Source organism: Dipodomys merriami, unplaced genomic scaffold (genome assembly GCF_024711535.1).
Source record: "Dipodomys merriami isolate MVZ:Mamm:240054 unplaced genomic scaffold, mDipMer1.0.p SCAF_290, whole genome shotgun sequence".
Lineage (NCBI taxonomy): Eukaryota > Metazoa > Chordata > Mammalia > Rodentia > Heteromyidae > Dipodomys > Dipodomys merriami.
Genome location: NW_027204382.1, coordinates 1 through 54,311, shown reverse-complemented (window position 1 = coordinate 54,311; position 54,311 = coordinate 1). Strand labels below are relative to the sequence as shown.

The 54,311-nt window shown below is 47.8% G+C and overlaps 1 long non-coding RNA gene across 1 annotated transcript; it reads left to right on the top strand.

The window, feature by feature from the left end:
* The first annotated feature begins 21,422 nt into the window (after positions 1–21,422).
* On the top strand, positions 21,423–25,695 carry LOC138839034 (uncharacterized). The gene is made up of 3 exons (XR_011375815.1): positions 21,423–21,617; positions 23,063–23,235; positions 25,411–25,695. It is a non-coding gene; the product is annotated as an uncharacterized lncRNA (long non-coding RNA).
* Positions 25,696–54,311: the final 28,616 nt, after the last annotated feature.

The following is a 54,311-nucleotide window of genomic DNA, read 5'->3' as shown; positions in this document are numbered from 1 at the left end:
CCTCCTCCTCCTCCTCCTCCTTCTCTTCCTCCTCCTCCTCCTCCTCCTCCTCCTTCTCTTCCTCCTCCTCCTTCTTCTTCTCCTTCTTCTCCTTCTTCTCCTTCTCCTTCTCCCTCGTCTTCGTCTTCATCTTCGTCTTCTTCGTCTTCTCCTCTTCCTCCTTCTCTTCCTCCCCTCTTCCTCCTTCTGCACTTCCTCCTTCTTCCTTTGAAATGTCACTCTCCTGCCTCTGCCTTCTAATTTGGGGATGTCAGGTATATGTCACCCTATCTGGCTGAAATTGAAATTCTGTGATTTAATAGTTTTGTATTTAAAAAATAAATAGTTACAATTTTTCTAATTAAAGGTAATACTCATATAGAAAATCCATATGATACTACTAGAAAGTACAAAGGGTAAATTCCAAATATTCCCCACACACAAATTAATAGGGTTTGTTTGTTTACTATTTTAAAGCCAGAAGAAGGAAATGACATATTTAATTTCTCCCTGTAGCCATCTTGTTGAGGATTCCATCTTCAATATTTCAAATCCTTCTTAAAAAGCAAACAAGAGAACAAGGAAAAACCATGCCATAGCAAGAATGCTGGCAAAATCGAAATCTGCTCTTGCTCTTAAGTCAAAACTACTCTTTCCTTTCATATTCTTTTAAAAGTCAGTCTCATCTCTTTCAGTTCAGAACTAAAAGTGATTTACAGACTTGAAAAACAATTCTTCCATTGTATTGACAGCTCACTAAATCCTCTAAGCTGAAATGGAATGAAATAGATAGACAAGGAACACACAGTGATTGGGTTAGGTTTAGAAAATCTAGTCTTTCTATTTTGTTGGTGGTGGTGGTCATGGGGCTTGAACTCAGGACTTGGGCTCTGTCTCTGAGCTCTTTAGCTCAAGGCTAATGCTCTACCACTTTGAGCCACAGCCCTACTTTCAGTTTTCTGGTGGTTAATTGGAGATGAGTCCCATGGGAACTTTCCTGCCCAGGTGGCTTTGAACCATGATCCTCAAATCTCTGCCTCCCGAGTAGCTAAGATTACAGTTCTAAAAGTATCTAGATTTAGTTCTTCCTCTCCCACCTGTCTGATTTTGGCACTTGTCTGATTAGAACCCAATATCAAATGTAAGCTAGCCCTCCATTTTCCAATATGAAAATCATCTCACAATATCTTAGTCCATTTAATTACATAAACATTTTAATGCACTAGTCATGGTCACGAACATGCCTATAATCCCAGCAATTCAGGAAGCTAAGGCAGAAGGATCTTGAGTTCAAGGCCAGCCTGGGCTATATAGTGAGATCCTATCTGGAATAAAAACCACACACGCGCACACACACACACACACACACACACACACACACACACACACACACACACACACACACACACACACACAAATAACAGCAATGAATTTTCCAATGACAGATGAAATTGTAATATACTTACTAAATCTACAAGCATACATACGTGTATAATACCATTTATACAAGATGACCAATCTATTTATAAGTACTTCTTTTTTTCCATTCTCTGACTTCCTAAAACAAATCTATTCAAATCCTCCACGTGCCTCTCAGTCATCAGCTTCTTCATCATCGGCGCCATTCTGAAGACATTCTCCCTTCCATCTGGATTGAGGGGGATCTTAGGTTCCAAGTAGGATGCTGTCACTGGAAATTTGATCCTAGACCACAAAATGCCCATTCAATAGCACTAGTCAGTTGGCTTTCTCTGGTCCCTCTGACAGAACAACTCATTGTGCTGCTTTTTAAATGTAATCATAGAAGGCTTGTTTATAGCAACTTTCAGCACTGCACATGTTAAGTCACACCCCAGGAAAAACTAACAAATGTGTGTTTGACCGTCTTGCCTCTTTTTGTACCTAGTCATTGCTCCCCCTCAGTGTCTCCCAACTAGCATGAATTGAAGCAATTTTAGGCTAATGGGTTCCTCAAACTAAACCATGGTTGTTTAATGTAAACTAATTTAGAAAGCACTGGAATGACTTAACAGAAGCTCCAAAAACCCACAAATAAAATAACCCCTTCTGTTCTGACCGTGAATTTTTTGGCAGATGTTGGGGGGAGACGTTATATTCTGGCAAACAAATACGATGGCTAAGACCTCCAGACTTTACCTGTCCAGGTATGAAGTATAGATAACAATGATTATAAACTCTGGGCTTTTGTTGTTGATGGTTAGAGATGAGGTCTTGCTGTGGAACTCTGGCCTTGAGTTCCTGGGCTCAAAGGGTCATCCTGCCTCAGCCTCCTGAGTAACAAGGACTATAGATTCATGCTGCTGTATCTAGTTCATACCTATGGGCTTCTTAAGGGAAGCTCCCATTTAGTTCATTTATCTTTGTTCTCTGTGCCTAGCACTGTGTCTAACACATAACAAGTGTAGCAAATGAACCTGACAGCATTACTGTTTGCAAGGCTTGTGTCCACTTCAGTCTGGAAGGGCATCTTCATACCAACCTTCCCCTGATCCCCAGATTCTGGGAAGTATAGAATTTAATCCAAACCAAGTGATCCTTTTTCAGACTAATGTGTCACCCATGATTTTATGCCAGTACTCAGCACCTAGTTATTCAATGAATGGACAGAGGAATTACTTAAGACAATTTGAGGCTGGGGATACAGCTCACTGGTAAAGAGCATACTTAGTGTGTGTGAGGAGCTGGATTCCATTCCCAGCACTACTGCCAACACATACACACACACACACACACACACACACACACACACAATTTGATTTCGCAGTCCACCTAAATTCAAATATATTTTGATAAGAGACTGATTTTGGATACTGTTTCCTTTGGGCACAACTCCTCAGAAGGACCAGCAGTCAGAAATAGATTCAGGTCTAAAAGCCAAATGAGTGAAGAAGCAGCTGGGTGGCCATTGAATAAATGGGTCAGAACCAAGGTAGAGAGAAATCATGAGGAAACCTTAATAAGCAGACAGGATATAAGCAGAAAACCCCAGCTGAATTTATGTGTACTTACATTCTGCAACCCCATTTATTAAGGCAGCTTTACTACATCTTTGTATATGCGAGTGCTTTTGTGTAGATGGGTATGGGTGTTTCCTGCCCTTAAGGGGCTGAAGACATGGGATTCAGGGAGAAGGAGTACCAAGCATGCCTGACACAGTTATCTTGGCTGCCAAATTGCCTAGATTTGATACCCAGATCTCTTGCCTACCAGCTGGCTGACCAAGTTCTTAACCCCTCTGTGCTCAGTTTCTTGTTGAGAATGTACACAATGATATACTCCTTTCGATGATTGTGTGAGGACTACATGGGTTAATGCATACCTTGGAGGGCTACAGAGGGCCATGAGGGCTTTGCTCCTCCCTCTGTCCAAATAGTAGAGTCCATTCACCACCCTCTCCTATTGCCAGTATTGTCCTTATCACTGCCTCTGACCATGTGATACATGGGAGATTGGCCACCAAAGATGCCCACACTCTAATCCCTGGAGTCCTCAGATATATTATATCACATAGCACAGAGAAATTAAGATTATTGATGGCATTAAGTTGCTAATCTGCTGGCCTTAGATGGGAATAGTAGCCTGGATTGCCCAGGTAGGCTCTATATAATCACAAGCATCCTTAGATGTGAAGGAGGAAGCAGGAGAGGGAGACAGGACAGTTGGAGTCCAATGATGAAGGATGAGACCAATGACTTGTCATTGGTAGTTTTGAAGATAAAAGGGAGACACAAGCAAACTAATGCAAGCAACTGCTAATATAAAACAGAAAAGGTAAAGCACCTCTTCTGGAAGTCAACTTCCAGGTAGAAGAAATCCAAGTATGGTGAGTCGCCATGCTGTAAGGAAGCACAAGCTATTGGCTTGAAAAGCATCAAGTTGCTAGACACGAACCAGGCAGGGCTTCTTGGTCATTCCAGCCCAGCTCAGTCACCACTGAGCCCAGCTGGGAAAATGATAAAGGTTAAGGTTTGCAAAGCAGAACCACCAGATCCCTGACTCACAGAATTGTAAGTTGGTGGCTTTAAGGCTCTCTAAGTCTTGTTTATGCTTGGGCAGGAAACCTATGAAGTACTTGAAACAGTGCTTGCCATATAGGAAGCATTCAATAAATGATGATGACTATACTACTGTAGTTCCAGATATGGAAACTTTTCAGTCACCCTGCTAAGGGAGTACTTTACCCTGTTTGTGATAGTTGGGATTATTATAAACATTCTCCCCTCTTACCCATCTCATGAGGAGAGCAGTGTACTTCACATGCCATTGATGCTGGTTGTGACCTTGTGACTTGGTCAATGGGATGGTAGCAGATATAACACAGTGAAGTTGTCCTTATATTTACAAAATGGGATTTCCCCATCTAGACTTCTTCTACTGCCATAAGAAGATGCCCCAGACATCTGGAGGTCTTGGAACAATAAGATATATTTCTGGATAGTCTTGAATTTGGGGAGAGACATTGCAACACAGTAAAGTTCTTCTGTTAGGAAGTAGAGTAATGAAGGAAAAGGAAGAAAGTGAGGGAGGGAAGGAGAGAGAAAAAAGATAGAAAGAAAAAGAAAGCAGATTATGCTCAAAAGATAGCTTCAGGCAAGCATTCAGAAGCAGACAAGTTTAAAGCTTGTCAGGGAACCAGTATGGAAGACTTCAGGTAGAAGGTAAGATGCAATATCCATCAAGACATTAATTTCTCAGGAATGGATGAAAGCTCTTAGCAATGAAGCTGCAGAGAGTTAATCTCTGGTTCTTCAACTCTTTCACCTTTCAGGAGGTAGCTGGAAGTACCTCACCAAAGGCTGGTACGTTGGAGTTGCACTGCCCAGCCTCCAGATCTATTTTCTTGGAAGCAGCACTATGGCTCAAGTGGTAGAGCATGAGCCTTGAGCTAAATTGCTCAGGGACAGCTCCCAGGCCTAGAGTTCAAGCCCCTTCTGATAAGAGAGAGAGAGAGAGAGAGGGAGAGAGAGAGAGAGAGAGAGAGAGAGAGAGAGAGAGAGAGAGAGAGAGAGAGAGAGAGAGAGAGAGAGAGAGAGAGATCTTTCATGCAATTGTTTCTAACATATTTATAAGATTATATCTTTGGAGGGCTGGGAAGGTGGCTCAGTGGTAGAGTGCTTGCCTTGCATGCATGAGGCCCTGGGTTTGATTCCTCAGCACCACATAAGCAGAAAAAGCTGGAAGTGGCATTGTGGCTCAAGTGGTAGAGTGCTAGCCTGGAGCTGAAGAGCTGAGGGACAGCACCCAGGCCCTGAGTTCAGGCCACATGATCAGCAAAAAAAAAAAAAAAAAGATTATGTCTTTGTTGCTTTGTATGTCCCTCCCCCACGGTATAACCCCTGCTTTCACTATATATGATGTTGGTATATGTGGAGGGGAAGGGAAAAAACAAATCGTTAAAACAGGGATACAGGAGGACCCATTGCAACAATGAGATGTACAAGTTGTTATGTCGAAAAATGAACTTTACAACTTTGGTGGGTGAGGGGTGGGGGGAGGATGCGAAGGGATGGGAAGGGGAAACAAAGGAGGAGGCTACAATGCTTGATAAGAAATGTACTCATTATCTTGCCCATGTAACCCCTCTGTACAGTATTTTCACAATAAAAAAATACGTTTATTTAAAAAAACAGAAATGGATTTCTATCTATCCATACTCAGGAGTTTGTTATAGCAGCATATGCAGATTTAAAAGGATTCATAAACCTCTGACAGTTTTGGATCTCTGAAAGAACATTGCTAAATTCTGTTTGTGCTCTAGGTCTGCCACGAGGGCCAGCCGTGGTCCCATGAAATGAGCATTCGAGCCATTCTAGAAAGTCACACGAGGAGGTATTGTTTTCTATGCACTTTCTATGGGGGAGACCCTGTGCCCCATAGGACAGGGGCTCTGCAGAGCTAGAAGAATGGCTCTGAGTTGTCTTCTTAGCCCAGCCAGGAAAGCAGGACAAATGAGAGCAGGAGAAAGGGGGCAGTGACAAAGTCAGTGTGGAGCCACGGCCAGGCCCCCTCCCATAGTAGAGCCTTAGCAAGGCTCTGTTGTTGATTCAGACCTCCATCCAGAAGACAAACTTCCAAAGCTCAGCCTTGACCCCCCCCCCCCACCGCCTCTGCACAAGCTCATAGGACTTGCCATGAGTGACATATAGATACCTCTCACCTCCCCCAGTGTCCTGCTCCTTCCTCCTGGTCTATGAGGGCTGAGGAAAGATGGGAAGATTCTGCTAATGAAGGAAGGATGTGAGGAGAAGACTCCTACCCTGGCCTACTGATAAACATGGAGTATTCAGGAGACATAGCCTATTGTTCTGGAATTATGGTATATGTGGAATTTAAAGGGCAAATATCCATCCCTGGGAGAAAGAAGACAGCACTGACTTGAACTCACACTGAAGCTCAGGGACTCCCAGAGCTGGTTGCAGCCTGGGGAGGCGACTATGCCAAGAGCCCTCAGGACAGGGAAGAGGCAGGCAGGAAGGGAAGGTCTGATGCAGCCAACATGAGCAATATTTCCTCCAACTGGTTCTGTTTGGAAGAGCTCTTGGGGCCTTATCTTCAGAAATCTCCAGATTTTCACCAGAACAATGCTGTATACGCAGCTGCCTGAAGGAGAGGGGTGGGTGAAAGTAATTGGATTTATTTACCGGACACTGATTTGCTCACGAAGGAAGTGGGGGGTGTCAGGGACATTATTTCCACTTCCTGGTTACACATTCAAACATGGAACAACTGCGTCCTCACAGGACTAGAGAAGAAAGTAGGTGACCACCCAAGTGGCACCACACCCAACACGGTGTGGAACTGAGGAAGAATTTGTAGTCTTTTTCCAAGGCCTCCTGAGGGCAATGTCTAACTCCCTAAAAAACAGGTGGGAGAATGACATTGATCAAGGTGAAATGAATTTCATAAACTGCTTGGATGAATGGCAATTCCTTTTATCTCGACTTAAAGATAATAAAAATATAATTAAAAAAATTCAGAGCCAAGGCAAAAAGAATAAAACAGTCAACAGAGTTGACTTCAAAAATGCATATATAGGGCTGGGAAGGTGGTAGAGCGCTTGCCTTGCATGTATTAGGCCCTGGGTTTGATTCCTCAGCACCACATAAGCAGAAAAAAATCCAGAAGTGGCACTGTGGCTCAAGTGGCAGGGCACTAGCCTTGAGCTGAAGAGCTGAGGGACAGCGCTCAGGCCCAGAGTTCAAACCCCACGACCAACAACAACAACAACAAAAAGCATATATGAGCCAAGGCCTGGTGACACAAATCTGTCAGCTCAGCACTTGGGTGGCTGAGGCAAAAGGATCACAAATTTGAGTCTAGCCTGGGCTACATGGTGAGGCTCCATCTTACACAGCCCACAATGAGTGCGCCCACGCGCGCATGCATATACACACACACAGAATAAATATGCCAGCTCCAAAATGGTAGAGCCCCATCTCTTTGTCTGTGAATAAAATGAAGTAAGTCATACTTAGATGTACTCAGATGATGGAAGAGCAAAGACTCAGTGAAAAATAAAGATCGCCAAGATAAATGTGAAACAAGCCAAAGGCACAACAATCCGGGTAATATACTACACAGTAGTTAAAACACATTTTAGTACATTTGTATAAAAATAGAGCCTGTGTATATTCTTGGACATGCATAGACTGTCTCTAAAACCCATATGAATATGTATGATCTATCAAAATATACTAACTAGGTAATAAGTCTAAGTAATGATTCTCCACATGGGGAAAGAATTGAGATGGGGAGGGATACAGCTAATAGCCTGCTACTTCTCCTGGTCATATGGTGTATGTGTGTGTGTGTGTGTGTGTGTGTGTGTGTGAGAGAGAGAGAGAGACGAGAGAGAGAGAGAGAGAATTTCACTCATCTCTCAATTATGATTTGGGCGCTTTCTTGTTATACTACACTAACATTTTCTCCAAAATATGAAATAACATCTCCAGTACCAGGCAAGCCAAGGTTCTGCTTCCTGTCCCAGCAGGATGTCTAGCTACCATGTGTTTGCATGCACATATGCGTGCGTGCACACACACACACACACACACACACACACACACACACACACACACACACACACACACACACAAAGCTTAGGTTCTCTCTTCCCCAGTCTGGTCTCATTTACTCTTCCTTCACACCACCTTCACATTCTTATTTTATTTATCAATTACTTTGGGATCCCCACCCCACCCCCCAAATGAACCCAGATTAAGTCCCAAGAGTTCATCTGGTCAGTCGAGTCTGCCCATTGAGCTGTGTGCAGCTATCCGGGCCAGACCATCAAAGACACCTGCTGGCCAAGAAACATGGGGTTGGCACTTTTCAGTGTGGACAAGCATATTCCTTGTGTAAGAAAAAGAGTCATAAAAATAAAAAATGAGATGAAGATTTTATTCCTTTACTCCTTTATTTGAGGAGAAAGAAAAAGAATCCAACACTCTAGATAGAAAGCTATGATATTTTTCCTAAGAGGTTCACAGATAGTCCCAGAAAGGAAAATCAAATGCTCGCCAGACCTATGTTCAGATTCAATTATAGGCTGGATGTCAGGGGCTCATGCCAGTAAACCTAGCTTCACAGGAAGCTGAGATCTGAAGATCCAGGTTCAAACCCTGCCCAGGCAGGAAAGTCCATAAAACTTTTATCTCCAACTAACCACCAAAAAAGCCAGAAGTAGAACTGTGGCTCAAGTGTTAGAATGCTAGTTTTGAGCAAAAAACCTCAGGGACAATACCCAGGTCTTGAGTTCAAGCCCTAGTACCAGCATAGAAAAAGAAAGGAAGAAAGAGAGAAGGGGGAGAGAAAAGAGAGGGGAGAAGAAAGAAAAGAAAGAAAGAAAGAAAGAAAAGAAAGAAAGAGAAAGAAAGAAAGAAAGAAAGAAAGAAAGAAAGAAAGAAAGAAAGAAAGAAAGAAAGAAAGAAAGAGAGAGAGAGAAAGAAAGAAAGAAAGAAGAAAGAAAGAAAGAAAGAAAGAAAGAAAGAAAGAAAGAAAGAAAGGAAAGAAAGAAAGAAAAGAAAAGAAAAGAAAGAAAGAAAGAAAGAAAGAAAGAAAGAAAGAAAGAAAGAAAGAAAGAAAGAAAGAAAGAGAGAGAGAGAAAGAAAGGAAAGAAAGAGAGAAGGAAGGGCTGGGAATGTAGCTTAGTGGCAGAAGCCATTGGGTTCAATTCCTCAGTATCATATAAACAGAAAAGGCCAGAAGTGGTGCTGTGGCTCAAGTTGTAGAGTGCTAGCCTTGAGCAAAAGAAGCTCAGGGACAGTGCCCAGGCCCTGAGGTCATGGCAGAAAGAAAGAAAGAGAGAGAGAGAGAGAGAGAGAGAGAGAGAGAGAGAGAGAGAGAGAGAGAGAGAGAGAGAGAGAGGGAGGGAGGGAGGGAGGGAAGGAGGGAGGGAGGGAGGGAGGAAGGAAGGAAGGAAGGAAGGAAGGAAGGAAGGAAGGAAGGAAGGAAGGAAGGAAGGAAGGTTCCAGGCATTACTTTTGAGGAAGGTGGGCAACTTCCAGGGAGTTCTGAGCAGGGGCCAGGATTTCCTCACACCTGGGATGTTAGGCTTCCTGGAGAGGCAGAAGCAGCAAGAACCTGGCATACACCAAAGGGCTATATGTGCCAGGCACTGGGCTAGGTATTTCTGTCACCATAGTAACTCCATGTTGCTTTACCAAAGAAAACTAAGCCCTCAAGTGGTTCAGTATCTCACATGTGGTCATACATTGCACACATAAAACAATCCTTCACTCCTGCCTGTGTTGACAGAGCTCAGCTATGTGGTTCTCATGTGTCTTATAGTCAGGTCTCAGCCATGACTATCATGGCCTGAAGGGTCTATGGACAGAGCTGGATGTCCAAGTACAACTTCACTAACCCAGTTCTGCTTGAGGCTGTCACATATGGTACCTAAGAGCAGACCATTTCCAAGCAGGCCATATCCAAGAGGGAGGGTCTCAGGAACAAGCTCTCTCAGAGAGCAAAGCCAAAGCCTCTGCAGTCTCAGCCTCATTAGGACTGCATCCTGTTTGTCACAGTGAGTCACAGGCTGAGCCCAGATTAAAGGGGAGGAGAACAGATTCCATCTCTCAACAAGGGGAGGTAGAGAAAACTTTGTAACCATCTTTAATCCATGCTACCTAGGAAAGGGTGATACTCGGATTCAAATACAAACTGGTCTCACTCTTTCCTGTACAGTTACTTTCAGGCTTACTTATGAACCTGTCAACCACTGAAAAATGGCCATTATTGATTGTGGTGTTTGAAAAGCTAGTTAAGTGGCTAGATCCACACTGCTTAGATAGCTTGATAAAGAGGCCAGTAAGTGCCAACTGACCCCTGACCACCTACTGGAAACCTGTGCTTTCTAAGAAAGAGGAATCCCCTCGGCTGGATGCCTGCAAGACCCAGAATGTTCCGGCTTCCCTTCTCAGGCCTATAAGGTCCGCTCCTGGATGGTGAGCAGACTCCACCCTCCTCACAGCAAAGTCTCCCGCCCAGTTACCTGTGTTACCTAGACAACTGGGACACCTGGAAGAGGTCACATTTGCATCCGCTGAGGTCACATCTGGAATTGATGTGGCCACATCTTTCTCCGCCCATACCCTAGATAAGGCCTAGCCCAGGCCCAGACGCTCTCTTTTCTAGCTCTCTTTCTCAGCTCTTTCCTTCTCTTTCCCAGCTTTCTTCTCTTTCCTAGCTCTCTCTTTCCCACCTTTCCCAGATGCTCTCTTTTCTAGCTCTTTTCTCTCTCTTTCCCAGCTCTCTCTCTTTCCCAGCTCTCTCAGCTCTCTTTCCCAGGCCTTTCCCCACCACCGGCCTGGTGCCAGCCGGAACGATGAATAAACCTACCCCTTACCTGAATATCACATGCATGGTGCTGTTCTTACTCGGCTATCTCTTTTTAAAAACCACTGATTATTCTACCCAAAGATGCTCAGTCTTGATTGAACCTATGGCTGGACACCTAGGGTAGGAGTTCTAATCCAGAGGCCCTTCAAAAAGGACTTTTTGGAATATTGAATAAAGATTCGTGAGCTTCAAAATTAAATTTTACTGTGGTACCTTTTAGAAACAAGAGCTTTAGCCATCCTTGACTACTGCCTATATATAATAACTCACATTTTCTATAGACTCATCTGCAGGACTAGACGTGCAGCTCAATGATAGAGCACTTGGCTAGTACACTCAAGGTCCTGGGTTCAATGCCAGGCCTGCAAAAAAAAAAATCATACTCATTACTCTTATTAAGTTCACCTCTGCAGCCGTGTCTTTGGCCACTCTAAATCTTTCCGTGAGGCTGTCTGGCATTGTGAAGTAAGAGAAGAAAGCCCTTCACCAGGGTATGGTCAGAAAAGGCCACTCATCCGTTCCCCTGGGACACTGATACTTGTTCTAGGCAGGTCAGGGAGGGAGCATTCTGTGAAAAGTTGAGTCACTCCCAAGAAAAAATGGAGCCAGGTTCTGGCTACTCAGGAGGCTAAAGGTTGGAGGACTGTGGCTCAAAGCCAGTCCAAGAACAAAAATCCACAAGATTCCATGCTCAATTAACCAGCCCAAAGCCAGACTAGAGGAGTGACTCAAGTGGTAAAGCATTAGCCAAGCAAGTGAGCCAACCAGGTATAAGGCTATGAGTTTAAGTCCTAATCCAAGGGGGGACAAGTAGAGAGGAAGGAAGGGATGGAGGGAGGGAGAGAGGGGGGTTAGTACCCATTGCAACTGAAGAGGACTAGAATATACTACACCAAAACATACCATGTCAGAAATGGCATTCTTCTGAGCAGAAAGCCAGCAAGAGTCAACAGATGCAGAGAGCAGCAGCCTTCTCAACTAAGGACAGAAACATTTGACAATAGAGAACTACCATCCATCAAGTCTCCTCAGACCATTTTGAGGCTATGAAGAAGACTCGAGTTAGCATGATCTCTCCCTTTCAGGCCAGGGTGTAGTTCACAGCTAAAGCCCTTGCCTAATATGATCGACACCCTAGATTCTATCCCCAGCACCACACAGTAAATGACTAACCTCTCATGAACCTCTGCTGTACTTACCTTCACAACTCAACACCCCTAGAAGCTTAACTTTCTCCCTTCCTCTTAGCACTTAGCACCAAATGTATTGCCCCTTGTTAAAATGGTATAGGGGCTCCAGGTGTAACCACCTTTCTGGAGATTTCCCTTCATTTCTATGAGGCCCCCTAGTCACTTTTTCTCTTGTTAATCTGTGCTTTTATTTTTTAGCACTCCCCCCCCCCCCCCCGCAATCACTAAGCCTAACAGATAGAGGGACATTTTTTATTCTTCTCCAATACAGCTCTCACTCGTGTCTCATCAATTAGGTGGTCCTGGGGTGTGAACTTAGTTCTTAGCAAATGTTCTGCCCCTCAGCCTGCCCCCAGACCTTTTTTTTCTTTTTTTTTCCCAAAAGGATCGTGTTCCCTCCCCACCTCAGGTTGGCCTTGAACTGCTATCCTCCTACCTACATCCCTGCATAGCCAGGATGACAGGTGTGGACCACCACATCAAGATACTTTTGTCTGGGCTGCCCTCAAAGCACAATCCTCCTGATCTCTGCTCCCTAAGGGTGAGCTACTGAATCCAGCTCATGCCTTAAACTTTTAATTGGTACCTGCTCTGAGCCAGATATTTCCTTAACCTTCTCATTCGCAGTGTAAGAGGTACTTAAAAGTGGCTTTTGCTGAGATTATGAATTAACTAAAAGCAGGATAAAGTCTGGCATCTCTGCCTCCATGCTGTATGTATGTCTCTCTCTGCTCTAAGCCTTTCTCTCTGCAAGTCACTTTGCAATCACCTTGGAATCCAAGAAAGACAACACTGCTGGATGCTGGTGGCTCACTCCTGTAATCCCAGCTACTCTCTTTCCCTGTGCTCACACAGTACCAGCCTCTCACCAGTGCTCAGCAAGTAATCAACTTCCTGGGTAAAGTTTAGAACAGAAAAGAGAAAAAAATGAAGGAACCTGCCTGATACCAACTGGAGAATTAAAAACTTAATCACTCTTTACGCTGGGGCATTAAAACAGTTCGATCAATATTATTGAAAGATTAAGTAAATTTCACATTTACACTGTTGGTAAACAAAAGGATTTTTCCTAATAAGCTAATCATTAGAAAGGATTCCAAGTGGGAGTTTCACTTAATTAAGAGGAAAGTTCTCAAGCCTTTTATTTTATCAATTTCCAAGTAACAGGCTTACTTGCAAATTTCAAGTGTGCTTTCCACTTTTGTTAGTTTAATACTTGGGTCCATTAGAAAAAAGTTTTGGTTGAGGTTGGCCCTTGAATGAAATCGCAGTAACCTTTTTAAAGCAACTTTTATCTTCATTTTTTTTTTTTGCCAGTTCAAAATGATCTTGGGGCTGGGTTGTGGACCCAGCACTTGCCATACATAGCAGGTGTTCCAGAGGCTCACACCCATAATCCTAGCTACTCAGGAGGCTGGGATCTGAGGATCACAGTTCTAAGTCATCCCAGGAGGAAAAAAAAGTCCCTGAAACTCTTATCTCCAGAAAAAAAAAAAAGCCCAGTACCCGTGGCTCACACCTGTAACCTTAGCTAGAGAGGCTGAGATCTGAGGATCATGGTTCAAAGCCAGCCCAGAAAACAGGACATGGTGCAATAATTCAAAGTGGTAGAGCACTAGCCTTGAGCAAGAAAGCTCAGGGACAGTGCTCAGGCCCTGAGTTCAAGCTCCACAACTGACCCCCACCCAAAGAAAAGATAAATTCTTCTATCCACAATACACAAAGTGTCCTAACTGAGCATCCTAAGAATGAAGCTATTTTTCTTCTGTCAAATGGAAATAACAATGACACCTCTACCACAGGGTAGACACTGAGGAATTAAATGGGACTGTAATATGAATGGATTTTGAAACTTACGTGTGTGTGTGTGTGTGTGTGTGTGTGTGTGTGTGTGTGTGTGTGTGTGTGTATTTGTCTGTGTCTGTGTGTCTGTGTCTGGATATGCTGTTCTTAGGCCTTGAACTCAGGGCCTAGAGCTGTTCCTAAGCTCTAGCACTCTAGCACTTGAACCATAGCTGCATTTCTGGGTTTTAGGAAATCGGAGATAAGAGTCTCAGTGACCTTCCTGCCTAAGCTGGCTTTGAACCAAGATCCTCAGATCTCAGCCTCCTGAGTAATAGGATTATGGGAGTGAGCTACTACCAGTGCCTAGCTTTATAAATTCTTTTGATGCTGTTGTACTGACCGCATTTGGTCAGTCCAGTCTTCCTTACCTTTCCTGCCTTGGGGAAGAGCACGTGATCAGACAGAAAAGCAGCAACACAGCTTCCTTTGGCTCAGGATTAGGACTTTTGAACTGCAGAAGTTCAATTCCATTGGAAATAGTCCAAATGCATCTGTGTGTGCCATAGTTAGTTGAATTGGAAAACAAGAAGATCTTCTTATCTCCAGGTACCTGGGATTATTAAGACCATGAATAGAGGAGAGAAGAGATGGGAGGCAGGAGGCTGGCAGATGCTTGAGGAAAGGCCCTGTGCTGTGCTGGCCCAGTGTGGGGAGCGGTGGATGGTGGAGCAGAGGACATGCCCACAGGCACCTCCTGGCTCCAAGGCCAGGACTTGTCCTCAGAAAGACTGCTGGACCAGCACCTCATCTTGAGGTTACCAAGAGAGCGATAGCTTTGAGATGAGCTTTGAGAAGCAACCTCAGGCCTGTGCTGCTGGACCAACAAACTTGACCCTGAAGTGTCCTGACAGATGCCATTACGGAGGGATGAACATCCACAGCACAGAGGCCTGGCCACTCTTTCCACCCAGGGCCTTAGACAAAACGTGGGATAGGGCAAGGACCTAAATCAATTAGGAACTGTATTGAACTTTTCTGAGGGTCAGTTTTTCATCTGTGAAAGGCAGGCCTTAGTAGTTATCCTCTTACTATAGTCATATCAACTAAACATATCAACACATTTTAAATGATCCCATAGAAGCCAGGCATCAGTGGCTCACACCTGTAATCCTAGCTACTCAAGAGGTTGAGGTCTGAGGATCACAGTTCAAAGCCAGACTGTGCAGCAAAGTCCCTGTGAGACTCTTATCTCCAATCACCTACTCAGAAAAAGCCACAACTGGCACTGTGGCTCAAGTGGTAGAGTGCTAGCCTCGAGCACAAAGAGGCTCAGGGACAGCACTCAGACCCTGGGTTCAAGTCCCAAGACTGGCAAAAAAGGAAAAAGAAAAAAGATCCCTTAGAGTCCTGTTCATTTCTGCTGCTTTTAAAAACAATGCCACAGCTATATAATGAAAAAGCAGCTATCTTAACAGAGCCACAACCCCACTCTACAAGGGCAGCTTCCTCTGTGCCCAGAATCTTGCATTGCCTTATTTGGGGGCCCTGACTCTTTATCTTAGATGACTGTCCTCTCTACAGGCAGACTACTGGTGCCCTCATCTCCTGTCTCCCTTGGAGCATGCAGTGTGGCTTCCATGGAAGCTGGATGGAGGCAGATCCACTTGGAGGGGCAGAAGGCATGAGAGGCTCCCAGTTGTCATGTTGCTCAGGGTGCTGGGCCCGATTCCTGCCTCCCTTGTAGAATGCCCGCTTCTGCTGTGAGGAAAGAATGCAGCCACTCCTGGGTGTCTGACTCTATGGCCATGATTAGAGAAGACCTTGATTTTGATGTGTTCTGGAGAAGGCAGAGACTACAAACAGGGCTGACCAGTCTTGGCTGCCAACAGGAAGACCTGCTTTACTTCCCTCCTCTGGTCTATCAGCTTCAGTCCTCAGGACAAGAACTGCTTTGTGAAAGCCAGAGGCTACAAAGCCCTTGTGACTGATTTCTTATTCCAGGTGTGGCACAGAGGCCTTCCTCCTGCTCCCAGAAGCCGGCCTTGCTCCAGAACCAACTTCTTCCCTCCACAGCAGCAGCTGTACCCATCCCACAGAGGACGGGGTAGGGAAACCAAAATTAAACCAGTGGACAGACGTGCAGCTTCTCTGAGAACCCAACCATCTTATTAACTGACAATTTGAAGGTTACCTGGGAATCAGAATTTCTCCAGATGTATTCAGACTGGAGACCCTAACGGGACCCATCAGCAGTAATAACTCAGAGTCCCTTGCTTTAGATCCCCAGCTACAGAGCGCAAGCTTCGCTTCTTCCTGCCCTGATGGCCAGAGGTCCTAGAGACACCCAGGAGCTCACATAAGCATCTACAGACATTCCTGCCAGAATCTGCCAAGAAGCTGGGCTCTCAGTCCGCGGCACTGATGCAGAGATCCTGGGTCACCTTTCTAGCCTTCCTCCCCTGAGAGCCTCACTATACACAGAACCATACTTATCCCTTTAAGCGAGGTGCGGGTAGCTCATGCTTGTAATCCCAGCTACACAGGAGGCTAAGATCTGAGGATCACTGCTCAAAGCCAGCCCTGGTAGTAGAGTCTATGAGACTTAGCTCTAATGAACCACCAAAAAGCAGGAAGTGGAGCTGTGGCTCAAGTGGAGAGCAAAAGAGCTCAGGGACAGCATCCAGGCCCTGCGTTCAAGTCTCAGGATGTGTGTATGTGTGTGTGTGTGTGTGTGTGACACACACACACACACGATGGAGAGGGTGAACCACCCCCCTCAGCCTGTATAGCAACGGTGCCTCTGGACCCTGGCAGCATCTGCCATCTGTGGCTGAGGCGTCAGCACCAGGACAGTCGCTATTGTCTTGTGGGCTTGTGATGGTGGTAGAGCACCTGCCTGGCTAGCTGGAGAAGCTCAGCTTAATCGATGCTGCTCCAGAGCTCGGTTGAGGCAGGGAGTCATCCCCTTCGCCTGGAGCAGACTCGGGGTATAAATGCTGTAAAGACTGAGGTAGAATGGTGTCCTCAGGGGCTGGGGAGGGAAGCCTGGGAAGATTGTTGAATGGATTTGGAGTTTCACCTTGGGAAGGTGAGAATGTTCTTGGTGAACAGTGGTGACGGCTGCTCAGCTGTGTGAATGTCAAAATGGTTAAAATAGGAAATTTTATATTGTGTCTGTTAACCATACACATAGATATTGAGAATGTCGGAAAATATGACATGGGGCATTTCTTTTTTTTTGGGGGGGGGGGTCCGGTCATAGGGCCTGAACTCTCAGCCTGGGCGCTGTCCCTCAGCTCTTCAGCTCAAGGCTAGCGCTCTACCACTTGAGCCACAGCGCCACTTCCGGCTTTTTTCTTTTTGCTTATGTGGTGCTGAGGAATCGAACCCAGGGCCTCAGGCATGCAAGGCAAGCACTCTACCACTGAGCCACCTTCCCAGCCGACATGGGACATTTCTGACACCCCTAAAATTGAAAAAGTAGGTAAGAAGAGTATCTTTTTTTTTTTTAAGAGGAAAGTGCTGGAATTTCTGGCTAGGACTTGTGGAATTAGGAAAAATTACTAAGTAAAGAGCCAGTAACTTGTGGCTCACATTTGTAATCCTTGCTACTTAGGAGAAGGACATTAGGAAGATCATAGTTCATGGCAAGCCTGGGCAAAAGGGTCTCTGTGACCTCTCAAACCAATAGCTGGTGTCATGGTATACATTTGTCATCCCAGCTGTGTGGAAAGCATGAATAGGGGATCATGGTCCAGACTACCACGGGCAAAAATCAAGACCTTACCTCAAAAATAACCAAAGCAAAAAGGACTGGAGGTATAGCTTAAGCAGTAGAGCACCTGCTTAGCAAGTATGAAGCGCCGAGTTCAAACCTCAGTACCACCAAAAAATAAAATTAAAAGAAAGGTCTATCTTTCCTAACATATCTCTCACTCACTTTCAGGGGAGTCGTTCTACAAGTTCTTTTTTGTTGCTGTTGTTGGTTGGTTGAATTTTTTAAGAAAAGATCTATCTATCTATCTATCTATCTATCTATCTATCTAGATGCATACATACATACATATATACATACATGTATGCATATATGGATACATAAGATTTATCTACATAAAGAGTCTGGGCTACCATTTGTTAGGAAATGGAAAGACTTGGAGAAAATTATATTAAGTGAAGTAAGCCAAGCCCAAAGAAACATAGGTCCCATGGTTTCTTTTGTTTGCAATGACTAGTACATGTCTAGGACAAGCAGAGAAGGTCAAAGGCTATGTACATATGACCATATAAGATGATGTTAAGTGAAATGAACCCCAAGACAGGACACAAGTGGTTTTTTCTTTCTTGTTACTGTTTTTAATGTACTTATAATGCACTATGTGATTCTTTTGTTTCTTTTGTATGTTCTTCCCCCATGGTATAACCCCTGTTTTCACTGTATTTGATTCAGGTGTTCTGCATCTTGTATATACATTTTTGTAATTTGGGGAGGGGAAGGGTTACAGTGGAATGCTTAAATGGGGATGCAGGTTGACCCACTGTGGTGATGAGATGTACAGGACACTATGTTGAAAACAAACTTTACAATGTTGGGGGGGAGGGAGGAGTTTGGGAGGTGGGAGGGAAGGGATGGTAGGGGAAAAAAAAAGGAGGAGGTAACAATGCTCAATAGGAAATGTACTCATTACCTTATCATGTAACTGTAACCCCTCTGTACAGTATTTTTACAATAAAAATATATTAAAAAGGAGTCCAGGCTATGTAGCCCAGGCCAACCTCAAACTTGCAATCCACCTGCCTCATCCGCCCTTTGCTGCTCTCTACCAGCCAAGACAAGCTAATCAGCAAAGACGATAAGATCCCTGTCAGCCTAGGACACACAAAGGAGCTGAGTGAGGAGCCTCCTGCAGCCCCCTTGTATTTATCTTCCAGAATTTGCCCAGGAGCTCAGTCCTGTTCCTTCAACTTGTCACTCACTTCTGCATAAAGCTACTAAGCTTCTGGTAAGATGCCTCATGAACCTGGTTCCACACTGTCTTCAGCTCCTCTTCACACCGTACTGGTGTCTCGAGGTTGAAGCAGGAGAGCAAACAGCCTCCTGGGCCCTCTTCATTGTTGATCTGACTTGTGTCACTCTAATGGACAGGACAGAGCCAGCAAACCTTAAGTTCTTAAGGTAAAGGGGAAAACACCTGTTCCTTACAGAGAAAGGCAGCTGACACCCCTCAGAGAGGCTGGCGGTGTTACTCATCTTGACCTAGGAGATAATACTGGTAGATACCTATGACAAAGTCATCAGGCTGTGTACTTAGGGTTTGTGCCTGTAGGTCCATCTCATTTATACTCAAAAGCTAGCAAATGGCCAACTCCCCATCCCCACTCCACAAACTCCAGACTTAAATGATAGGGCATTCCCTGTGGCAGGAAGAAGGTCCTTCGGTCCTTTCAGGACCTTCCTCCCCAGTCCAATTTAACAGCAAATTTGCCCTGCAGCCACAGGCATCAGCCATCATCAGTTCTACCCAAGCCGCTGACCCCAGCAGCCAGACCTCCATGGTAAAAGCTCAGAGCTCAACGCTGCAGCCTCTTACTCAGATGAGGCCTTTGGTCAGAGCATCACCATTTAGTAAGCAGGGAGCCAGGTGTTAGGATTTGCAGGAAATTGCCTGTAGGAAGTCAGAACTAACATGACTAGTCCAGGAGTGCCAAGAAGGGTGTGCCCAGTGAAGCAGGTAGTGGGAGACACCCCTGGGAGATGTAGGAACTGGATGATTTTGGCTTGGGAACCCCGAGTAAATGCAGTCTAAAAGCTTCGTGATGACGGCCTGGGGAGTTGTTGGAAAGGGTATTTATGGCCATGTTTTTCATTGAGTTTGGCTGCAAGACTTCAGAAATGAAAGAGTTTTTGGCACCAGAAACCTTCACCCACCAGCCGACAGTATGTCTAAATTAAAAGTGAAGTGGACAGGCTCTGAGTTACTGGACACTAATTCACGCTTTGGCAAGAAAAATTCAAGCTTCTTAGAATGAGTTATCATAATTAGGTATTTTTTAAATATCTAATGAATATCAATGAAGAAAGAACAAATTAAGCTACAGTACTGACTCCAGCAGCTGTTTAATGGTAGAAAGAAAGTTCCAGCTCATCGGCAGACAGCTTACAGTTCAGCTCCCCTTCTTTTGCTGCTTCTTCTTCTTTTAAAGACCAAGGCCATGCCAAGCAGCTTCCATTTTCCTGAACAATTCCCCAAAGTCTGCTAAGCAGCCAGGTTTTATTTTGAGATACCATTCTACTGCCGCAAACCCCCCAACTAAAAGCCACCTTGGGCCAGGCATTACTGCCACCCCTAGGCCCACTGGTAACCCAGGCACAAGCCAGGAAGGAATAGCTCTGGGTGTATTTATCCACATACAGAAGCAGACAGAGCAGCTGCCATCCCATCCCCTACCCCACCCCCCACAACGCCACCCCCTGCCCCACAGAGGATGGCTGAGCCCACTGTGTCAAAGGAAGGAGGGAGCTAACTCCATTTTGCCCACCCCTCCCTCCCTCCCTCCCTCCCTCCCTCCCTCCCTCCCTCCCTCCCTTCCTTCCTTCCTTCCTTCCTTCCTTCCTTCCTTCCTTCCTTCCTTCCTTCCTTCCTTCCTTCCTCAATTCCTTTCCCTATTTCATTAAAATGAGGCCCCTGAAATAATGGGTGTTCTGAGTTCCTTTAGCTCTAAAACCCCAGAATCCAGGGGAATAAAAACCTTGCTGGTTAATCTCAAACTGGGCCCAGGATTTATGGTAAGACATTGTTAGCTCACATACACACACAGATACATACACACACAAACGCATCTCTCTCTCTCTCTCTCTCTCTCTCTCTCTCTCTCTCTCTCTCTCTCTCTCTCTCACACACACACACACACACACACACACACACACACACACACACACACCATGTGGCTCTTCTTCGGCTTGGGGCTAGGGGAGGGTATAGGCTGGAAACATCCCAATAAAGTTCAGAGAGGCTGGGAGGGAGTCCACTTCGGGGTGCACACCCAGGCCGGCCATGCACCACCCCAGGAATTTCCTGGGGCACGTGCCACTTCAGGGGCACGCCCAGCAGGCCTTCGCCTGCTAGTCTGGGTAGTCTGGGGCCTGGCAGGAAAAGGGTGAGTCACCCTGGGGGCGGGGCTCCCTGGGGCAGGATGCCAGAAGTAATTAACATGACAATTCTCCTACAGGCTGGTGGCCAGGGTGCTGGGGCCAGTAGAGGGGGCAATGGATGGCCTTTGTTCTTCCATCCCGGGGACTTCTGTTCTTTTCCTCTGTACTTAACTAGCCCAGGGTCTCCTTGCCCCAGAGGGAGGAACAGTAGGAGCAGGGAAGAGGGGAGGGAGGGGGAGTAAGAATTCTGTTTCCAGCCATTTCAGTCCTAAATCTTCCTGAGACTGCCAAAAAAGGTGCTAATGAAAGACCAATTTTGTGGCCAGGGTGTTTTCTTCGGACATCTGCCCAGGGACTGGCTGCTAAGCACAGAAGCCAGGTCATTCATTGCTGCAGCCTACAGAACTTTTTGCTCGCTACTGACCCCTCCTGGAGAGATGTGGAACCGCAGGCCGAGAGAAAATGATCCTATAGGCTCTTGGAGGATTGATCCTGCCATTTAGGCCACAGTCCAAAAGGATCAGACCTAAGGAATTGCCGCTCACCACCACCACCACCACCACCACCACCACCACCACCACCACCACCCGCCCATTTGCTGCAGGACAGAACATTAGGGAGACTGCAGTGGAAGAAGTCCAGGAGTGGGAAAGGTTTGGGGGCTCCCTTGGAGGAAAAAGAATTCCTGGAAGGGGGGCGGGGGGGGGGGGGGGGGGAGAGGAGAATTCCTCCAAGAGCACAACTGTTCATTAGCCTAACTCAAGAGTAGGAACAGCAAAAGCCAAGCTGGTAGATCCGTGGCTGGAGTTTCCCCAGTGAAGGTACTGGAGTGTGGGCAGTGAGGACTGGAGGGAGCTGAGCAGAGGAACAGATGACAAGGACAGGAAGAGCAGGAAGCCCAGAGACAGAAGGGACAGAGAACTCATTTCCAGTGACTCCCCTAGAAAGTGGGCTTAGAGAGGGGAAAGAATTTCAGAGCCAGTAGGAGAACAGAGATGATGATTTGGGGAGCATGTGACAGAAAACTGACTCAAACTAGCTTAAATAATATGCATGATGTCATGATGTCATGCCCCAGGAAGGGCTCAATCTCAACATGAGAGATTCTGGTTCTTCTCATCTCTCTACTCTGCTACTTCATCCTTGGACTAGTGGTAAAATGGCCACCTCCAGACAAGACAATGTCTAAAGCAAGAAGAAAGACTCTCTTCCTGAGCTTCTCTTAGAAACAAGGACAATTTTCGCAGGAATTGCCTAATGGGCTTTCCTTCACTCTCATTGGCCAAGACTGGGTCACATGCTCAACCTAAGCCCAACGTTGACCCACTCTGAAGGATGAAGTGGAGTCAGTCTATCAGGGCACTGATGGCATGTGGAGGAGATCTTATGACCAGCTTCACACTTCTTAGGGGTCTTTCTGAGACTATGCTGTTTGTGAAGGACTTGGACTGGCAGATGAGTCAATAGGTGCTCACAGAGGAAGGGAGAAGCTAATTAGTTGTGTTTTAAACCTGTAGACCAGCTCTCTTCCAAGAGAAAGATCAGGAAGAGAGCCTGACTCCAAGCCAGGTGTTACTGCTGGGCAGTCAGGGGAGTGACAAAAGGGAACAACTAGGAAGCTTGAACTACAACAGAAATTTTCACTCTTTGAATGGACTCATTATGTTGTGGACTTTTTTTTTTTTCTTAAGTGTTTGTTTGTGCCAGTACTGGGTTTTGAACACAGGGCCTGGGCACTGTCCCTTAGCTTTTTCACTCAAGGCTGACATTTTACCACTTGAGCCACAACTACACTTCCTGCTGTTTGGTGGTTTTTTGGTGTTTTTTTTTCTACAAACCTCCATCGCCAGATCTCAGCCTCTAGAGTAGCTGAGATTGCAGGAGTGAGTCACCTGCCCCAGCCCTGTTTGAAGATAGAGATTTAGTATCACCTTGGCTGCCATCCCCAACATGGGTGACTTTTTGTTGTGTTTTGTTTGAAGCAGGGTCTTATTATGTAGCCCAGCTGGCCGCCAACTCTGGATCCTCCTGCCTCTGTCCCCTGCTGGGGTAACCATTGCTTTCCTTCTTTGTTGTCTTTCTTATTTATTTTTTACAGTGCTAGGGCTCAAGCCAAAGGCCCTGTACATACTAGGCAAGTGCTCTGCCACTAAGCTACATGCCATCCCTACCATGCTTAGTCTTAATTGCATCAAGAAGCATCAAGAAGTCTGAATATTTTATGATGACTTTGGATTTCCAAAGAGTCTGGATCCACTTTGAATTTTACAGGTAAGATTTCTTTGTAATTGTGAGCAATTCCTCTATGCCTGTTCGTTTTATTGATAGTCAAACAGCCAGCCAAAAATGCACTGAGCTGTTTGTTGGGAGCTACAAGCATATGTTTTGGGCATATTGCAGTATGTTGAGGTCTGAGGTTAACTCACACCTGCGGCCATTAGCAAGTATATCATGGTAATTATCTGTGGGGCTCAGACTGCCCAGGCCTTCCCAGCCCCTCCCCCTCCAACTTCCACTCAGACACTTCACCACCAGGACCACAGGGGGCAGCTGGTGGTTCAGGCCCAGCCAATCAGACTGGCTGAGATTTTCCCTGGAAAGCCACGCACCAGATGGTTCCAGGAAACCAAACACTCCTTCCTTGTTCCTTTGAACTGGGCCAGGTCAGTTCCCACCTGGGTAGTAGCAAGCACAGACAGCTTGCCCAGCCACAGAAGCTGAAGTAATTCAGGAAGGGGGTCTTGAAGGATGGAGAGGAGATAGACCTGAAACAAGATTCTAGATAGGTAGGAGTAGGGCTGCTGGCCAGGCAGGAATGGCACTGACCCTGGGCCAGCCTTCTCCCCAGAGGGGCGAACACCCGAGTGGGAGGCTCAGTGGACTCCACACACTAGGTTCACCCATGGCTAAGCAGCATAAGCCCCTGGCATTAGGCAATGCTTGTGCGTTCTCACCTCCCTGGCTAACTGGCTGTAGTTTTTCTACTTCCTTCTAACCCTTCATGTCTCTGAGTTCCTGCCTTTCAAAGGTATGCCCACTGTCAGACCCCTCACCCTGGAAAAGGAACTATGGCAGCTAAGAGATCCTAAAGTCCTTTTCAGGATGTGGCTTTGACATTGGCCAGCAGCATCTGAAGCGCAACCCAGACAAAGGCAGGCGAGCTGGACACTTTCAAGCAACCCTGATTTACAGCCATGGGGGTCTGGGTGACCAGCTGGATCTCAGCGCTTTTCAGGGAGCAGCCATGTTGGCACCACAGGCCTGCCTGCCAGCGCAGGGATCTGCGGAGCCTAGGCCAGCCCTCCTCCCTGTCCCTGCCCCACCCCAGCCCGGGCTCTTCCTGTCCTGACTCCTTCCTGTTGCACCAAGGTGGAGCCCAGCTGCCCTCCCCCACTCAGTCCTCCCTCTGTGACTCAGTGGAAGCCCGTGGCCACTTCCCCCCTCCACCCGCCCACACCACATTCCAATGGCCAGCTCACTCCTGTGGACTCAACCCACAGGCCCCAGCCCCGGCCCCAGCCTAGAGTAAATAGTCATCTCTTTATGGGACAGTTTACGACCAAGGCCAGCCCAGTCTGGGAAGGACTCACGCAGCTCCTACCCTGTGAACACCCTCCTTTCTCTCTACCACCCATAGCTAGCTGACCTCTGCCCACCCTTCCTTCTGACCCCTGGCTGACCTGGGATGCTTTGTCGAAGGGAACTAGACACAGCTTTCAGTGCTCATCTAGTATGTGTTTGGATAAAAATTTGTAGAACATTAATAGGCTGGGTAGTGTAGCTTTTGAGGCAGAACTTGGCTGGCATGCATGAGACCCCGGGTTCCATGTCCAGTGCCACCAAAAAACTGAAATGGTGGGGCCTGTAATCCTAGCTGCTCAGGAGCCTGAGATCTGCGGATCACTGTTCAAAACCATCTTAGTCAGAAAAGCCCATGAGACTCTTATCTAATTAACCACCAAAAAACTGCAAGTGGAACAGTGGCTCAAGTGGTAGAGCACCAGCATGGAGTGAAGAAGCCAAGAGAGAGAACAAAGCTTTATTGGTGCTGTCACACACACACAAAAGAAAATAATGATAATAGCTAGGTGTTGGTGGCTCACACTCAGGAGGCTGAGATCTGAGGATCAGAGTTCAAAGCCAGCCTAGGCAGAAACATACATGAGATTCTTATCTCTAATTAACCAGCAAAAAGTTCAAGTGGTAGAGCCTTGAGCACAAAAGCGGAGGGACAGTGTACCCAAGACCTAAGTTCAAGCCCTAGGACCAGCACAAAAAGAAAAAAACATAGAAGTTCGGGGGCTTTCCCAGCACTCCAGGAATCTAATGTCTAAGTGAAGACTCGTTCTGGCTATACATGGGAAGGAGGAATACGAAGAGAAGTAGCACGCATCATATCTGGGCTAAAGTTTAAATCACAACTGGTTCATGCATGCTCTTCCATAGGCGGAGCAGCAACATTCCTTCCACACGGAGGCGGCTTCATGGGCATGGACGTGGCGGTGAGGGAGAGAAACACACGCCTTTCTTCTTCGAGCCACTGAGATTTGGGGATAAATGCCTTACCAGTCTAGCATATCCTAACTACTTACTGCATCTTCTAGTTACTTGGCAGATTCGTTTTTCTTTCTTAATAACACATAATTGATGGTGGTGTTGATTCCGTGAAACAAGGTTCCCTCTCACAGGCTGAATGGGTTAATCCATGTAAATTATTGAGCACAACACTTTGCCACCAATAAATGATCATTCGTGTTCATCATTGCTACTTTTCCAGCCCTCTGCCTATAGCAGTTGTATCTGCCAGCTTTCTATTACAGTAGCAGATAGCTGAGATAAATTAACTTAAAAAGAGAGGTTAGCCAGGCACCAGTGGCTCACTCCTGTAAATCCTAGCTACTCAGGAGACAGATCTGAAGATGGCAGTTCAAAGCCAGCCCAGGAAAAAGTCCATGAGAACTCATCTCCAATTAACCACCAGAAAACTGGAAATGGCGCTGTGGCTCAGAGTGATAGAGCACTAGCCCTGAGCAAAAGAGCTCATGGACAGTGCCCAGGCTCTGAGTTCAAGCCCTATGATGAGAGAGAGACAGACAGACAGAGAGACAGATAGACAGAGAGACAGAGACAGAGACAGAGAGAGAGAGAGAGGAGGAGGAGAGAGAGAAAAAGAAAGGTTTATTTTGGCTTACAGTTTAGAAGGCTTGTGTCTATGATAGATTGGTCCCACTGCCTTGGGCCTATAGCAGCCTGGCACATCAAGGCAGAAAGCACATGGTACTAGGAACCTGTTCACCTCTTGATGGAGAAAAAGAAAAAGAGGCTGATCCTTAGAGCCCCTTCAAAGAACTGCTCCAGGCATCAGAAGACTTGCTCTAGGCCCCACCTCTTAAAGGTTCCATTACCACACAATAGCATTGAGTGGAGCAGGGGACTGTTTACCACGTAGCCTTTGGGGACAACTGAGAGTCAAACCATAGCCCCAGTGCTCATGGCTTAGGGAGCCTGAAGCCTGGCACTGATGACAGGTTAAGTGTGGATGCCTCACAAGTCTCTAATGGGATGAGGAAGGCTATCAATAAATTTAAATAAAAACTTGGTTTGGGTGCTTGCTGTTGAACGATCTTTGAGGGTATGTCCTGAAAGCTTAGCCACTAAAAAAAACAAAAGACAACTCATTTTAGAAGGTAGCTAAGAATGGTGACTTTTAATTCTCATCCAGTAACAGTTTGTTCTCTGGGATATGAGATAGAGGGAAAAGCCACTGATGTTGAGCAAGGTGTAGTAGTCACGCCTGTTAATCTCAGCAACTCGGGAGGCTGAGGCAGGAGGATCAAGACCCAGGTCAAAAGAAATAGAAAGAGAAGAAAGGGGGAGGGAGGGAGGAAAGGAGGGAGAGGGGGGACAGGAATCAATTGAAGTATGATGTGGCAAGTGTGAGGGCAGCAGAATAGAGAAACTCCACACTTTCTAGAAGCATCTAGAATTTTTCCAGGCTGGCTAATTTTTGACCATCTGCGTGGTGCCCTTGAGCTCTGGAATCTCTCTGCAGGAATTTTGCAGAACCCAGAGAAGAGAGAGGGCACAGTGAGAAAAGCCCAACTCTTTGCAACCATTTCCATACCCTTGGCCTCTCTCCTCCGACCTCCTGTCCCGCCTGCCTCTTCCTCCGGAAGGGGACAACACGATGTGTTAGACAGCCCTTCCTCGGAGCTCTGGCCATTTCAAAAGGAAACTATAACATGAAAAAGGAAATGGTGGGACGGGACGGGGGGGGGGGGTGAAGATTATTTACAAGAAATAGATTGGTTATAAGAAACGGAAACCCAAGTTGAGGGAAATTAAAAAGAAAAGAGGAGGGGGCCTTATCTGTTAAGAACTGGAGACGGTGTGCCACTTGATTGCCTGGAGCCCGTGCAGCAAGACCTCCTGGGAAATGTGCTGTCCCCAGCCGCTGCCCCAGTCTGCAACCCCTCCCCACCCTGCTGAGCTCCGTGGCACTCTCCCATCTCTCCTGCCGTGCCCACATCCATCTTGTCCGTTGTCCGTTTGCCCAGACTCCAGCTGAATGGCTGTCCTCAATTGGCTAGCACCTCATGACTGAGACTTTGTATTTCAAGTCTCAGCACCACCAAACCTGCGTTTGTGTCACCTCTCACCCCTGAGAGGGAGCAGCTGGCTTCACACAACCTCTGGGTCAACTGACTACATCTTGTTCAATCAACCAACTTGACATCAGTCACATGCTCTGAAAAGATCATGATTGTTGATGTAGCATGTGGGATTTGGTCCTGTTGGTTATGGCAGAATATTTAATAACAGATTAAGACTCTAAATGTCTGTCTTGTATGAGGCAAGCAGTCCAGGCCTGGTAGGGTAGCCACCTATAACTATCCTGGTCTGTGGTTTCTTTCCTCCGAGTTGTCTCACGATCAAGTATGGCTGCCAAAGCTCCAGCTATCACATTAGACTAGATTGTAGACTGGAAAGAGGAAAGGAAGATACCTTCACTCCCTGATGTGTTATCTTTCTTAAACAGTCTTATCAGGTGTCCTACAGGACACTTTCACTTATTGACAGATACAAATAAGACTCTTTGCCACCCAGAATATATTCAGGGTCCCTCTCGCAAAGAAGCAAGAATGAATACTGGGACACAGGATCTCAGCCACAGTCAGGAAGGAAAGAGAGCAAGGCCATTTCTAGGGTGTTTTTAATGTTTTCTTTTTCTGTAAGAAGGGTGGACTTCTTTGGAAATCTAAAACAGAAATAAAAGAATTCCTTTGGGAAACAAACGCAAGAACCAACTATGAGAAAGAGAAGTCCGTGCTTCACCCAGAGGAAATGGAGGGACGGCCTTTGGGAGGTAGAGGCAGAGAGCTCCCCAGGGAGCACGTGGAAGGCCTGGCTCTGGGCACTTCTGTGGGCACGGATGCTTCCCTCCACTACATGGAAGTGAGCTTCTATGTTTGATCCCCCTTCCTTCCTCCTCTCCATTCATGGCAGGAGAGCAAGAACTCCCAGGACACATGCGTGCCTTCCCTTTTCCTCCCGGGCGCACGCACATGCACACACACACATGCACACACATATGCACACATGCACACACACACACACACATATGCACACACATGCACACACACACACACACATACACACGCCCCTAGGAGAGCTCTTTTGAAAATGCAAAGTATCTTAGCTCTGGTGGCTCAAGCCTGTAATCCAAGCTACTTAGGACACTGAGATCTGAGGCTCTCAGTTCAAAGTCAGCCCTGGCAGAAAAGTCCATGAGACTATTATTCTGGAGAGAAGTGGTGTGGCTCAGAGTGGTAGAGTACTAGCCTTGAGAACAAAACCTCTGAAATAGTACTCCAGGCCCAGCACCAGCATGAAGAAAGCAAGCAAGCAAGCAAGGGAAAGAGAGAGAGAAAGAAAGAAAGAAAGAAAGAAAGAAAGAAAGAAAGAAAGAAAGAAAGAGAGAGAGAGAGAGAGAGAGAGAGAGAGAGAAAGAAAGAAAGAAAGAAAGAAAGAAAGAAAGAAAAGGGAAAAGAGGAAGGGGAGGGGAAAGGAGGGAAAGGGAAGAGAAGGGAGGGAGGGAGGGAGGGAGGGAAGGAGGGAGGGAGGGAGGGAGGGAGGGAGGAAAGAAAGAAATTCAAAGCAAGCCCAGCCCTCCACGACATCCTGACTGCTAGGCAGACTCTTCCCCACGGCACATGGCATCCTCCCACAGGGCTCCTTTTCTAACTTCTCAGCTCTGCCTCCCGCAGGCTCCTCAGCCTCTTCCTCCCCAGATCCTCCCCTGCTTCCTGGGATGCAGCCTTCCCCTCTCAATCCAGCCAGCGAACTCCTACCTTTCCTTCCAAAACCCTGCTCAAAGCCACTTCCCCCGAAAAGCCTCCTTGAATTGCCTGAAGCCTGGCCCTGTGTTCCGCTGGTTTTCCCATCACACTTGGTGACCCAGCTGCTAGCAGCTCTGTCTTCAACACAAGCATGCCAACTCTTCCCTCGTGGGAACGGGGCATGTCCTTGCCTGCCCTGAGAAGGGGCCTGCCATGGACTGAGGGTTTGGGGTAAGGCATTACAGAACAAGCAAAATGTGTCACTAGGCAGCCACTGTAGTGCACCGTGGCAAACAGCACCAGCCCTGGTGCTACCCAGCCTGGACTTTGCTCTCCACTGGAACTTCACAGCTCTGTGCCTCAGTTTCCCCACTTTTATGAGGGGCTCATGATACCTGTCATACCTCAGAACTGCAGATCGCTGAATGAGGAGAAACATGGCAAAGGCCCACCCCTTGTGCTGGGAGCTGCTCTCGTCACCTGCAATGGTTCTGAACCCAGAGCCTGTGTAACAGGACCGGCCCACACGGCATGTTCTCGCCAGCTCTGTGGTTTTGTTAAGCAAGACTGTCTCTCTGGGAGACGCAGGTTGATGCTAGTTCAAAATATTTTGGTCATTGGGCACCAGTGGCTCACTCCTATAATCCTAGCTGAGAGCTGAAGAACTCCTGAGGCTGAGAGCTGAAGAGTCAAGTTTTGAGGCCATCCCTTGTAGAAAAGTCCCCTAGACTTTATTCCCAAAAATAACCAGCAAAAATCTGGTCTGGAGGCATAGCTCAAGTGGTAGAGGACCAGACAAGTAAACAGGAGGCTTTGAGTTCAAACCCGAGTACCAAGAAAGAAGAAAGAAAGAAAGACAGAAAGAAAGAAAGAAAGAAAGAAAGAAAGAAAGAAAGAAAGAAAGAAAGACAGAAAGAAAGAAAGAAAGAAAGAAAGAAAGAGAAAGAAAAGAAGGAAGAAAGAAAGAAAGAAGGAGAAAGGAAGGAAGGAAGAAAGAAAGAAAGAAAGAAAGAAAGAAGAAAGAAAGAAAGAAAAGAAGGAAGGAAGGAAGGAAGGAGAAAGAAAAGAAGGAAGGAAGGAAGGAAGAAAGAAAGAAAGAAAGAAAGAAAGAAAGAAAGAAAGAAAGAAAGAAAGAAAGAAGGAAGGAAGGAAAGAGAGATGTTTTGTGGTGGAGTCACACAGGCCTGTCTTCTTTCTGGAGAAACTCGGGGCGTTTCAGAGCGTCATATCTGCACTGGGAGGATCTAGCCTGACTTTTGGCCCTCATCCAGGTGTTGGGAAAGGCTTGGCTGGAAAAGGTTCATTGTGAACCTTAGGAGGAGGCCAGTTCTGGGAAAAGACTTGTTTAGAGGTGGGGAGAATGAGGCCCCCTGAATCTGGGCAGGAGGCATTGATGTAGGTGCAAGTAGGGGTTCATCCACCCTAAATGAGGTGAGGCTTCTCATTTTCTGGCTCTGGTGAGGGTCAGGGGACCACACTGAGGATGCATGAGACAGAGAGAAAGGGAAATGGTTTCCCAGCCTGGGTGGCACAGAAACTGGTTAAACAAGTGAGAGGACTGGACCCTGACTCATTCAGTAAGAAGTATTTATGGAGGGGGGGGGGCGGTCAATGGAAGAGCACTTGCCTAGCATGCTTAGGGCTCTGGGTTCCATCTCCAGCACTGAAAAAGAGAGGGGGAGGGAGGAAAAGAAGGAAGGAAGGAAGGAAGGAAGGAAGGAAGGAAGGAAGGAAGGAAGGAAGGGAGGGAGGGAGGGAGGGAGGGAGGGAGGGAGGGAGGGAGGGAGGGAGGGAGGGAGGGAGGGAGGGAGGGAAGGAAAGATAAAGAGGGAGAGGGAAGGAAGGAGGGAGAGAAGAGCAAGAATAACAAAGTAGGGAGCCCACCCTTTGCTGGAGCAAAGACCAGCTCTAGGCAGGAGACTCTGCAGAGCCAGTTCTGTTTTCTGGAGATGTCAGTCAGTTAAAAAAAAAAAAAAAAAAAGCAAATAATATATGCCATATTTCATCAATTCTAAGATGCTTGCTGTTTGTTCATATTAAAACTCCTGAGGCGGGGCTGGGAAGGTGGCTCAGTGGTAAAGCTCTTGCCTTGCATGCATGAGGCCCTGGGTTCGATTCTTCAGCACCACATAAGCAAAAAGAAAAAAGCCGGAAGTGGTGCTGTGGCTCAAGTGGTAGAGCGCTCGCCTTGAGCTGAAGAGCTGAGGGACAGCGCCCGGGCCCAGAGTTCAGGCCCCACGACCCGACCCCCCTCCTACCCCCCATAAAAACTCCTGAGGCCAGGCTCAGTGGCACAGACCTGTAATCTCAGCTATTCAAAAGGAGAATCAGGTAAACAATGGAGGTTTGAGGCCAGACCAGGGTCAGGGGGAGGGGGAGTTAGTAAGACCGACCCCATATCAAACAATAAGCCAGGCATGGTGTGAGTGCCTGGCATTCTAAGCGAGGCCTTAGGTAGAAGGAAGATTGCTATCCAAGATGGCAGAAGCAAAAAGCACATCCCTATCTGAATGCTAACGTTCAAACAAATAGGGCTAGTGGAGAGGCTTAAGTGGTAGAGCACCCGCCCAGCAAACGTGCCACAAATAGAAAAGATACCTGACATGGGGTTGAGGGGGGGCATCTTCCAGCCTTTTCATCAGTGATGCACCTTGAGAACATTCTTTTTTGGTAGTGATGAGACACAAAAGAATATGGCATCTCACACAGAATGGTGGAGGGCAGGCATCTGAGATTTAACCATGTGATTGAAGCTATCAAGCAGGGTATCTAGTCCCAGTCACTGACTTAGCTTTCTCCCAGGCAAGCTCTGGTGGAAACTTCCAGCCTCAAATGGACCACGTGTTCTTTAGAAACTCACAGCTCTCTCGGTTGCATTTCTGTGAAGTCTTTCCTTTACAACCAAGAAAGACTTCTCAGCGAGGTGCCAGTGGCTCATGCCTGTAATCCTAGCTACTCTGGAGGCTGAGATCTGAGGATCATGCTTCAAACCCAGCATGAGCAGGAAAATATGTAAGTGTTTTGTCTCCTTTTAACCAGAAAAAAGCCAGAAATAGAACTGTGGCTCAGGTAACATAGCACTAGCCTTGAGGACAAAGAGCTCAGGAACAGTGCCCAGGACCTGAGTCCAAGCCCCAGAATTAGCACAGGCACACATGTGTGCTTACGTGTGCACACGCCCATGCACGCACACACACACATGCACACGCACACACACACACACACACACACACACACACACACACACACACACACACACACAACACTTCCTGAATCGGTAAAGAATCCGGCTGCAGGTAACAGAAGGGCTAACCCACAGTGACTTAACACTGATTTACATAGGCTGAGGTAGCTGCTCAGATAAACCTATCAGGTCCTCAGGCTACTACTACTATCATTTTGACGTGCCATCCTTAGCTCCTGACGTTATTCCTTATAGTTACAAAATAGCTGCTGGACTTCACTTCCTGCTCTCACATTCATGTTCCAAACAGGAAAAAAGTAGAAGGGCAAAAGGCATGCCAATTCTCTAACAAACAAACCAGGAAAGCATGTTTTTCCCAGAAGCCTCACTTAACTGACTCTGCCTGCATCTTAGAGCACAGCACAGGGCATGCGCACACTCACCTTAGCAGGGAGGAAAAGGAGGATTGCTGGGATGCAATCTCTGCTGGGGCAGCACTGGAGAGACACAGGGCCATGGGCCATGGGAGCCCACAGTATGTCCTCTTGGAATGGCCTTGCTGGTGAGAATCAGGAGGAGGGGGAAACTTCTGGCTCTTGGGGCCCAGAAAGTATGACAGAAGGTAGTGGGCACTCAAGGAGACAGAGCCCAGCTGCTTCCAGCTTGCCTCTCAATATTTTCAAATAGGAGCATAGCAATGTCCTCCATCTTTGGAGCAGAGCTACCATTCCTCCCAGACATGCCAGCCAGGGATGCTGAAAGGCTTTGTAACCACACTTGGGTGTCGGAGAGCAGGACTGCTGTCCTCCCAGCCACAGTCAGGGTGGCACAGGCAGCGGGGTGGGCAGCCAAGCTGGAGAGGCCGGGTTATAGGAGTGGCGTTGGGACAAAGGTACAGTAGATAAGGGGTTACCCTCTGTTTTATTATCTTATTTTTGGAGGCAAGGTGTCACTGTGTAGTCCAAGCTGACCCGGAATTTGTGACCATCCTGTCTCAGGGGTGCCCTTTGACAACTTTTTTTGTCAGTCATGGGGCTTGAACTCAGGGTCTGGTGCTGCCCCTGAGTTCTGCTCCAAGGCTAGCACTCTACCACTTTGAGCCACAGCTCCACATCCGGTTTTCTGGGGGTTAATTGGAGATAAGAGTCTCATGGATTTTGTAGCCCAGGCTGGCTTTGAGTTCTGATCCTCAGATCTCAGCCTCCTGAGTTAGTCAGGATTACAGGCGTGAGCTACCCATGCCTAGCTGTCTTTGATGACTTCTTTGCCAAGCCTGATGACCTTGTCAGCAACAAGCTTGCCTGTGGAAGTCCTTGGGCAAGGCCGAGTGCCATGCCCACTCACAGGATGTGTTGGTCCCTAGGGCACCAGATTGCCAGGTCACAGTGCTTTGCTGTTCCTTGTCCCTTTGCAAAGTGACTATGGGCCATCTCCATCAAGTTTAGGTGCTGGAGACAGTCATCTCCAGCACAACAGTCTTGGGTGATGGGCTTCATGAGAGGTGATCACAGGGAGGGAGGCCCACAACACCATTTCCACAGTGTCAGTTCACTAACACAAAGGTAGACTTGTTATGAAATTGAGCCTGGCTTCTCATTCTCCCTGATTTCTGCCTTTTCCTACCCAGCTGCCTTGCACCATGAGAGAAAGCAGCCCACAGCCCCACCACATGCCAGTGCTGTGCCCTTACACCACCACCCCACCCCAGCCTCCTGAACCCTGAGCCAAAGAGGTTTCTGCTTTTTTCCTTTTTAAGTTTCTATTGTAAAGGTGGTATACAGAGGGGTGATAATGAATGCATCATTCTCTCCCAGTTTTTCCCTCTATCTCCCCTCCCCACAAGTTATACAGTTCATTTCCAACATGGTATCTAATGGGTTGCATTGCTGAATTGGTTCACTCTTTGTCCCATCATTTCTGTGCTTCTCCTTCTCCTGCCCAAGTCAGACAAACTTACATACAAGACAAAGGATGCAGACATAAAGCAGCAACAAAGGGAATAAGTCAAAGAAAGAAAGGAAGGAAGAATAAAAAAAAAAACACAAACAGTACAATAAAAAAACTTCTAATTTCCATTTCTTGGAGTTCATTTCCATAAGCCTCATTTTATATGCTATTGAGCCCTTGTGATTCTCTCTTAAGAATATCCTTCTTGTTCTCTCTGTATGAATATTTAGAGTGCTGTTTAATTAATCATGTCCAAGTGTAATTATTTGTTTTTTTACTATCCATTGGGTTTACTTGTAGAGTTATAGACACATTCTAATTATTACAAATGAGGGAAATCATGCACCCTATGTTTCTTTGGGTCTGGCTTACTTCACTTGGTATAATTTTTTCCAAGTCTTTTCATTTCCTTTCAAATGTAGTTTCTGCTTTTTATAAATTACTCAGCTTCTGGTATTCTGGGATAGCAACAGAAAACAAACACATCCTAGACCAACCAGTCCCCAGCTGATACAACAGCTGGTCTCAGAGTTCTGGAGAGTCCAACCTGCATACACTGAAGCTTCAGACTGTGATAATATAGTAATATAAGTCATATGGTAATAACAATATAGTAATAGTAACATAAGTAATAGTTTTTTTTGGTTTGTTTGTCATGGGCCTTGGACTCTGGGCCTGGGCTCTGTCCCTCAGCATTTCAGTCCAAGGTGAGTGCTCTACCACTTTAGTCACTGCACCACTTCTGATTTTCTGGTGGTTTATTGGATATAAGAGTTTCATGGACTTTCCTGCTCAGGCTGACTTTGAACCACAGTCCTCAGCTCTCAGCCTCCTGAGTAGCTAGGATTGCAGAGGTGAGCCACTGGCACCTGGCAAGTAATAGTTCTTATTTTAGGTGCTAAGGCCTCAGATGGCTTGTTCAACAAAAGAGATCATTGGTAAAAATTAAATTAAATTTAAAAATTCTATGCACCAAATCCCAGGTTGGCTTCAAACTCATGGACCTCCTGCCTCACAGCCTCCTGATTACAAGTGTGCGCCCCCAAGCCTGGCTGATTTCTTTGAACTATACTAGCACCAATCAGCAGGCAGAGTTGCAATCCCTGGAGACAGAGTTCCCCCAGAACACCCCCAATGTGCTCTGCCTGTGTTCCATTCTGCTAGGATTTCTTTGTAGTCAAGGGTTCCAATGAGCTTTCAGACTCTGACCATGAGCGCACACATGGCCTCTGCCTCACATTCATGTGTGGAGTTAGGAAGGTAGCAATCGGCATGGAGTCCACCCAACTCCTCCATATACAGGTGGAACATCGCAGGAGGGGAGGGAAGGCACTCATTCTAAGCAGAAAGAAGGATATCAGCAGAATTTGGTAGCTTCCAGTCCTTGGCAGGAGGGCAGTCACTGAATGGTGGCCCAATCAATGGCACCCTTGCATCCTGCTAAGGAGGAAGGAATGGCCTCAGGCTGGTGGCACTGCCAGCCTTCAGGGCTGCCTCCTGCATGCCTGTCCTTGCTCTGGTTCTTCTATGGGGTCTAGGGACAGTTTGCTCCAGTTCCTTAGCTAACAGACACATAGTCGAAGTGGCTGCCAAAAGACAATAGCTTTAACTGGAGAGTGGCACATGGTTGGGGAGGGCGTGCCCGGCACTGCAGCAGCAGCAGCCGCATGAGCAGCACTGGGCTTTGCGGGCATCTGTCTTAGCTAGCGTTGCTGCTGTCTGCCAGTTGGGATGCTAGATTCCCATGCCATGCACCCTTCATGAATGGCACCCATGCTGTACCCTGAAAGGACAGCCTCAGAGGCCAGGACACCGCAACAGAACAGAGCCCTCCCTCCCACAGAAGCCATGCTTATGTCAAAGAAGCCCAGATGTAACGCGGAAGCCATGGCTTCATTTGTCTTTTGGACGATGCATGGAAATGTTCAAATTCTTTTGAGACTTGGGAGTAGATTTTAAGTATTAATCTAAAAGGCACCCCTCTTCCAAGGCTAAAGGAAGGCTGTAAAACAGCAATAACAAAACAAAAACAGATCCCCCCCTGAAAAAAACAGGCAAAGTTGGGGGCCAGTGACTCATACCTCTAATTCTAGCTATTCAGGCAGCTGAAATCTGAAGATCACACTGGGAAGCCAGCCAAGGAAGAAAAGCTTGTGTGAGACTCTCTCCAATTAACCATAGATTAACTACCCAAAAGCCAGAAATCAAGGTAGAGCTGTAAATCAAGTGGTAGAGTACCTGACTTGAGCAAAAAAAGCTAAATAAAATACATAAGGCCTTGAGTTCAAGCCCCAGTATCAGCACGGGAGCATGTGCGTGCATGCGCACGCGCGCAAACACACACACACACACACACACACACACACACACACACACACACACAATTATCAAGATGTGTTTCTTTCACATCTAGCCCTTAAAAGGTCTAAATCAGTGTCATGTGTGGTGGCTCATGCCTATAATCCCAGCACCAAACCCAAGTCCTTGTTTCTTCCCCAGGAGATGAGAGAACTGAAAAGTTGTCATTTCTCAACTCTCTCATAGGGTCTCACTTGTTGATCTTGAACTCAAGAGCTCCCTACCTCAGCCTCCTGACTGCCCAGCTATAGTAAAGTTCTTATAAGAAAAGAGGTCCAAGTCTGGGATGCCGAGATCAAGAGGGTTGTGGGTATGAGACCAGCCCTGGTAAGAACAGTTCATGAGTCCCCATCCCAAACAATAGCTGACAACAGTGATATGCACTTGTCATCCCAGCTATGAGGGAAGCTGAGATCAGGAGGACTGAGGTTCTAGGCTCAGCCTGGGCAAAAAAGTTCCCAAGACTCTTATCTCAGGAGAAGCTGGGTGCAGCAATGCATGTATGTCATGACAGCTATAGTGGAAGGTGTAAGGAGCTATAGTGGAAGGAGGATCAGGGTCCAGATACAGGCCAGAGCAAAAAGCAAGACCCAATTACAAAACAACCAGTGCACATAAGGGCAAGAGGTATGGCTCAGCAGTACAGCACCTGCCTAGCAAGCATCAGGTCTTGAGTTCAAATTCCAGTACTATTAAGATAGTATCTCCCAGGAATTCCTAGTAGCCAAGGGCTACCAGCTGTGTCCTTAGGATGGTAGGAGTCTAGCTTCTTCTTTCTTGGCTCTTTTGTGGCCACCTGTTTCTGAGGAGCTCAGTGCTGGTAATGACAAGGAAAACCCAGAGGCTGAAAATAGCTGATTTCCCAGAATCTCGGGTACTGAGTGGGGAGGGGAGGGGAGGGGGTTTCTTGAACATGAGCTCACATTAGCTGATGAAATATGGCTGTCATGTGCCTCATAGCTCTGTTCAGACTAAGAAGTCCACATGGCTGGGAATTGCAGTCGAGTTTCTTATTGTTGTCATGAGAAGGGCTGAGTTTGCACACGTTGGCAGCTTAGGCCAACTAAGCCTGAAGCCTGGATCTCCCCTTCTGCTTCTCCTTTCCCTTTCCCTTCCCCATTCCTTCTTCTTCCCCTTCTCTTCCCTTCCCTTCCCTTTCCTTCCCTTCCCTCTCTCTCTCCCTTCCTTCCTTCCTTCCTTCCTTCCTTCCTTCCTTCCTTCCTTCCTTCCTTCCTTTCTTCCTTCCTTCCTTCCATGTGCATGCTAAGCAAGTGCTCCACCACCAAGTGACACCCAGCCCAGAGACATGCTTTCCCTAATGGAATATCAAGAGCCCAATTTTCACTTTTGTGCTTGCCACCAGAGCACTGGCAGTCTCTTGTGAACAGCAGCTCACACATCCCTGCGGAGACCAGTGGCTTTGGAGGCACATTACACTGGTGTGGAGCTTCTCATTTTGACAGAAGCTCTATCACATGGTCAGCTAGTCCTCAGCCCACCATTCTATACAAAGCCAAGGAGAAAAGTGGCCCTTGAAAACAATTAGTTCTGGGCTGGGAAGGTGGCTCAGTGGTAGAGTGCTTGCCTTGCATGCCTGAGGCCCTGGGTTCAATTCCTCAGCACCACATAAGCAAAAAGAAAAAAAAAGAAAACAATTAGTTCTCTGTATATCTCAGCCATGTACATCCTTCACTGGCATCTCTGCTCAGAGATACTGACGAAGAAACAAACACAGAAACCACGTATTATGACTGTTCTCTGACTACATAATCAATTACACCAAACCTAACCACTTAACGGGTTTTGTTTTGTTTGTTTTTAAAGATTATGGTTTCCCTGTGCTGCTCAGGCTGGCCCTGTACTCCTGAGCCCAACTGATCCCTCTGCCTCAGTTCCTAAGTAGCTGGGACTGCCGTTGTGTGCCACCATGCCCAGCCACAGTAGACAATTATTTGAGAGTCAGTGTGAGTCAGAAATTTGGAATTGCTTTAGGTTGACAGTTCTAATCCAGGGTATCTTGTGAGGCTAGATATTCTGAAGGTGGGAATAGAGCTGGAGGATCCACTCCTAAGATGGTATACCCCCGTGGCCGGCAGGTAGGGCTGCTGTTAGCAAGAAGCCTCAGTTCCGAAACTCTATCATGGCTGTTACTTTTGGTGAAGGGCAGTCTTGGGGTTTGAACTAAGGGCCTCACATTTGCCAAGCGGACACTCTGCCACTTGAGTCACACCTTTAGCCTCTTTTGGCACTGGTTATATCAAATAGGCTCTCCCTTTGTACCCAGGGCAACCTAGGTTTTGATCCTCTTGCTTGCGCTTCCCCATATTATGGGTGCCACGCCACTGTTCCCAGCCACTGTGCTCTGCTCACTATCCCTCCCACTTTGTAGCTGGGGAAAAAGGTATTGACCACAGCACCCAGCTGTTATATGGATGTTTATCTCAACAAAAAGAAGCAAAAAGAAGGGGGAAGACAAAGAAGACTCAATTTAAAAAAAAAACTAACAATTTTGTAATTAGAAGAAAAAAATCAACAACTTATGCTTGCACCTGTAATCCTAGCAGTTAAAGCCAGCCCAGGCAGAAAAGTCCCCAGGAAACTCATCTCTTATCTCCAACTAACCACTCAAAAACTGGAAGTGGCATTGTGGCTCAAGTGGTAGAACACTAGCCTTGAGAACAAAGAGAGTCAGAGACAGTGCCCAGGTCCTAAGTTCAAACCCTATGACCGACCGCCCCCAAATCACATGGACATGGTGGTTCATGCTTGTATTCCTAACTACTCATGAGGCTGAGATTGGAGGATTATGGTTTAAAGCCAGTCTAGACAGGAAAGTCTGAAATTCTTACTCTAATTAGTCATCAAAAAGCCAGAAGTAGAGCCATGGATCAAGTGGCAGAGCGCCAGCCTTCGGCAAAAAGCTAAGGGATAGCCCTGAATTCAAGTCCCAAGATTGGCTAATAACAATAATAATAATAATAAATTAAAGCATAGTTTAATGAAGAACATCATTAGAAAACAAGTTCCACTAGTTAAGTTCATTTCTGGAAAAACATTAAAACATTTGCCCATCTCAGAAGCCCCTTTTTCTCCAATCACCTGCTGCTCCAAAAGCTACCCCTGGACTCTACCACCGTCTAATCCTTCCTTACCCTTGACTGTCCTTCATGACAGAAACTACCTGAGCTCATTTCAGTAAACAAATAAAAAATAAAAATAGAAGAGAGAAAACTGAGGCAGGTAAGTTCAGGATTTTCTTCTGTGGATGGGGTAGGAAGAAGGCTCAGGCAAATTAACTTTTCTTCCACATTGGGGATGGAACACAGGGCCTTTGCACATGTTAAGCATGTGTTCTTCTACTGAGCTATATCCTTATCCCCTGTTGTTACTATTTTTTTCAGGGTTTTGTTTATTTGTTTCTGTCAGTCATGGGGTTTGAACTCTGGGCCTGGGCACTCAGCTCTTCAGCTCAAGGCTAACACTCTACCACTTTGAGCCACAGCACCACTTTTGGTTTTCTGGTGGTTAATTGGAGATAAAAGACTCATGGGCTCTCCTGTCTGGGCTAGCTTTGAACTGTGATCCTCATATCTCAGCCTCCTGAGTAGCTAGGATTACAGGCTTGAGCCACCAGCACCTGGCCTGTTGTTAATAATTTTATCTCATCTAAAAGCATGTATCTGCATGCATGCATGCATGATTTTCAGGAGGTATCAGGGTGGTAATCATTTTTTTTCTTACTCATATGTGTTTGTATGTTGTCATTATGTATTCCTTTTTTCTCATACTGGGGATGGAATCCAGGGTCTTGGCACATGCCAGGCAAGTGCTCTGCCACTGCACTACACCTCCAGTTCCCTTCTTTACATTTTTTAATCTAAATTTCTTTTCATAGAGCATGTTGTTCTGCTTTTATATCAAGAAAGAGACTTTCTTTTAATTTTTAAAGAAGCATCCATCTTTGATGATCCAGGCAAGAATAAGGAAACTGGAGGCACTGAGCCATTCTCAACACAGAATGATGGCTTCTTTACTTTAATTGTAGAACTTTTAAAAAGTAAACTCAGCTGGGCACCGGTGGCTCACGTCTGTAATCCTAGCTACTCAAGAGGCTGAGATCTGAGGATCACAGTTCAAAGCCAGCCTGGGCAGGAAAGACCCATGAGACTCTTATCTCCAATAAACCACCAGAAAATGGGAAGTAGCACTGTGGCTCAAGTAGTGGAGTGCTAGCCTTGAGCTGAAGAGTTGAGGGACAGAGTTCAAGCCCCATGACCGACAAAAAGAAAAAAAAAAGAGTGAACTCCCTGCACACCTAACAAGCAATATGAATAAAGGAACATTTTTACCTATAACATGGTGCTGTATTATGCACATTCATTTAAAATAAAGCAGCCAAGGTTGGGAGGTGGGCAGTGTTGATGGAGTATATGCTCAGTAGATCTGAGACCCTGGGTTCAATCCCTAGCTCCACGAGAGAAAGAAAGACAATAGAAGAAAAACAAGTATAAAACAAGCTAAGCTGAGCTCTGGTGGCTCAAGGCTGCAATCCTAGCGACCCAGGAGGCTAAGATCTGAGGATCAGATCAGCCTGGGAAAGAAAATCCATGAGACTCTTACCTCTAATGAAGCCAGAAGTAAAACTGTGGGCTCAAGTGGTAGATTGGTAGCTTTGAGCAAAAATACCTTAGAGACAGTGCCCAGGCCCAGCACACACCAGCATACACCCATTAGCATGCGCGCGCGCACACACACACACACACACACACACACACACACACACACACACACACACACACACACACACACACACACACACACACACACACACAGAACCCAGAGTATAAGAACTGAGCTTGTTGGGGAGCCAAGCTCAGTCCCTTCACATCATGGAGGGGTGGTCCCTGCCTTCAAATAACTTCCCTTTCGAGCTCCTTTACTTCACGTGGAAGCTGGCCCTGGCATCCTGCCACATTGGCATTTCCATAGGCCCCTTGTGTGAGCCTCGGGGGATCAAAGTGACCTGGCCATGGACGGCCCAGTGAAACCCCATTAGCAGACTCCAGTGCAAGACCTTTGGGGTCTGTGCGGGGGACACATGACCAGCGTTTGCTCCTCTCTTCCCTTCAGGGTGCCTCCAGGCTGCCCTCGCTGGCCCAGCGTTTGTGTTTGGGCTGAGTGCAGGGAGAAAAGCCCTTGGCTCGGCACTTCTCAGGAGTCCAGCAGGGGCAGGGGGCTAGCCTGGCTTCCAACATTTCCCTGTGCTTTTCCTTACTCCACCATGAGTTTCTCGCCAGGATTTCTTGGCTCTGGAAAAGATTGAATGCCTGTCTGAGCCTCCTGGGCCTGTGTTTCATTTGCAGCTGCCTGGCCCTTGCTGGGTGACAGTCTCAGCCCTCCCCAGCCAGGCCCCCCCCCCCCCCCGTTCCTGCATGGCCAGCAGAGGAGGCCCTTTGTGCCGTCCTCCGTTGGCATCCTGGAGCTCGGGAGGGAGAAGTTCCCAGTTTCCATCCTCAGCCCTGTGTCCTGGGTTTGCTTCGGCCCAGCCCAGTGTTGGGGATGGCACTGCTTCCAAGAGCAGATTGCTGGCTGGCCGCTAGGCAGAGCAAAGACAAGACTGCCAACCCCAAACAGCCTGGGCCCCCAGACCATTGCTGAGCTTGACCGAGACCTGCTCAGCACCTGGTGCTTTCCTGCTACAAACTGCCAGCTGTTCCGATCTTTCCACACAGGGCTTGGCAAGGCCGAAAATCTCTGGAACCAGAAGAATTCAGGAGACCTGCAGAACATAAGACCTCACCCTTTGGTCTCTCAGGGACTCCTTTGTAGGCTCCCCAGTCACTTTTGGCAGTGCCCAGATGGGGCTGCCAGGCCCTGGCATCTGAGTCTCAGGGGACAGGGAACAGCTCACCTTTGTGATATTGGTGCCACCCCTTGCCAGACCTGTGTGAGCCAAGGCTACAGGTTACAGGAACCGACTGGGAGCCTGTTCAGGACGTGGACATAGCAGGGAGGAACTCAGTACTCCTGTGGGTTCTTATCACCATGGCAACCCTGGCCCTGCCTTCTGAGGGTGGGGGAGGGTATGTGTTCAAGTGTTCAGTAGTTGAACTCTGACAATTACATCCTCCCTGGTTTCCTCTTCTGAGTTCTGAGTTCCTCTCTCTCTCTCTCTCTCTCTCTCTCTCTCTCTCTCTCTCTCTCTCTCTCTCTCTCTCTCTCTCTCTTCTCTCTCTCTCTCTCTCTCTCTCTCTCTCTCTCCTCTCTCTCTTTCTCTCTCTCTCTTTCCTTTCTCTCCCCTCTCTCTCCTCTCCTCTTTCTTCTCTCTGTCTCTCCCTGCACCATGCACATGTGTGCGTGCGTGCGTGTGTGCGTGCGTGCGTGTGTGTGTGTGTGTGTGTGTGTGTGTGTGTGTGTGTGTACACTAGGGCTTGAACTCAGGATCTGGGTACTGCCCCTGAGCTTTTCTGTTCAAGGCTTACCACTTGAGCCACAGCTTCACTTCTGGCTTTTTTGATGGTTAATTGGAGATAAGAGGCTCACAGACTTCCTTCTCAGGCTGGCTTCAAACCATCATCCTGAGACCTCAGCCTCTGGAGTGGCTAGGATCACAGGCCTGAGTCACCCTGCACCTGGCTCCTTTGTTTTTCTTGCAGGTGTCATGGGCAAAGGTAGCCGCCATAAAGGCAGGCAGTCTGGAGTGTACAGAGGTCATGTGACTGGTTGTGACCATTAAGGGAGCCCCATGGGAGAGGGAGTCTGCCCTGCAGATTTGTCTAGTAAGTGCAAGGAAGATAAAGCCCAGGACGGCCTGCCTGCCACCCCACCTCCCCATGATTCCACCACAGGGAAGAGTGAGGACCCCTGAAAGCTGGGTGCTATGGTATAGAAAGCGGGCAACCCTTGTCAGACTGTTCTTGAACCAGGAACTCCCTGGGCCAGCGTGCACAGATCTGGCTTGGCTTGTCCTCTGTACACAGGACTTTGCACCCTTCCCCCCCCCCATCGCCCCCTTGAGGTGGCCAGCATCTATGACAGTTGAGAAGCAGAGGAACAGAGTTTCCAGCACTGCCTAACACCTCTGAGCAAGCGAAACTGTGGAATTAGGGTCTGGGGCTGTGGAGGCTGTGACAGGCTGGCATTGTGGATGTCCTGGGCATGGAGAACAGGGGCATCCGGTGGGGTGGGGACCATGGCCAGGACCCCTGCAGGGAGCTTGGGCTCAGCCCTGGGTGGGAAGGAGAATGGCCTGGGCTTGGGTTACTGGCAGCTGGGGCGGGATGGGGGCCCGGAGTGGGGTGCTTGGCACTGAAGGCTGTATCTAGCCCAGCAGCAAACCTCTGGGGTCCCGTGTTGTTTTGGACTTGAACAAATGCAAACACAGCCTAGCTGGGCGCTTGCCTGCGCTTGTAGGCAGTGACGGAATAAATCCTCAAGCACGAAGGAAGTTGCACACGACAGGATGTGGGGGTGGGGTGCCCCTGAGAACCCATCCACCTAAACTACAGGGGTCCTAAAAAAGGGGGACTCACTTCTCGCTGCCAGCCCTGGGCCACCACAGCCTGCCAATGGGAGCATCATGCCACCTAGCCCTCCCCTTTCCCCAGGGCTAAGCATCCCCCCAGCACACAGATTTCCGCCCCCACCCCTGCCTGCCCCCCACAAACCTCAGCCATACCGCTGCTCTCCCTCTCCCACCCTTGCTTTCTTCTTCAGGAAACCTACCTTACCCCTGAGGACACTGCTGTCCTTCTCTCCCCCAGCCCCCCTCTCCCCCAAGAGGCCTGGGCTAGCCTATCATTTCTCCCTTCTTCAAAACCCAGCTCCACTGGCTACTCAGGAGGCTGAGATCTGAGGATAGCTGTTTGAAGTCAGCCTGGGCAGGAAATTCTGTGAGCCTCTGATCTCCAGTGAACTTCCAAAAAAGTCAGAAGTAGAGGTGTGACTCAAGTGGTAGAGCACTAGCCTTGAGCAAAAAAGCTTAGCAACAGCAGCCAGCCAGGTCCTGAGTTCAAACCACAGGACCTGAAAAACAAATGAACAAAGGAAAAAAACATCAGCTCCCAAGGGCAATGAAACTGCTTCCTACCTTACTTAGGGTAGAAGCCACCTGCCGTCATACACTGCATTTGCTCAAACCCAGGCAGGGCTCAACATCAAGAGAACTGTGTGGAAAGCCAGACTGGGTAATGACAATGCATCCCTGGCTGGTCATCAGGTGTAACAAACACATTGTCCCGGGGAGAGCTCTGAGTGGTGTGTGGAGGCATTGGTTACAGAGGCAGCAGTAGATGAGGATAAGGGAAACCTTTGTAGCTTCTGCCCAATCTGTGAACCAGAGTACTCTAACAAAGTACTAACAGCTTTTAAAAATTAGAGCTGAACATCACTGGCATGTGCCTTACAGGAATGATACAGTAAGCCCTCATCTCAAATATATATGCATATAGACATATTAATAGATATTTTTAAAACTTAAACCTGTCCAACAGCAGCTGAAGGAAATCACCCAGCTACTCTAATGGACTCACTTCAAATGTATGGCAATACATGTCAAATGGACATCTGAATTGCAATCCTACTGCAGGATTCTAGATAAGTCCTTTTCCTTTTCCAAAGTGCAATAAGTTCATTTCTTCTCTCTGCATATGTTGTGCACCTCTTCCTCTTTTATTCTTGTTCTAACCTTAGGCTCTCCTTTGCAAAGAAAGCAACCAGACCAACCTCCACCATTCTCTCTGCCCAATGATGCCAGTCCCTCCACTGTGTCTTGATCTTCCCCGCTTTTTACAAACTAAAGAGTTTTGTGTTTGTGTTTGTTTTGTGCCAGTACTGGGGCTTGAACTCAAGGCCTTGGTGCTGCCTCTTAGCTTTTTTTGTTCAAGGCTGGTGCTCTACCACTTGAGCCATAGCTCCACTTCTGACTTTTTGCTGTTTAATTGGAGATAAAGCATCTCACAAACTTTCCTGCCTGGGCTGGCTTTGAACCTCTGTCCTCGGATCTCAGCCTCCTGAGTAACTAGGATTAAAGGTGTGAGCCACTGGCACCTAGCAGTGGTGACACACACCACCAACTTCTTCCCAGTTCTTCCCAGGACTTAGTTTCACTAAATTCAACACAGAAATTTAAAAAAAAAATTTAATGTAAGACTTTGTCTTTTCTCCCCTGCTGGATACTGTACCATTTTTCTGCCCCTCGAGAGCAAATATGCTTGACAGTACACTGACATCTCTACCTCTGCTGCTCCCACTCATTCCAAGTGCGCCTTCCTCCCTACCTTTCCGTAGGAAGTGCTGTGACCTACACCTGTGACCTCCATCAATGGCAGTTCTCTGTTCCTTATTCATCTGGCCTACCATTGGCTTTGAACAATTTGGCTATTCCTGTGATTGATTAAATTATGGTGCTATTTCTGTCACTCTTTGTTGCATCCATACTTTTCCTAAATGACTCTACCAGAAGTAGAGTGTATTTTCTTGCCCCTTGACTTTGGAGTTTGGCTGCATGACTTGTTTGGACCCATGGACTATAGGAGGAAATGTCAGGTGCCAATTCCAAGTCTACACTTCAGGAGGCAGTTCATGTTTCCATCTGCCTTGCCTGTGTTTTGATCACCATGGGAAGAGAAGGCTCGTGAGCTGGACTACTTGTGCAGGGAGAATGTGGGATAGATAGGAAGTGCAGATGCAAACCCAACTATATCTAGGCACTAGTGGCTCACACCTGTAATCCTAGCTTCTCAGGAGTCTGAGATTCGAAGATCACATTTTGAAGCCAGACTGGGCAGAGACATCCATGAGATTTTGTCTCCAATTAACCAGCAAAAAGCTGAAGTGGAGATGTGGATCAAGTGGTAGAGCACCAGCCTTGAACACAAAAGATAAGGGACAGTAGCTGCTCAGGCCTTGAGTTCAAGCCCCAGTATCAGCACTCATGTGTGCATATGTTCACACAGACACACAGACACACACACACACACACACACACAACTGTAGCTTACAGCTACCCATCCAAGATACTCTCTACCACCCAACTCCTCGCTGACCTACAGAGATGTTGGATGAAATATTTACTGTTATGCCATTGAGCACTCCAATACATCCTTCCCTTTGGTTCTTGTCACCACAATCCTTAGGTCTTCCTCCAACTTCTTTGATGGATTTTCTTCTACCAAATCTCTAAAGCTGGATTGGCTTCAGCTTCAGTCCTATGCTACCTTCTATCTCCACTCTTTTGCTAAGTGAAATTATCCAGGCCTTCTCTTTCCAATACCATCCACCTGAGGGTTCTCAGATTAACATCTGGATGGAAGGTGGATGCTACTAAACACCAGACGCTAACCAGTATATATATAGCCTCCTTGTATTTCTTTTCTTTTTTTCTTTGTGTGTGCATGTGCATGTGTGCACACACTGGTACTGGGGTTTGAACTCAGTGCCTCATGCTCTCCCTCAGCTTTTTGCCCATAGCAACTAGCACTCTACCATTTGAGTCATGCCTCCGGCCTAGCATTTTGCTACTTAACTGGAGATAAGAGTTACATGGACTTTTCTGCTGGGACTAGCTTTGCGCTGTGATTGTCCAGGTCTTAGTCTCCTAAGTAGCTAGGATTACAGGTGTGAGCCACTGGTGTTGCCCTGATGGTATTTCTTGAAAGTAGCAAACACATTCTGCCTCTGGGTTTTCACTTCCTGTTCCTTCTGCATAGAGCATTTGTCCTTAGAGCCTCGCACAGCTGCCTCCTTCCCACCCAGATGGTCTCACTCTTACCTCTTCGGGAGGCCTGCCCTGGGGAAATAAAGCAGCTTCCACTGGTAAACTCCCTGCTCCAACCCACCAAACCTATCCTATTCTAATTTAGCTTCTTGATAGTCTTGCTATGTAGCCTATGTATATAATCACACCCTGTCTAGTTTAGCTTCTTCATAGAATTCATCAACATATGAAACAGTTTGACTTTGTGTTTACTCAGCTCCTTCCATTAAAATATCAAGTCCCAAGCTGGGGCTGCAGTTCAGTAGCAAAATGCTGACCTAGCATGTGGGAAGCCCTGGGTCTGTGAAATCTTCAAAGCAGCCAGGCAATCCCTGGTGGCTCACCCCTGTAATCCTGGCTACTCAGGAGGCTGAGATCTGAGGAGCTGTTTCAGAACCGCCCAGGCAGAAAAGTCTGTGGGACTCTTATCTCCAATGAACTACCGAAAGTCTGGAAGCAGAGCTTTGCCTCAAGTGGCAGAGTGCCAGTCTTGAGTGAAAAAACTAAAGAGACAGTAGCCAGGCCCTGGGTTCAAGGCCAGTACACACACACACACACACACAGTCTGCCTCAGTCCCAGGGCCTGAGCGTGTGTCACACATAGCACATGCAGCCACTCTCAATAAACAAGTTTGCTGACTAGTGCTGGCACTGAAGGAGAAGGGAGATGTGACTGGCTAGATTGTGAGGATGAGAATTAGTGTCCCAAGACTGCAGCTGCCTGGCTAGAGAAGAAGGGAGGGGTCGGATGCTTGGGGGAAGGGGGGAGGCAACAGAGGACAGCACTGGGGGAGGGGCTGCAGTCCCGCCTGGTGGAGAGCCCCAACCAAGTGGCCTGAGTTGCCGATGCTGGCGGAGGTGGTGGCAAATCAAGAACTTGGTACGTTGAAAGCAAAGGCTTTAGGATGATTAATACGGTCGAAGGGTAGGCATGTCTGTGTCCTTAACTAAGTGCTCTCCCGTGGGAGCCCAGGATTTTAGAAGACAAAGACATCTAGAAGAGTCTGGAAGCCCAGGGGAGCCCTAGATTGGTCCCCTTGGGTTTCAGATGCAAGAAAAACCCATTATCCAACCTTTTAGGGAGCAATATTGAGTTCCAGTTTGGGAAGGGCTCCCTAGGTAATTCTCAGGCCTGGCAGAGTGCACAGCAGGCCACCCCACCGGCCGAGGGGAGCCGGCGCCCCGGGCCCCGGGCCCCGGGCCCGGCGCCTCCCCCAGCACGCGCCTGCGCGCGCGCGCGCCGGCGCCCGAGAAATGCCTTTTATTCACCCAGTGGCGGAGCACAGACCTCCCCAGACCCCCACCCCGTGGAACCATCCCAGGCCCCAGCCACTCGCCTTCCCTGCCCCCTCCACCCAGCTCCATTGTCAGGGCTGAACAAAAGGCCCAAGGCATCCTGGGTTAAAGGATGTTTAACTCTGCCAATCCCAGGAGGCTCTGGCAGGAGGCCGCTTCCTGCCGGCGGAGAGCGGCGGCCACGTCTCCCCAGGCGACAGGGCAGTTTTATTTTCTTGACCTGCCAATCCCACACTTCCCCCAGGACCCTAGCCCCTGCACCCACTCCCAGCCGTGGACGGGACTGGAGGTCTCTCCCCCCACACGCCGTTCCCCCCCCCAAACTCCGATCTGTGCCAGTCTGACTTGATCGGGTCACACGGGGCCCCCCCCCCTCCGCCTGCCACCCGCCTCCCGGACTCGTCTGCGCCCCGCGCGCGCCCATTGTGTGGGGACCCGGCCTTGAACCTGCGGGGGGACCAAGGAGCGAAACGAGCCCGGTGTGCCGGAGCAGAGAGCGGGTGGCGGGAGGGGGGATTTCGGGGCACGAGGTGCGGGTGTTCGTTGAAGGGGCGTCGGTCCCCAGAGGGGAGCCGGGCTGGGGCGCCCAGGTTTCGGGGACATTGGATGCAAAACCCTTTCTAAAAAAAATCCTTTTTTTTTTTTTGCCCATTCTGGTACTAAAGTTAAGCACGTCCCCGCCACCTCGGCCCCCCCGCCCCGCACACGACGCACTTACGCTCTTCACGTGGAAGAGCGAGGCCGGGTAAATTAGAAACACGTTTGGAAAGGAAAAGGGGGGGCAGCAGCCAGCGCGGGTATTTCAACAACAAAAATGCCCTCTCGGGGCCGTGCGCGCGCAGGCGGCGGCGCAGCGGCCCCTGGCGGCCGCGCGGGGCCCCGCACCGCCCGCACCGCTCCCACCGCCCGGCCGGGCCCCGCCTCCGCGCCCCCCACCCCCCCACGCCTCTTCCCTGTGCCCAGAGCTAGGGGACCTAGCCCTGAGCGCCTCCCGCCTTGAGAAAGTCCTGGGCCGGCCAGGGGAAGGGATAGGAAAGGGGTCTATTTCCCTACGTCTTGAGAAATGCCTGAGGCAAAGGGCCAGCGTAAAAGGGGGAAAACAACAACCACCAAAACCTCGCTCCATTTTCCAGGAGGCCTGAAATTCCACCAATGCCGCGTCATCCCTCTACTTGCAGTCTCGGATTCCTTCAAAGAAGCATTGGCCTTAAAAAACGAAGGCAGATGGCTGGCTGCATGTGGGCCACCAGTGCTAGGTGCTGGGAATGAGGATATGGGCCTGTAGCCCCAGTTACTGAGGGACTGAGCCTGGAAGTGAAGTTGAGGAGTTAAAGATCCGCCTGGGAGACATAAAAAGAGCCCAGCTTAAAAGTAATAACAAGGCCAGTGGCCCACGCCTGTAATCCTAGTTACTCAGGAAGCTGAGATCTGAGGATCACGCTTCGAAGACAGCCTGGGCAAGAACGTCCAGTTAATGGACTCATCTCCAGGAAACTGGAAGTGGCTCTGTGGCTCAAAGGGGGTACAGTGCTAACCTGGAGCAAAAAAGCTCAGGGACGGGTCCTGAGTTCAATCCTGAGGACTGACACCTCCCCCCCAAAAAAAGCAATAACAAAAGCAAACAAAGGAAACATAAGAACGGACTCAAAACAAAACAGTAATGTTTCATGAGCAAGGGAAGCAGCTTACCTAGCATGCAGGAAGTTCTACGTTTCATTCATACCACAAAGCAAGCAACTAACCAATCAAATAAATACATGAATAAATAAATAATAACCAGGGTCACCACCAGAAAGACATGATACCATTATATACATATTATATGCTGATGAATTGTTTTTGTTTTGTTTTGTTGTGTCAGAACTGGGGCTTGAACTTGTTTCTTTTGCTTAAGGCTGGAACGTTCTACCATTGGAGCCACACTTCCACTTCTGGCTTTTTGCTAGTTCACTGGAGATAAGAGCTCATAGACTTTTCTGCTCAGGTTGGCTTCCAAATGCAGTTCTCATATCTCAGTCTCCTGAATAGCTAGCGTTACAGGCATCGTCTACCCAAGCCCAGCAATGAATATTTTTTTAATGGGGGTGGGCGAGGTGTGTCTTGCTTTGTTTCCCAGGCTTGTCTAAAATGCAAACAATTCTCTTCTGGCTTTTTTTTTTTTTTTTTTTAGCTTAATTGGAGATAAGAGTTTCACGAACTTTCCTGACCGGGCTGGTTTCAAACCCTGATCCTCAGATCTCAGCTTCTTGAGTAGCTAGGATTACAGGCATGCCACCCTGCTCATCTTTTTGTATTCTGAACATCTGGGTTATTTTAGCATGCCCCCAAACCCTGTGACCATCCCCTCCTATTCCACTGGCTCTAAGTTTTGTTGTCCCTGCATATCTAGGGCATTTTTGTGACCCTCTCATGTTCATAGTCACTCAAGTACAGACTCACAAAGTCCTAGTCCTCTAGTCCCCATTACCTCTGTCATCCACCAGTTCCTAGCAGCCCAGGGAGACCCCAGGGGCTCTCCCAAGTCATCTCTGCCCCTCTGCCTCTGTCCACCTGGGACGTCTCTCCTCTGGCCACTCTACTACCAAAGAAAAAACCGGAAGAGGTAGAGTGCTGCTGGCTCTTTCCAACCTTTCTCTTTGGGTCCCTTTTTTCCCCTGCCTAAAGGCTCTTGCTTATCCACTCTATCTGGTGGGAATCTCTCCAACTCCTGTCTTCCTTCTCCTAGAGGTGTTTCTGGCGCTCTTACCCATTGTCCCCTAGCCAGCCACATAGTGGTTTAAGCTCAGCGGCTTTAACAATAAACATTTACTTGTTGGTGACTCTGGGTAGGACTCTGGGCAGTCCTCCCGGCCTGGCTCTGCTGGGGTGAGCTGGCAGGCCATTGACTGGTGAGAAATGGCCCCACTCACATCTGGTAGGTAGGCGGGAGTCACCTGCAGTGAAAAGGTGATTGGGCCACATGGGCCTCATCCAACAAACAGGCTGGCTACGCCAGGCTTCCTCCATGCGGAAATGTTGCAAAAGGAGACTCCTGAGCCCCAGGCTTGCAATGGATATATGCTGCTTCTAACACATTTTCTGGGTCACACACAATTCTTTAGGCTGAGCCAAACACGAGCAGTAAGCACATGGACTTCAATTGCTGTGGGAAGGGGCCGCAAAGTAGTACAATCTCCCATGCTCCATTTCTTCTTACCAGTAAAGCAAAATGCACCCAGAAATCCTGCATCCCTTCCAGCCCCAATACAAGTCATACAGCTCAGTGCTCACAGGCAGATGCTCGGTAGACAGTCCTGGGTGCCAGTCCTGGTTCTCTAAGAACAGATGTGAGACCCACGGAAAGCTGGCTTGCCATTCTGTGTCCCAGTTTTCTAATCAGTAAAAAAAGAAGAGTTGAATATTTTAAAGAAGTCGGCCCAGCTGGTGGCTCATGCCTGTGAGCCTAGCTGCTCAGGAGGCTGAGATAAGAGGATCGCAGTTCAAAGCCAGCCCAGGCAGGAAAGTCTATGAGACTTCATCTCCAATGAACCACCAAAGAAGCTGAAAGTGACGCTGTGGCTCAAGTGGTAGCGTGCTAGCACAAAAGCTCAGGGGCAGGGTCTAGGTCCTGAGTTCAAACCCCAGGATCGGCACAATAAACAGAAGTGAATCCTATTAAGTGGTTAGGCAATCTCTAGCAGCTCTCCACACAAGGTGATAGCTGGCTGTCCTCCATAATGGTGGAGGCCACCAGCACCCTTCCTACATCTACCAGGAGCTCTTCCCATCACAGCTGGCCCTGGCAATGCCAGCAATGCTGGTGGCACCCCATGGGAATGTGGGGTCGCAGCTGTCAGTGTTTGCCTGCTCTGTCACAAAACTTGTCTGCCTAGAGGTGAGACATTTTCAATATTACACAGAGCGCTCTGAAGTCAGACTGGCCTGGGGGTTGCTTCGCTGTGCTTCCCAGGGGATTTAGCCAGGCTCACTAATTTCTCTGCCTTTGTTTCCCTGCGTGTAAGATGGGAGAGAAAGTAGGCCTCACGGAGTACACAGCAATGCAGGAAGAACTCAGGAGCCCATGCGGAAGGAGTCTGGTACTTAATGACAGTGGCCCTGGCCCCTGAAAGTGCCCTGCTCTACATCAGTGAACTAAATGATGAAGGCTGTTTGCTTCCAATGTCCCCAGCCCTCTGCCCGCATCTGCCAGGATGGGCAGCGTCCAAGGAGCGATGGGATCTTCACAGGGTCAGCTCTAAGTCTGTCCTGTTTCTCTTTTCCATTTCTGCAGATTTCCCAAACCCTAGCAACCAAGGAGCCAGGAAGGGAGAGGCTCCTAAGATCTGGGAGTAGGTTCCCCTCCTTTACCTCACTACCATCAAAGTCAGCCAGAAGCCTGGGTGGCCCCCAGGGGTTCCACACAACTGGCATGGGGAGCAGCCTGGTGCCCTGAGCTCAGGCTGGGATGGCAGTGCACAATCAGCATCTTCACTGGCTCTCTCCAGGATCATGAGGGAGAGAAGGGACCCTCTGTGGTGATTGGGGGATTTCTCTGTAACACAAGGAGGAGGAGACAGGAAGCAGAGCTCCTGGAAGGTCAAGTCTCTTTTGTTTCTTCCCTAACCTGCTGTACCTTTAGCTTGGCTCCTATAAAAGACAGCCAAGTTGGCCATGCCTTTATTAGAAAGGTGGCAGAATAATGGGGGAGAGGCTGGGAGGGGGACATTGAGAAGAAAAGGATCTTGGTGCGTGGTTCTTATGGGGAGGAGGGGATTGTTGTCACTTCATCCAAGGGGCCTTGGAGTATAGATTTAGGCCCTCAGAGGATGTGTGATAAAAGGACAAAAGAGCTAAGGCTGAGGATGTGCTGGTTCTGACCGACATATGAAATCACTAAGCAACACAGGTTACACCTGTAATCCCAGCCACCTAGGGAGTCAGAGAGCAGGAGGATCCTGTTTGGACAAAAAGTTAGCAAAACTCTTATCTCAACCAACAAGCCATGCTTGGTGTTTCACATCTCTAATACCAGATATATGAGAGGGATACATAGGAGGATCATGGTCCAAGGATAGCTTCAGGCTATCCAAAAAACAACAAAGTCAAACAAAGGGACTGGAGTAGTCTCTAGGAACTTGGCTTTCTCCAGAGTTGGTTTGGAGATTCCACAGTGATAAAGGATGGAAGGCATTTGTTGAGCGGGTAGATGGGAAGAGATGTGGTCCCAAATCTGGAGTGTCAGGGGTGGATGGAAGCATCAGAAACCAGACTCTGCCCTGCGGTTATTGCCTGATTGCCTGTTCTCTGCTTCCCAGTCACTCTAAGGTGAACAGACTCTGCCACAAGTTCCAGCCACCATCATGACGGTCTACCTCGTCCCAACTCCAGAATCGATGCAATGTCTATGGACAGGAATCTCTGAGACCATGAGCCAAAATGAACTATTTCTCCTCAAAGTTGTTTTCCTCAGGTATTTGATCACGGTGGC